This window comes from Watersipora subatra, chromosome 10 (assembly GCF_963576615.1).
Source record: "Watersipora subatra chromosome 10, tzWatSuba1.1, whole genome shotgun sequence".
In the NCBI taxonomy this organism is placed as follows: Eukaryota; Metazoa; Bryozoa; class Gymnolaemata; order Cheilostomatida; family Watersiporidae; genus Watersipora; species Watersipora subatra.
Genome location: NC_088717.1, coordinates 45,730,848 through 45,802,936, shown reverse-complemented (window position 1 = coordinate 45,802,936; position 72,089 = coordinate 45,730,848). Strand labels below are relative to the sequence as shown.

The 72,089-nt window shown below is 35.2% G+C and overlaps 1 protein-coding gene across 1 annotated transcript; it reads right to left on the bottom strand.

The window, feature by feature from the left end:
• Positions 1-32,275: 32,275 nt before the first annotated feature.
• On the bottom strand, positions 32,276-51,395 carry LOC137406368 (uncharacterized). Its single transcript, XM_068092937.1, has 4 exons — positions 51,336-51,395; positions 41,869-41,960; positions 33,398-33,538; positions 32,276-32,653 (listed from the first exon to the last, which is right to left on the bottom strand). Exons 2-4 carry the CDS (start codon positions 41,894-41,896, stop codon positions 32,460-32,462), a joined length of 363 nt encoding a protein of 120 aa, XP_067949038.1. The 5' UTR covers positions 41,897-41,960; positions 51,336-51,395; the 3' UTR covers positions 32,276-32,459.
• Positions 51,396-72,089: the final 20,694 nt, after the last annotated feature.

The window sequence follows — 72,089 nt, the reverse complement described above, 5'->3', positions numbered from 1 at the left end:
GTATCTGCAAAGTGTTCATTAAGTTTCTCCGACAACTCAGTAAATGACTTGCTTGTAATATCCTCTGCGCCAAATAAGTTTGACAACAAGTCGTATGTCTCAGCTCTTACCCAAGATAGTAAACATGCTCGTTTCTGACTGTCATCTGCTACCCGATACACATTAAAGTGCTGATTAAAACGTTGAAGGTACTGGTTCCATTTTTCTTTACCCCTGTCGTATGCTTCAAACTTGGGTATGGCAACAGCTACGGGTATTGATGCAGCACTATCACTCTTGGTAGCTTCAAACAAGGAGATAAACTGCTTCTGTAGATCAGCGTGTTGTTGCTGGAACTGTTGTTGCTGTTTCTGCATAGTATCGATCAAAGCTTTTATGTTAGGATCCATAGCAAGACAATAGAAAAATGCTGGCTGTGAGTCCACAAAGTTCGTTCCTGACACCAGTTGTTGTATTGTATTACCACGAGAAGTATTGTATCACAGATAAAACAGCTGGCATGTATAAAGCACATAAAGGAATTGGCTTAGTTAGCAAGCTCATAGCTATAGGTTATTAGACAATTATGTGATTATAGCACAGCTAAAAGAAAGCATGACTGCACAGCTAATATGTAACAATATTGAGTACTCTCTTCTAGTGAACTGCAACCTTCTTCTTCATCAGTATATACATGTATATATATATATGTATATATATAATTTTAGTATGCAAGCGCAGTAAACATCAACCATGTAGGATTTCCAACATCTTTTGGAACAAAAGCTCTAAAACTCGCTCATAGAATGCACACTATTTCATTACGGCTGATGGAGACTTTCTTTGTGCTGCCTGACAAAACTAAATGGTTAAAAAAGTACTGCACTTTGTTCCACACATACCACACTGTAGAATCAGCAGAGTGCAGCAACAATGAGATCTTGCGACGACTGCATCCATGATAGCAGCATATAACAAATATATGAACTGATGCGACTACCTAGATCAAGCCATGCGTTACTATTTTCAGCTTTTGTATAAGACTATGAAATGATGGAAGATAGATTTTTGTAGACTTTCGAAGTTGTACAGGTGAATGCATACATCATGTAGGCACTTCTAAACTTCAAACACTTTCTGATAAATTAACTGTGTTAGAAGCAATTTCTAGTTGAGACTTGAGAAAACAAGAATGAAAAGTGAAAGGTCATCTCTGAGCTCACTCAGTGAACATTTTTCAAATCAGCAGTGCATCATTGTCTACTCTGCAGAGCTCGGAAACTGAGATGTATGTAGCAATCATGGTAAGTCAAGTCCAAACATTTTAAATGCAAGCGCTGCAACTTCTACCTGCATGAGGACTGCTTTGAGCAAAATCACACAGCACTGTGAACATTTAGCTAATAGTAAACTATGTTTACAAAATATGCCATATACCCAGAACATGGAACTTTCATTTCTATTATAATTGAGCGCATACTGCAAGCCTTTGTGAAGAGTTTTTGGCTTCAGCAACAATCATGATTTGTCTCAGTTACCACCAACAAATGTCAAATAGTGACTCAGAGGGAAGAGTCTGCTAAATTACTATAAACTATGTAGTTGAACAACATCATTGTTTGAACGCCACCGCTACTTGAGCGCCACTACGAGAGAAAAGCTAAAAATCGAGTGCCTCCCTTCAATTGAATGCCACTTCTATCTGAGCAATACAATTGGACATCCTTAACTTTTACAAACAGACTAAAAGTTTACGGATACCTGTATATTTAATAAAAGTTGACCATAATAATAATGACCTCATGCATCAAAACACTAACTACTTTGAGATAGAGTCTTATGTGAGGAGTCCACTTCAATAGCAAGCTGAAGTGATGACTATGTAAAACATACCACACAAATGTTTTTTATTCTGATTGGTTACCCATTTACTATTTACACATGAGTAAATGGTACCTTTGGGTTTGCACAAAGTTGCCCAGCACCCATTCATTAGGAACATTTTAGCGAATCAGACCAAAAACATCATTGTAATTCAAGCAAACCTAAGATGGTTTTACTACTAAAAAAACATACCATTTATGAACTCAGAAACGCTTTCTTTTTCTGCAAAGAATCTTTGGCAGATCTTTTAAATTGGTAAAAACTTGGAGTTATCTGCTCATCATCTAACTATGAGGTGGGCTGTTATAACCAAGGTAATTTTAAATGGAACATATTATGGAAGATCTTGTATGGAACATAGTATAGAAGATGGAGAACAAGTATTGTCATGCTGGTTGTGTCTGGAAAGCCGATGTTACATTGCCACAATAATATTTAGTAAGAATTCACTCATAGAGTTATCATGGGGTGTACATAAGATGATAAAATATCCAATAATAATAACTCAATGAGGAGAAACAGCAAAATGCTAAGTCGATATAAATGAAATGCTATGTGTATTGCAATCAAGCTACATTTAGAACATTTCAGTAAGACTGCTCTGTTTAGGTACACTAACTGTCTGGAAGTGGTGTATTTCATATAAATTCATGTGCAGAGAAAGGGATCAGTTGCCCTTTACAGACACACATGCGCGCACGCACAAACGCACGCACACACGCATGCATACACACACACACACACACACACACACATATATATATATATATATATATATATATATATATATATATATATATATATATATATATATATATATATATATATATATATGTGCATACACATATATACATATATGATTATTTAAATATGATATGCACATATATTTTATGAAATATATATATAATATTATATTTTATATATTAAAATATCATAGTATATTATACTATGTTATATAGTTTATTATACAAATTTACATATATTACATACATATTTATTCATATATAAAGATAATTTGACAACAGAAATGCAGAAGGCTAATCCTCAAGAAAGGCCATGTTCTGCACATACATGAACTAAAAATGGTACATCAACAAATTAAAAAAAGGGTACATTAACTTGGAGATTATGAAATTAAAGCCACGAAAATAAAATGCATAGCACGGGTATCGCTGAATACAAAGAACTACATGGAAACTAAGCCGTGACAATAAACACCTAGTCTTGGCTGAACCAAGCATATCCAGATTCACGACTCCTTCAAAAGGGATAGTATACGTCAGTAATAAGGAATTTGCTATAAAAAGTGGACTACAGAAACCATCAAAGTAACAAACATAGCAACTCACCATCTGTTGACCTAGTATCTGTAGATCCCTTCACCTGAACTCAGATTCTGCTAGCAGTCATATCTTAGTACAAAATATTGAAAAAGGTTGCTGCAAAGTGTACAGCAGACATTGAAAGAAAAAGAGAAGAGTAAAAAAGCTTCTATGCAGCCTCTATGGCCACCATAAACAAGTTAATGGCTCAATTTCATTTGGTCGCTGTGACCATAGAACTACACGCCAAATAAGAAGAACCAAACTTTATTTTGTTGTTGCTTGCGCACCAAACCTTATTTTGTTGCTTACTACTGTCAATTATCTAAAATTTTCAATTTTCACCTGATGCATATGTAGCTGAACATAAGAGATCTAACAGCCAAAAAGGGTTTCGAAACATGATAGTACAAAAGTGGGTGCTCCCAACTAGGCAAACCGAAACACAGAACTATTACACAAGAAATGATCATAAACAGAGGCATAATGTGAGACAGAAACAGTATGCATCAGAGATTATCCAGCATGTCACCGATGAATGCAACTAGCTAGCCATACATGCATCCAATGAGAGCATACTCATATTACATGTTTAATGTATAGTAGTCCACCCAATGACTGTTCTATAGACTCAATAAACTACAACACTGGTAGGAAGCCAGAAAAAAAATCATTAAGACTGACTAAGTTAAGCTCCTAATATACTTCTATATCCAGGCTGACAACTTGTAGTGGCAAATCGATGAGATACAACACACCCCAGTGTACAATCTTGATCAGGTCCAGGGTTGGCAACATATGGTGAAAAAACCGTATGTAGAGATATAAAAACCATAGTAATTATATAATGCAAACATCCCCTGGTAAAAGCTGTCAAAATATTTTATAAGTTCTGTACATATAAAAATTTATTAAAAAAATAGTATGGTAGCATTAAAGATGTAGTTGCGTCAAAAAATTAAATTTAATGAAATTAAAACCCATAAAAGGCTAAAACATCAGCTACAATTTGATGCCATTTTTGTTTTTGTAGACCAACCCTGTCCAGAGATATATGCGTTTGAATGAGGCCCTCTTTTAAAAAGCTCACGTTCCAGCAGGTGCTTCTTTCATGATGTCACAAGCAATATATCTGAAAAGAAACCACAAGCGATAAATATGAGGTCGCTTCCTTAGCCAATCATCAGCGCGAAACCTTTATATAGGCCGTAATAAATGTTAACACTCGTAAAACGCGTTGTCTGTGATCTCACTTTTAGGGATTTTACTCTATTATTAAATCGCATGGACATCGATATTTACTAAATTAATTAACATCGTTACTTTAATGAATTACTCGATCGACACGTTTTATTGGCGAACAACATACATGTAGTTGTAAAAATTGCTGCGAAGGTGACTCTGAGTTTTCTTGGCATCAGGTAGTTAAAGTTCTATGGAGAAAGATCAGTTAATGGAGGTAAATTTATCTTTTACTTTGAGTCTCCTATAGAGTTTCCTGTTGAGTTTACATTCAGATTATATTTCCCTGTTTGAGGCTAAAATTTAATTTCCTGCGCGTGCGACATACATTTGTACAGTGAGTTCTTAACGGCTTCTTTTTAATCTTTAGCATCTACATGTAGCAATACAATGGCTTAGATTGATGAATATACTAAAGGTAATATTTTAGTACTCATTATTACATGTACTAATTAATAAAATTATAACTTTTGCTATCACCAATCATCGTTTTATATTTTTTTATCGGGTCACCTAGCTACATTTGCTTCAAATTTTCTGTGGCAATTTTATCTAGTAAGTTAGATTTATGATTTGGCTTTAGATGTTCACTTTTCACTTTTCACTTTTAGAAAGTAAAGAAAATCGATTGATCAATGCAAATCTTTAAATTCCAGAACCAAAGCTTCGAATCGTTGGCTTGGCGTACTTGTGCCTTTGTTAAACATTTTTTCATTTTTAAAATTACACTCGCAATCATTCAAACTCCCAATTTGAAGTTTTTCAGTAAATACCCTGTAGAATGACATATCTATGAATGACATATTTATTGCATTTGTTTTACTGATTACAGGATGTTTATGTCGTCCCACCAGCCGAAGCAGCTTTGTCAGTGTGGAAACTGCCATAAAGGGGAAAGAGACACTTGAATGTGTGCTGCATAATCCATGATGTTTTGTTTGAGTTGTTGCAGTAGATGAATTTGTCTTATTGTATCAGCTAAAACTATGTGAGTGGCCACGACTTGATGAATATTTTTAATAAAAGCTTGATGCCGAAATGAAAGTCTTTTTGCTTGTAAAAATTATATAATAAAATTATATTGTTGAAGATAATGCAAAACATGATTTGCAGAATATTGTAGTGAATTGGAAACGTTACATGGATGTCTGCAGAACTGGAGAATGTGAGTTCAAATCCAGTTTGCAGCAAACTTCTCATCCCAGACTTCTCTATCCCTATGTATATTCTTTTCAAAGACGTACTGCTTATTTTACTTACAGTAGTGAGAAACTAGTTTTCGGTGTGGGCAATGATATACATCCCAAGGATAGGCGACGGACATAATATGGGCGGGGCTTTTGGGAGGCTGTATATCTTTAGTGTGGGTAGCGGCGGAACTGTGCTGATACAAAGACCTTATTCTACATAGTTTGCTTGACAGAATTACCGTAGACCGTTAGAACTGGTAGTCGGTACTCAAATGTTTACACAGCATTTGGAGAAAGTGAGTAACACAAATTTCCAATTTTCGTTATTTGAGGCCTTTGAAACATTCATAATAATGCATCTGTAGCTATATTTAAAATTTTATTTTAGCCAACATGAGCAAATACAAAATAAGATATATGCCAATAGAGCCGCGTAGGACTAGACTTTTATCGCAAATAGCCGATGTGAATACGAGATATATTGACAGATAAATACCGTGTGACATCATTTAGGGCAAGTCTGGGCATGTTCTTTTGGCCTGAGGGTTTTTACGACGATCAAATTTGTTCGATTTTATTCTTCAAACATCTTGGCAATGAGATTGCCTAACACAACAAACAACATATCAACTGATAGAGAAGAAAATGCTTTCTTTTAAGATCAACTCAAATTTGACGCAACCGCATCTTTAATAACTATAGTCACCGCAATAATTGTATTGCATTTAGTGTATTTAGCGATTATGATCTGCAATAAAATGTAACATTATAATGAACCATGTTCAGTACATACCAAAGGATGTTCTTACCTGCAACACAGATTTACAGGTAACATAATCTTTGAATTCACCTCAAATCAGTTTATCTTACTAAACACACTCACTTAAAGCTCAGTTTCAGTTTATCTACATATTTATCAGTTTCTGTCTACGTTTTTACTATAACTTTCAGCGGCCCTGTTTATAACTTTTATTAGCCCAATTCGACAGAATATCCTTATCAATGCTGTTTTCCTAATAAAGTGTATTTTTGTTAGCAAGTTAAGAGAAGTTGTCTGAGCACTGACCTAATTGAAGGGATCACAACTTCAACTTTATTACTGATTTTAGAGAGAAAATCAGTAGCATTCAGTGTGAAATAATTTTGGCGAACAGCTTTTTGGTGTCTTTGTTATTTTGACATACATATTAAGCAGACCAATTTTCAAGTTTGACCTCGGTTGACAATGTTGTTGAATTCTTATGGTGAAATAAGATTAATACGACAAGGAGAAAAAATTATCATGTTCCATTTTGTAACGTGAATAAATCGTATATCAGAGTAACTGTATCCCAAAGTTGCACTGTATCGTATTAGTTGAAAAAGAGAACATGATGGTTGCTTTAATAAATATAACGGTACCCAAATTATACAGTAGTTGTATATGTGGTTGTAGTTGTACATGTAGTTGCAATGTAACTAAAAAAAGAATAGATTGAGAAATACCTTCAACATAAAGAGGAGGTTGAAAAGTACCGGCGTGGAAGGGCAATAGTGTATTTGGCAGTCATTAAAACATTAGTTGCAATAAAACCTGCATATATAATGAGCCTCAATGAAATACTAACAACGGTCAAGACTAGTCAGCGGCAAAAAAGTGCTTTATTGGGAATGGCTAAAATCTTAAAACGAGGGCTCAAACTTCTCAGTATTTGATAAGAAGACTGAGAAGGAGTAAATATTACGCCAACTTAGATAATCTGAATGAAAAAACAATTTATCTCTATAACTAAATCTCAGTGTTTGTCTTTCTGTCTTCTGTCATTTGTCTGTCAGTGGTCTGTCTAGTTACAACTATGAAATTTTAGCAATGAAAAGTCACCTTTTCACTGGATTTGAACTTGCAACATTCAAAACCAAAATCTACTATCAAGCAGCTTAACCACACAACTAAGCAGTTTTTACCACACCCATCGCTCTCACTATATACTGTATATCCTTTTTGCAGTTTCAGACAATAAATTATTAACTAATAAAATATGCACTCAGGCTACCAAACCGTTGTTATAAAATTGTGGTCGCCTTACTACGTATATGAAGTATGATGTTATTTTGTCTTCATCTTAAAAAGACAAAAATATTTTCCGCCATACAATACCACCAGAATTTTTTCTCGAAATCAAAATTTGGCAGTTGGTGCACCTATTCTGTCAAAATAACAAAATGTCATTATCCTTTTCATCAAAATTCCTCTCACAACTCCTAAAAGAGATACAAAGCTGGCTGTATCTGTTTCGTGACACTTGTTATAAATAATAGTGAAAACAAAAGCAGTTGAGGGATACAATTTTTGCAAAGAACTTTTCACGGTATGTACAGCAAGTATTACAATGTAATGTTAAACTTTTGTCCAAATACCCCCTAAATACCCAAAAGTTAGTGTAGGTAACTATAGTTGCTTAGGTTACCATATTGTTTTGTTACAAATCTTCAGTATGTACAGTGAGTATATAAAACGTTGATGATTTTTACCAGAGGCTGCTTGTGTCACCACCAAACAAGAGCGAAGCAATTGATTGGGAGATTTATGATAAATGCACATGTGCACACAACTCCCGAAAGATTATCCGTTAAGGGCCGTCACCAAACCCTTGTTACGAAATCCTATCAACAAATTTAACTATTTTTCAGTAAAGTCGTTAAAGTATAATAATGATACAAAACGCATATAAGCCTATTTAAGTATGTTACCAAGCCTTTGAACGGTTACCGCAAATTCCTAAAACTAACCCATCTGATCAGATTATACATAAATAAACAGATTAATTCTGCCAAAAATCGCCACAAAACGCTTGAACAGCTTGGTTTATTAATAGTTTCGACCGACCTACGAAACACCAATAAAGCCGTGCGACAGATAATAGAACTATTTAGCAGTGCGCAATTCAGCACGAAAAAAATGTGCTCATTTCACCAGTCTATCGCATTGTTTAATTGCAAAGAAGGTTTGTGTACTGTTTGAGGCGTAGACCGATTTACAGGTACGAAAATGTGGTACACAGTTTATCAGCCTACGTTTTTGTCCAATTACCGAAGGTTTTTCAAATTATCTAGAACATCAGCCAGATTTCTTTACATATTATCTGTAAGGTAGGGCGTTACTACAACGCCCTTTTATGACAAGAAGATTACTTGATTTCACTCCAGTTTGCATAAAACTTCCAGTCACGTAAATGCCAACGCTTGCTTTCTGTTACATATCGCTGTCAAAACCATTCTACATTCACAACACAACCAACTTTCAAACTGGATATTACACATCAGCTTGCCGTTTAACTTTTAATATTGTATTTCAGAAATATAATAAACATATTTCTTTATCGTTAGCATTGTTGTTGTTAGTTAAATTACGTACAGTAGGTTAGGTCTACAGCTTGAATTAATATTTATTTTATTATTGTAAAACATAAGTTTGAGATAGTTAAATATGTATTTTGTTAATATTTATTTCTGTTACATATCGTTGTCAAAACCATTCTGCACTCAACGCAACCAACTTTCAAACTGTATATTCTAATATATTTTACTTTTAATATTGCATTTCAGAGATATAATAAATATATTTCATTATTGCTGTTGTTAGTTAAATTATGTACAGTAGTTTAGGTCTACAGCTTGAGTTAATACGTATTTATTTTAACCAACAAACAACTTTCAAATTGTATATTACACGGCATCTTGCCATTTTACTTTTAATATTTCATTTCAGTATAATAACAGATTTAATAAACATACTTCATTATTGCTGTTGTTAATTAAATTACATACAGTAGGTTAGGTCTACAGCTTGACTTAATATTTATTTTATTATTGTAAAACATAAGTTTGAAATAGTTAAATATTTATTTTATTAACATTTATTTCTGTTACAAATCGCTCTCAAAACCGTTCTACATTCAACACAACCAACTTTCAAACTGTATATTATAATATATTTTACTTTTAATATTGCGTTTCAGAGATATAATAAACATATTTCATTATTGCTGTTGTTATTTAAATTACGTACAGTAGTTTAGGTCTACAGCTTAACAGTCTACAGGTTTAAGTCTCATTTACATTATACTCAGTCAATTCCTGCTGAGAACTATTTTTTCAACAACCAACAGAACCCTTTCTTTTTTCCATTATTACTTTGGTCGTGGGCTGTATGACAGTGGAATTTCTAGTATTAAATATATACTATGGGCTTTTATACCTATACAACATATCTGCCTTACGATGCCATAACTGAAACCAATTAAAATCACATACATGTAATTGTATACCAAACAATTTTTCAATGTGATTATAGCAGAACAGACTTTATTGCAGTCATTACTTCATAAATATTTCACATTCACAATTAAAAACTGTTACAGCTGTTTTATTTTTCTTAATTTATTTAAAATGCTCAAAACACTTTTCTCATGATATGAAGTTTAAAAGTTAGAATGGTAACTCTTGTTATATGTTGAATAAAAATAAATTTTCTATGCAAAACTTTTTCTGTTGCCCGGACAATGTCTGGCATTCAGCTAGTTGTGTGGTATATAATTATAATAATACATTCAAAGCATTTCTTAGAATTCTTGGGATAAAATAACAATTAAATTCCATCAGCAGTTGTCTCCTCATGAAATACTTGATATGGGCAAGAATCCTATACATTTAAACAAATGATATTGACCCATGGGTTAATAAAATCTTGTTGCACCATTGGCAGCCTTTAAATTTCTAAACTGAATTAAAGCTTATAGAACCTTACCTCTGTTTGATAGATCATACAGCTTTTAACAAAAATTAAGAGCTCATGGCAGCTTTGCTGTTAAATCATCTCCATGCATAGCTACATATCATGTCAAAACATCATAAATAAAAAATCTTCAGTGCTACTAACATTTTTTAATTATGTAATTAGCAACTTCTAAACAATCTGGGGACATATTAAAGCTAATATAACTTTTTTGTATCTGATATCCTGTTTTATATAGTAAATAAAATGTTCATTGATAGTATTGTAATTTATTAAAGAAATAAAAATTGTTTTTGTAAAGTAGGTGTCACTGCGTTGTATGTTTAAATTTCCAGCCAAAATTATCAAATTTCACCACATTACTGAGTTAGTTGCTCAAACACTTAATAGAACATAAGCATACAAGAGTACACAGCTACAAATGTCTTTTTTGTGCCGACACGTTTTGAGATAATAATTTTATTGCTGTAGTTATATCAAATTTATTACCTGCGTTTCAAATCAGCTAGGATATAATTCAAAATATTTCGTCAGAATTAGTACAATCGTCTAGTAAACATCTAGCCCAATACTTCAATGTTAAAGGTCGACCAAAGGGAATAACTTAGAAAAAAGTCAAAATATCACATTCGAGTTTTATCTGATACAATGGTTAGCTTCTAAATCTTTATAAATAATACTGACTTTTATTCTATGCCACTCAATCAATCGTTTTTTCTATTGAATCGAATTTTTCTATTAAATAATAACAATATTATTTCATATAATGTATCTACAACATAACAATGTTAAATAGGTTTTGTCTATTTGAAATAACAACCATATAAAAGTTATTGTCTCCTGACTTCCAAAATAACTTGAGTAATAATACTTCGACATAAGGAGATGACTCTACCTCAATGCAATCAACAAAGCGATTGACAGGCATGCATGTATGAACTCGCGCACTGGAGCATGCATGTTTGAGTACAGCACTTCTATGAATGCAGCAGTCGGAGTTTTGCCAACAATATACTTTTCTAAAGTTCTTTTTAGTTGCTATCGGTTTCAAACACGTTGATTACTGAATTGTCTTGCATTAGTTCTATCAGACAATTCTACAGTCATAACATGAATAGTCAAGCTATAGTGTTGAACTGATGTTCAATATACTGCTTTTAGGTTTTTCGGACAAACTTGATTTATTGCTAAAGAGTTTTCATGGGTACCTCAATGAGTAGTGCATCACTAAACAGAAAGTTAATGCCTTTGTGAGCAAAGCAATCACGGTAACTTGTTTCCTTACACCTCAATAAATTTTTCTGCTTACCACAAAAACCAATAAAATCAGGAAGCACCTTAGTGAAAGCAAATTATCAATGTCTATTATAATGCAAGGCTGTTGGCAGCAACGCAATAAATACACACAACAGTTATAGATTTTACCTAATTAGACAGTTTAAGTGAAAAAATGGTAGATAGTTGCTCTCTATACCTTTCCAGTCTATTTATTTTAGTAGATATCTAGTAGTAGATCAATAGATAAACTCTCAAATAGGAAACAAAGTCAAGGCTGCACTAACACAAATATATCTAGCACCAGCTATTTTTTACCTTGAATGGATTACCTTGAATGCCTTGTGGAAATCATTTAGAGATTAGATGCAATCTATAAGCCACAGTATTGTGGCTTCTAGAATTCCATTGTTTTATGAGTTGGTCCAGCTGTAATTAGATTTTGCAAAACACACTTATTTATTACTGTTGGTTAAAACAAAGAGAATATATTTATAAATCTCATTATGTTGTTTACATGTACATTAAGCATAATTCACACAATAGTTGAGAGTGCATAACTATTTTAACGGAAAGACTTCCGCATTTCTAAATTCGTTTTTAAAAAACTGAGACCCTTATCAGGCTTACTATATCACACGTCTGAATATTTACTCCGCAAATCTCTGCTTCTATTATACCATTCCATGGTTAATTCTAAACTTTCATATTGCATTGAGGCATGGGGCAATGCACCTTTCACTCATCTTACAAAATTGATAACACTTCAAAAAACGCGTAAGGACCATTCACAAAAAACCTCGCCTCACTCACACCAAACCTCTTTTCAAATCATCATCCATACTACCTATCAGTTCTCTATATTCATATTGCATTATACTTTTAGCTCATAAAGAATTTCATTGTAATTACATGTACATCCCTGGCACAATATATGAAACCCGATTCTTTAATTTCTGTCTAAATCTCCTACAATCTTCTTCTTCTACAATCTTCAAATCGTAAGGTTGATTTTCAAGAAGCCAATTTTTTGGAACCAACTCTTTAAGTCTATTAAAGGCATGGATAAGATGGCCAGTTTTAAGAGAGAACTTAGGTTGTATGTTTTAACATGTAAATAAAACTGATGACGCCAAGCCTAACGCCAGAACTGACTATACTATTGGTTATTATGGGCTTCCATCACTCTTCCAGCTTTTTTCTTTTGCTCAACTATTTTTTTTGATGACAATAAAACACAAATCACAAAATTTCTTTGACTTTTGTGAATTATAGACTTTAAACGAATCTATTTTATTATGTTGATTATGCACATGAAGTATGTTTAGAATATTTTTTGCTCATGAATTGTTTTAACTTGCTTGTATTAAGATCAAGACTAGGTAAGTTACTTAAGAGCCATTACTGAACTAGCCTTGCAATGTTAAGTTTTTTATCAAAACTATATAATACTATGTTATATAAACAAGTGACCTATAGACTCACATACTTATATCACCTGGCAACATGCAATGATGAACTGTTTTAATAGTGTGACGTGCTTCAGTGGCTATGGAAGCAGAATTTTTTTTTTTTTTCAGATACATAGAAAACAGTTCTTCAATATAGGAAAATAAACATAAAACTACAGGAAGTTGCGCTTATGCGACAAACATTGTCAAACTGATTGCATAAACATAGCAGCCTTGCAAAAGATGAGAAACTTAAAAGGCAGCATATTGATTTAGTAGTTTCACTTTCTTCTTACAGTAAGTTTACCAGGCAGCTGGCTCATAAAATCACTGGGTATTATTGATTTTACTTTGATAAATGCTAATCATCCCACTAATAATACTTGCTTACTAGGCTAACATCAAACAAGCCTAGCTTGTCATGTGGTATGCTACAAATAATCCCTGGGTGAGAATTCATTTGCACAACAGGATTTTATTAATGGTTGAATGCTCTGCCATGATCGACCTTTCTCCAGTATATGTATAAAACTGTGAATGGTGGAATATGGTGATTTTGTAGAGCTTGGAAAAAAAAATACAAATGAAAAAATTTATCCTATTTGTGCTGAGCCTTATTTTAAACTCCAAACGCATTGTGACAGATTAATTGTTTTATAAGCAGTCACTAGTTATGACTTGAGAAGCCATAAATGATGAGTGAAAGGTCATATTTAAGCCCACTTATTAAATACTTTCCAAATCAGCAGGACTTGATTGTCTACTCTGCAGAGGACAGAAACTGAAAGGTGTGCGGCACCCCTGATACGTGATTTCGAACCAGTTCCTCTGAAAACACTGCAACTGCTGCCACACTAGAAGGACTGCTTTGAGCAGTAACACACAGTGCGGCAATGATTTTGCTTGTACTATACCATCCTTAGAAGACTTGCTACCAACCAAGAATATGGAAATTTAATTTTATATTGTAATTGAACATTTACTGCAAGCTTTTGTGTAAAGTGCTCGGCTTCTGTAATAATCAAGTGTTGTTTCAGTGATTACTAGCAAATTGCAACTAGTGATTCAAATTTAAAAACCTGCTAAATTAACAAAGCTAGAACAGAGCTTGCAGAACCCTTTATACATATCCTTTGAACTTTACCCAAGATTTATATGCGTTATATTTTATTTTTATTGCCTAATTTAAAGTAAACTTAGATTATGCTGGCTGACTTGAAGTAATACAACGCCAATTTAAAACTGAAACAGTCATGTCAAAATACAACACTTTCCAAATCAAGGACACATACACAATTTTATTTGAAAACCTCTCTGATAGATGGTTTTTTTGATCTGAGAATAATTGAATTATTTAGCGGCAAATTTATTTATGTATTCAACCATTTGTGAACAGAAGATCAATAAATTGGCTGTTTTGATTTACACCAACAAGTTGAACACTAAATCTCAGAAACTCATCTGCCAACTAACATGTGAAAATTAAATAAGCTGCTTGCGCTGTGCTACCTGCGCTGTGCTGACAGCTGAAAACTAACTATTTACTGTAAGAGCCAAAGCGCTGATAGGAAGCTTATATGAATAAAAAAATCAACTACTGGTAGTTATGACAATTAAGAGGGAACAAGTAGTAAGAAAGTTTATCACTATTTCATAAACAGCTGCTTGAATAGCCTTTCTTGGTACTAATTAACATCCAGGCTAAAAGTTGAACACATAGAGAAAGAGTAACCTACATAAAGTAGCCCACAACTGCACTGATAAAACCAGTCAATTTTTAGTTGTAATCATGCAGTCAAGACCTGAAGACCAATGATTAGGTAGACTTTTATAGCGAAACCAATAAAACTTGTATTTGCTGCTTCGCCGCAATCTTTTAGTGTTGTACCATCGCATTGAGTAGACAGACGTCTAAGCTTGTGACCTGACAAAGATACGTTTGCTCCTAGACCGAGTGCGAAAGCTGGATTTTAGTAATTTACTACTTGGGATATTGTTAAGCTTTATGGCACTTGACCGACAAACCAGTCAATACAAAACTGTAGCTAGAAATTACGTCCTCAACTATGTTTAAAGCCTTGACCATAAAATTTCATAATACTTGCACTCTTGTGCAAACAAGTTTGAGTAAAGTATGCTGAGCTCACAGAATTGCATAATATTTTGAACTTTTGAGACCAATGCACTAGCCGCTTTGAGATAGAGCCTCATGTGGATAGTCTACTTCAATAACAAGCTGAAGAGATGTCTTCATGTAAAACATATCATAACAATTGCTCTGCATCTTTATGGGTTCTACCAAAAGGCAAGACAAAATTTTAGCTAGCTTTTTTAGTAGTCTGAACCATTTCATAATAGTAAACTGTGAGGCAACAGGTTGGTCCTAAATTAGCCTACTCATAAGTAGATGTAAATGGTACCTTTGAATTGGTACCAATTTGCCTCAGCATCCATTCATTATGACCATTTCAGCGAGCCTGGCAGAAAACACAATTTGTGTTCAAGCAAATTAAGGATGTTTTAATGCTAAAGAACAAATAGTTTATGAACTTTTAGATGATTTTTTCAAGCAAAGAGATTTTTAACCATCCCATAAATTGATCAACTTGGAGTACTCTGCTTTTCATCTAACCAAAATCAGAAGGCTAATTCCCAGAATGTGTGCTACAAAACCTCGGCAAATTATTTTTGCTTATCAATGTCAATGCTATCAAAATATATTACTAAAGCAAGTCATTGCATTAAAGATGTATTTGCGTCAAATTTTAAGTTGATCTTAAAAGAAAGCATTATTTTTTCTCTATCAGTTGATATGTTGTTTGTTGTGTTACGCGATCGCATTGCCAAGATATTTGAAGATTAAAACCGAAAAAATCTGATCGCCGTAAAAACGCTCAGGCCACAAAAATGTGCCCAGCCTCGCCAAAGATGATGTCACGCATTTGGCAACCTGTCTCTATCTCTCGTATTCACATCGGCTATTTGCGATAAAAGTCTAGTCTTACGCGGCTCTATTGGCATATATTTTATTTTGTATTTGCTCATGTTGGCTAGAATAAAATTTTAAATCCTGCTACAGATGCATTATTATGAATGTTTAAAAGGCCTCAAATAACGAAAATTGAAAATTTGTTCTACTCACTTTCTCCAAATGTTGTGTAAACATTTGGGTACCAACTACCAATTCTACCGGTCTACGGTAATTCTGTCAAGTCACTTTTGTAGAACGCGGTCTTTGTATCAGCACAGTTCTGCATCTACCCATACAAACGATATACAGCCTCCCATAAGCCCCGCCCACATTATGTCGCCTATTACCTATTGCCTACGTACTCGTTTCTTGCTAGTAGTATTCTTACCGAATACTAGATAAGTGAAATAAGCAAGCCACCTCTTTGAAAAGAATATAGACAGGGATAGAGTTTTAAGAATGAGAAGTCTGCTGCAAACTGGATTTGAACTCACATTCTCCAGTTCTGCGGACACCCATATACCATATCCGATTCACTACAATATTCTACAAATCATGTTTTGCATTATCTTCAACAATATTATTTTATTATATAATTTTTACAAGCAAAAATATTTTCATCTCGGCATAAAACTTTTATTAAAAATATTCATCAAGTCGTGGCCACTCAGATAGTATTAGCTGATACAATAAGACAAATTCATCTACTGCAACAAACTCAAACAAAACATCATGGCTTATGCAGCACTCATTCAAGTCTCTCTTTCCACTTTATGGCAGTTTCCACACTGACAAAGCTTCTTCGGCTGGTGGGACGACATAAACATTCTGTAATCAGTAAAAAAATTCAATAAATATATGTCATTCTAAAGCGTATCTATTGACAGCTTCCAAATTGGGAGTTAAATAGATTGCGAGTGTAATTTTAAAAACGAATAAACATTTAATAAAGGCACAAGTACGCCAAGCCAACGATTCGAAGCTTTGGTTCTGGAAATTAAAGATTTGCAATGATCAATCGATTTTACCCACTTGCTACGAGTGAAAATAATTTGTAATCATGACTCTAATCTACCAAAGAAAATTCGAAAAAAATATTACAGCTAGGTAAAACGGCAGATAAGCTATGAAACGATGATTGGGAGATAGCAAGGAATTATCATTTTATTAATTAGCATATGTATTTATGACTATAAAAAATATTACATTTACTAAAGTATAGAAGACTCTAAGTTAATTTACCTCCATTCTGTCTTCATCTGCAGCAAAACGCTGCTGACGCCTGTCAGCTTTGGCCATAGGCTGTCTACTCTAATCTTTTACTAAAAGTTGCTCAGATAACTCTGAGTAGCGGTCGCTCGAACTTGAAGCCATTTTAAAACTATGTATAACATAGTAATTGTTGAAACGCGTTGAATCAGTAACAAGTAATGAGATCTAATTAGGAGAATCTTCGAGATCACAGACAACGCGTTTTACGAGTGATAACATTTATTACGGCCTATATAAAAATTTCGCACGCATGATTGGCTAACGAATCGACCTCATATTTATTGCTCGTGGTTTCGTTTCAGATACCTTGCTTGTGACGTCACGAAATAGGCACTCGCTGGAACGTGAGCTTTTTAAAAGAGGGCCTCATTCAAACGCATATATCTCTGGACAGGTTTGGTCTACAAAGACAAAAATGGCATCAAATTGTAGCTGATGTTTTAGCCTTTTATGGGTCCTAATTTCATTTTTGACGCAACTACATCTTTAACAGCTGAAAATAATGTTTGTATGAAAAAATTTTAATATTTCTCACTTAGTCAGATAAAAGCTTTGAGGTAAAGATTTTATTTGGTTTTCTAAAAAAGAGTCAATTTCTATAAATTATTCCTTGTAAGAAATAAAATGAGGCTTTGCACATTATTCATGTTGAAACACTGTCATAGTCTCCACAAGCTTGCAAACAGAAACTGCTAACAAATGCATGCTTGTATCTCAAGCATACCTCAAACAGAAACTGCTAGCAAATGCATGCTTGTATCTCAAGCATACCTCAAACAGAAACTGCTAACAAATGCATGCTTGTATCTCAAGCATCCTCAAACAGAGACTGCTAACAAAAGCATGCTTGTATCTCAAGCATCCTCAAACAGAAACTGCTAACAAATGCATGCTTGTATTTTGACCATACCTCAAACAGAAACTGCTAACAAATGCATTTTTGTATCTCAAGCATACCTCAAACAGAAACTGCTAGCAAATGCATGCTTGTATCTCAAGCATACCTCAAACAAAAACTGCAAACAAATGCATGCTTGTATCTCAAGCATCCTCAAACAGAGACTGCTAACAAAAGCATGCTTGTATCTCAAGCATCCTCTAACAGAAACTGCTAACAAATGCATGCTTGTATCTCAAGCATCCTCAAACAGAAGCTGCTAACAAATGCATGCTTGTATCTTAAGCATACCTCAAACAGAAACTGCTAGCAAATGCATGCTTGTATCTCAAGCATCCTCAAACAGAAACTGCTAACAAAAGCATGCTTGTATCTCAAGCATCCTCAAACAGAAACTGCTAACAAATGCATGCTTTTATCTTAAGCATACCTCGAATGAGATAGCTAGGCACACCAATACTCACTCACTTGCAGTAGATCTTTCAGACTTTCTTTCGAAAAGTATAACTATTAAAATATTTGAAATAATAAGATAGCAAAGTTAGACTGAAAGGAAGCTTGCAGCAAAGGGCTACGCGTCTATCACCACACCCTCGAATAGTTGTATTCACAGTGGTCGACAAGGCACCTGCTACAGTGTTTAAAGTGTAAATGAAATAAAAACAGTGTAGTCTCATTTTGCGTTTGATGAGTTTCTTCAATTTTAGTATAAAATATTATCTTGAATAACAGAATAACAGGTCAATTTTGCCAAAGTTTTCTCAGTTTAATTGTTGCCTAGCATGTATAAAAAAAATCTTCACAACAAAGTGTTATGGTTTTTTTGGGTGAACCTTAAAGCTTTTGTGAAGTATGCGTTCTTTTGAAAGTCAGAGTAACCAAGTCAATGTCATTTTTATGCATGCCCATCCTTTGAGCGAACCCATCAGTGAACCAGCCTTGGTCTTCCAGGTTTGTTTCTCAAACATGTATATATATATTATATAAAAAGGCAAATTTCAGAGTCAATAATTAGATCACCTGACTATGTCCAATGATAAACCTATTTGCTAGTATGAAGTGTCTCATTGGCATGGGAGTAGCAATTTTCTATTTTGCCTTTTAGAGTTTTGTGAAAAAGGTTACTCAATCAAAATAGCTGTAAAATTACTCGAAGCGCCACTAATAAACCAGAGATTAATGTAAAAATTCTTAAATTATCATAGTTATCTTACAGGAAATAGGATAATATCTAAAAGACATAGTATTGATTTAAAGCTACTAATATCTCCTTAGAGTAGGATTATTGGGCAGCTGGGTTATAAAATTAGCTGCATATAATCGATTATAAATGGATAAGTGCTAGTACTACTAGTATTTGCTTACTATGCTAACTTCGGACAAGCTAGTTATCTGTTGACCGGATTGCCAGATGGTATGTGGCAAATACTCTCCAGGTGAGAATGCAGTCATGCAACAGGATGTTATCAATGGTTAAATGCTCTGGCTTTCTACATGTAGGCCACGTAATAAGTACTTTTATCCTCGTATAGTCCACCAGCTAACTTGACAGCAAGACCGGTTGTATTCGAATGATACCATAATAGGTATAACATAACGAATGACGTAAAGAATTGTGTAACCACTAGGTAAGAAACACAAAGACAGCAATCCATGAGACAGCAACACTTGTACACAGAAATGAGTAATAGTAATACATGCAGTACACAAAAGTAAATTATATAGGCTTATAAAATAATACATGCACACATATGTTACTATGTATATCTACATAGACTAAACCTCCCCCTAATCTCCAAGATCAATTAAAACCGGCTACATATAAATCTGGAGGTTTCCTAGCCCTAACTGGTCTAGTGGCATTGTTAGCTGCAGTTGAATGGTTGTCGTGACTGCATTTAGTTACAGCTGGAGTTTCAACGTTTACTAAAGACTCAGTTGACTTGTCAGTATTTGTAACTACAGGGCTTTCTTTACTCATCTTGTTTTGTTGTTCCACTCTAGTGATTCACCTATTAATAAGTCATCATTCAAAGTTGAAAACAATAATTAAAAATAGGTTAAAAGAGTTATTTTTGTACCAAAGGAAAAGGTAAACCTGAATCACGCTTTCAATTGCGTACTAGTTGCAAAAATTTTTTAGTAAGCTGTCTTTGTTTATTTTTGGTTGTCTAAAAGATTGCCAAAGGTATATAAGAGGCAGCACTTCAAGACTCAACAGTTAGTATAACACAAACTTTGCCAGAAGAACAACTAATATTCTACTTCAACATTTAAATACTAACTGTATGCAGTATACATAGTTTTATTATATTTTGGTCATCATTAACAAAAGAACATGTTCGAAGTTCAGTTACATCTGTTGATCTCAGTTATCTCAGTCATCTGTTACATCTCAGTTGATCTGTTACAGAGAGCACAAGGTATGTTTTCTTTTGCATCATTATATTATAGCCTTTTATGACCGTATGTCGATTTTTATAAAGCCTTAATCATTTGTAAGGCTTTGTTTCACTTATATTACGTATATTTTGTGTCAGTAGAATATCTATGTTAGACTTTAACCTTCAATTCATGAATTACACAACATGAATGTTCACACTAGTATATGGATTTCATATTATTTTTGTATTAGCCAATGTATGTTTCGTTAAGTGGGATAACATGTTATTAACAAAAATGTTAACCTTTCAAACAAATATTATGAATTAGTATTGCTTTCTGGATTATACATCTGGTCTGTGTGTGCTTTTATTCTATTATTAGTGGTTGTAGTAGGATTAGTCGAGCTGCAAAAAAGACTGTTGTTTGTAAAGTTTAGCCATAGAATTATTGTTTAAACTGTTTCATAAATGTTGCAGTTTTTACGGTGAGAACTGTGTGAGATGAAATAAAGTTCCATCAGTCATAACCACTATTCCTTGTAACGGATTAATGCTACAGTATTAGTATTAGCTACATGTATGTCTAACCCATAGTCTACAGTAGCTGGCTGTTTATCAACTCTCCAACAAAATCTTATGTCTCCTATATGACGAGTCAGGTCATCCACTTTAACTGCTGTGTTCGAGACCAAGGAAGTTACCTTGCCAGTTTTCCACACTGATGTGCGCGTGGCGTTACCTGGTTTTACATATACCTGGTCGCCCACTTTGTAAGGGTTTAAGCTAATGTCTCATTTAGCCAATATTCTAGTAGTTTCTCGTTTCTCAATCTCTTAAATGGCACAACACCATCGGCATTAGGAGAATTGTTGTACCAATATAGCATGTCATTGACAGTGCCACTGGAGCAGGCAAGCGTGTGCTCAATAGTACGAAGATTGCATTCTATCACTCCATTGCCAGAAGCTCTATAACCACAGCTGTAGATATGATTTACACTCCATTGGTCAGGAAGAGGCTTGAATGATCTATAGCAAGGTTCCTTGTCTGACAATATTTCCACTGGAGACCCGTGCTCACAAAATATGTGGTCTAACTGTTCATGACAGCGGGAGAGGTTTCGTTTCTTAACTTTATCCAAATCGCAAGCCTACTCGGTCCACAGTCAACAACAGTCAAGTACGGGATTCTTTGGTAGTGCGTTTTGTCAGTTGCTAAACGATACCAATCACTTTCTATGTCTACTTGACCAGTTTCCCAATGAGCTGGTGCAGGATTGACTCGTTTGCACGCATGACATTGCTTCACTATTTCTTCAATGTCTTTCTTTTTTACAGTAGGTCCTCACCTTTCTGTGGCTAGATATCATGTTTGATAAACACCTATGTGATTAGCTTCATGTAAATCACGCAGTTTCCCTTCAATACTGCCAGAAGTTGTTACATTGATGGCACATACTCGTTTCTTCAACCATTTGCAGAGAACTCTAGTCAGTTCATCAGCTTTATTGTCTTCAGACTTTACGAGAGTTATTTGTAAGACCGACTGATACTCACTGACTAAATCATTTAGTAGATTAAGACATCATTTCACTAAGATTTCACTGAGGCTGCTCACCTTTGGTCTTTTAGGGTCCTGTAATACAGATTTCACCCATTTAAATACTGTGGCAGAGTCTTTCAAAATTGTCGCGTTTTGAGATTTCATTTCATAGCCATATTGATTGCTTTGATAACTCCTTCCAACTCAGCCATATTGATATGGGCCTCATCTTTGACACCTCTCAACCAATTTGCATTCTCTACTAACTGATTATCAATCTCGACATATGCTCATATTGCCAAGCTGCTAGCATCACCCCATACTTTACTATTCTCAGACGCAGGTACTTTCCATTGGCCAGTTACAGGGTCATGGTGGTGTATGCCGTAATCAATCTCATCTAATTTCTTTTTGGCACTACTGGGTACCTCATAGTTCCACCCATAGGAGTTACTTTGTCTTTTGGGATAGCTACATGCTACTTGCAACCACTTTGCTACTGGATAGTGACCATTATAATTCCACATATCGAGTACAGTTCTCGTTTGGTCACAGTAGAATGCACTTCTGGCAGCTCAGAGTCTCTACTCCACTTGAGAGTACTGCTATTAAAAGCCTCTACTCTCAAACCCAGTACCCATGTGCTAGACAGACTTTCTGGTTATTTTGACAGTAAGCCGTACTTCTGCAGATGATCCTTCACTTTCAACACTGACACAACATCTTCATTTACCATAACATCATCTATGTAATGATCTGTGCCTTTGGCTATCTCCTCGTTCATTTACAGAACCTTTGCTAAAATACGAGACATTATTTTGGGTGTCACATTCAAGCCCAACCTTAACTTTGTCATCACATACATCTGACGATGGAATCAAACAGCCTGAAATCGTTGTAGTGAACTGTCTACATGAAGTTGTAGGTATGTCTTTTGCAGATCTAACATACATTAATTGTCCTCTAATTTTCTCCACTGCCTCAGCTTTTCTTGAAATATAGCTACATCATTCTCAGGATTGCTGTTCACATGCTTGTTTAACTCCCTGCTATGGTCCATAACTGGTCTTACCTTATTACCTTTGTTTGAGCGAAAGACTACCATCAGTAGAATTATGCCACTCACGTCGCCATGAATCTTTACATCATGTGGCTCCAGCCAGCCATTAGAAATCAATTGCTCGATCTCACAGCTGTATTATTCTTTATAGTCTGTGATTACAGCATACTCAGCAAACTGATTATTCAACTCTGGTTTGTGGTTTTTCCATCTCCATACTACCGTCCACTTAGTTCCATCAAATACAGCTTTAAAGTCAGTATCTTCGATAGTCAAACAGTCTGGCTCAGGCTTTTTTAATTTGGAGTTATCTTCATGCAACATAGCATGTTGCATCCACATGTTGTGATGCACATTCAAATTTTATCCTGTCTCCTGCATGTATTGTCACATCTTTAAGTTTGTAGATTCTGTCTACACCAAGAATCAACCCAAACCCACATACTAACTCAGGTACTACCAAGCAACGTAACTAAATAGTGTCACAATGGTCTATAGCTACATTGACGTCAGCTTTTCCCCAGCATTGCGTGCTATTTCCATTTAACATCTTTACTGTCCTTTGTCGCCCTAATTAGCTTCTGTTATGTTTATGCACAGAAGCAATTAAATAGAGTATTAAATTAGAGGAATGGTTTATTGCACACTCCAGAGACAACTGATTTGATAACAGAAAACCCAAGTATTTATATGTTTGGTCATAGAAAAGCTTTGTAAAAAGCTACAAGCATTATTAATAGCTATAATGAGACAGTACTACGTATATAAGAGTGTCTTGTGTCAGTTGCTCCATGATTTCTTGAAAATACCCTGGTGCTGAGCTTATGCCAAAGGGCAACCTCTTCTGTAGTAGTACTCCTCGGTGTGTTGATAGAGCATACCTGTTGTGACAGATTGGGTATGAACTTGCTGTAGAATTGTGTAGCTCCTATGAAAGATCTTAGCTGAGTTAGGTCTGTTGGGACTGGCATCTGTTGTACTGCATCTGCCTTCTTTCCTTTAGTGATTCCCTTTGAAGTGAGTTTGTGTTCCAGATACTCTACTGTAGGTTGAGCAAAACAGCACTTGTCTTTTCTACATCTGAGCCCTCTTTCTTCTAATCTTTGAAGAAGTTGACGTAAGTTTTGTAGATGGCTCTCTGCATTGGCTCCACTCACTAGTATATCATCTAGGTATACTGCTACTCCTGAGAGGTCTTGTGTCAGTTGCTCCATGATTTCTTGAAAATACCCTGGTGCTGAGCTTATGCCAAAGGGCAACCTCTTCTGTAGTAGTACTCCTTGGGGTGTTGATAGTGCTAGTCGTCGTTGACTTTCTGGTGCCAACAATATTTGATTGTAGGCATCTGCTAAATCAATCTTTGTGTAGCAATAGCCTCCATCTAGTTTTCTGATTAGATCTTCTGGTAGTGGGATAGGTTTCCTATGTGTTTCTAGCTGATGATTGATAGTCTTGGAGTAGTCTCCACATACTCTGATCTTCCCTGCAGCTTGACCTGTTGTAGATTTGCGTACAGGTACAACTGGTGTTCCATACTGGTTGAATTGAGTTGGTTCCCATATGCCTTTAGCTACACCTGATTCGTATGCTTGGTTGAGCTCTTCTGTCAAGGCAATAGGAACTGGTATGGGTCGGCAGAAGACTGGCTTTGTTGAAGGTTTGAAGTTTATCTCTAGTTCAAAGTTCTTGAGACATCCTAGCTCGTCTTTGAATATTTCTGGAAATTCTTTGCACATCTCCTTACACTTGATTTGTAACCTCCAATCTGGCTGGTTCTCTGTGATTGTTGATACAAGGTTCTGTTGTAGCTTGTCATCAATAGAGATGCCTAGTTGCTGTATAGCAGTTCTTCCTAGTAGGTTGAGATCTTGTACAGCACTAATCACAAATGGTAGTCTGACTTCTTTCTGTGCATCCAATTGGGCAGTTAGCTCACATCTGCCAAGCGTCTCTATGAGATGTCCTGAGGCTGATTTGTAGTTAACTGTAGTAGGTTTTAGGTTTGGCTTTCCTAGCTTCTCCCATATTGATTTACAGATGAAGTTGTCACATGCTCCAGTGTCCAGTTCAAGTGTGAAGTTGTCTCCCTCCAGTTTGATGTTTTCAGCAAGTTTCACCATCTTGGTTGATGTGCATTCTATCATCTTTACTGGTTTTTCTGCTGCAGATAATTTCTTTTTCTTGCATGCTCTTTCTATGTGACCTTGTTTAGAACAAAAGTTGCAGGTGGCTGCTTTGAATCTGCAGTCATCCGCTGTATGGTTAGTTCGGTCACATCTGTAGCATAGCTTTCCTTCCTTCTGCTTGTCAGGTGTAGAGTTGCTTTTCTGGATTGGTTTGTATCTTGATTTCTGTTGAGCAACCTTGTTGACTTTAGACGAGTTTCCATAAACTGTCTCTTTGGCAACTTTAGCTGCTTCTTCTGTTTCCTGTGCTACCTGTATAGCTTTGTTGAAGTTGAGTTCATTGTCCTTGACCTTGAAGAGAGATTTGAGAACTGCTTCATTGTTTACAGAGCAGATAAATCTTGTTCTGAGAGCCTCATCTAATGGATCTGTAATGTCTATGAAGGCACATGTAGTTGCATCTTGACGAATTCTGGCAGCTAACTCTTGAATAGTTTCTCCAGGTTTCCTCTGCATGTCACTCCAATACTTGTAACGCTCTCTAACAATGTAGCGCTTAGGCTCATACTTGTCTTTGAGAAATTCCAGTATTTCATCCATGTTGAGGTCGTTGATCTGCTTGGGTGTTGAAAGCTGAGCTGCCATATTACTAAGCTGCTTGTAGAGTGTAGGCTGTTGGTTGGTGAGAAAAGTGCCAGCAATCTTGTCTTGATGAATAGAATTTGCTGCAATGAATGTGTTGAATCTGTCTATGTAATCTGTTAGTAGCTCTGCTGTTGGGTCAAAACCTGGGAAGGCTGGAACAGCGGTTGCAGCTGTTTCTTGTTTCCGTTGTAGGTTTTGTAGTAGTAGCTCCATCAGTTTCTTATTCTCCTCCATTCTTTCATCTTGCTGACGTCTGTATTCCTCTTGTTGCTGCTTGAACTCCTCATGCTGCTGTTGTCTATGCTCTTCTTGCTGCTTTCTCTGCTCCTCTTGCTGCTGTCTCTGGTCCTCCTGCTGCTTCTGCATTAGCTTGGTCAGGTCTGTTACTTCTGCCATTGTAGTGGTGCAATTTTGAACAGTTACTCTTGTAATAAACTAGAACTCTTTGTATCGATTTTATCAATGATAAAATCTGAACAAAACTCTTTGTAACTGTTCAAAAGAGAAATCCTTGTCGCCAATTAGCTTCTGTTATGTTTCTGCACAGAAGCAATTAAATAGAGTATTAAATTAGAGGAATGGTTTATTGCACACTCCAGAGACAACTGATTTGATAACAGAAAACCCAAGTATTTATATGTTTGGTCATAGAAAAGCTTTGTAAAAAGCTACAAGCATTATTAATAGCTATAATGAGACAGTACTATATAATATTAGCTTGTATAAAGCTTTAGCTAAAAAAGCATAATGTTTGTTGGCAAAGTACCAGTAATACTTGTCACTTGCATGACAATGACAATACCTAATTTACGAACAACACTTACTGAAATTACATACTGCTCACATCCATTATCAATTAGAGTTTTTATGGATAGTTTATGAAACCTCACATATATAATTGGCAGCGCCGTCTCTAGTGTTAGTTGTTGGGAAGAGCATGCAATGCTGAGGCTTCCCCAATTTGGTCTCCCTACTGCTTAGCTGTCCAGTTTCTGCTTATATTACCAATGTTATTGCACATGTAACCACGAGCTGGCTTACTAAAAAAACTTTTCGTTTTCCTTCCTGGAGGACAATCTGTTCATATATGTCTAAAACCTCAGCAAGCATAGCACTGAACAGCCTTTGCTGGTTGACTACGTGCGTCATGTGTAGCACCGCATACATAAGATGACACACCTGAATTTGAAGAAAGAATTGCTCGAGCTCTAGTTACAATTTCCCTTAACCCCATCTCCTCTATGGCAGCGTAGCTTTAAGCTGGCATGCTACCGCCGATGGCAGCCCTGACACAAAAGTGCATTTGAGAAGCGTTTCTGGATTAGTCTGTCTCACAGATTTTACTAGCCTTCTCAAATCTGCTAGGTAAATGTCTACTGTTTTGCTATCTTGCAAGGCTCACTCACGTAGTTGACTGTAGGTATTGTATATATTTATGCTGAATGCTGTCTGTAGTTTTTTCTTATGCTTAACATAGTCACTCTTCACATCCTCAGACAGCTGCTCATACAAAGCAAATGCTGAGCCATTTAAGAATAGCGGTACAAATGTTTTTATATCCTCTATTTTTTGTAGTTTAATCACCAGTTCTAGTTCTCTGATCCAAGTGCCAAACTCTCCATTGATATTATTGTCCTCGTAAGATTTGATTAAATCACATAGTTTTACTGCCATTGTGTTTTATAACCGAACTAGCTTGCAATATGTACTGTTATCCTGGTATAGTCCACCAGCTAACTTGACATCAATACCGGTTGTATCCGAATGACACAATAATAGGCAGGACATAACAAATGATGTAACAAATGACATAACCACTAGTTAATAAACACAGAGACAGCGATCCATGAGACAGCAATACTTGTACACAGAAATGAGTAATAGTATTACATGCAGTACACAAGAGGAAATTATATAGGCTTATAAAATAATACATGCACACATAGGTTACTATAAATACATAGACTGCAGGCCAGACTGTATGTCAATTATTCCACAGTATTTCAGTTCAATTAGATTCTTTAAAGACTGCTCATACAAGTGTAATACACTAGCTTCAAACTTTGAAGCCTTTAATAACTAAAAATTCTAACATTTTCTTAATAGCTCTGAGCTCAGACAAACATGTTCTGTGTTTGAAACAGACATTAGTTTACAGTAACTAAACATAATGCATGTTTTATTTGAGTGATAACTAGAAATTCAGTCACATTAAAGACATTTCTTTTAAAAAAAAGTGATGTGTTTAAATTAAGCTGAGAATAAACTTAAACAGCACAACCGCAAAACAGCACTGATGGAAAAATGTCAAAGACCTCGTTGAGAACGCGGTCATTTTGAAGTGTCAGCTTTAGCATCATGCAAAGCCACATCACTTTAACTGAATGAAAACACTGGCATCATTGATGGCGACATGGGTCTCATATCATCTGTATAATCCATATACATGTATTTCAGTTTCATCAATTATGGTTACTAACATACAGCAAGCAAATGCCACAGCAGGATTTAAAGTAGAGTATCATGAAAAAGAAAATGACACTGCAGAATTTAGACTAGAGGATCATAAAAAAAGAAAAGCCTTTTATGAGTGTAGCAATAATGTCCTTTTGAGTAAAGTCTAAAATTGGTCAAGGTTAAAAAATGACCAAATTATTGTCCTGCGATCCGCCTTATGCATTCGTCAAACCGTCTTTTTTCATATCAGAGTTTTTATTGACACAAGAAGAGCAAGATAACTGATTATGAACACAAGTGTTGTGATAACATAAAGTAAGTCTGTCGCATAATAACATAACTACTAACTTGTTCTGCATCATAGACCTATTAACGATACTAGTCATTAACTAAGCAGACTATGACCTAATTATAATTAATAGGTCTCTGATATGCATTCAGAGTTAAGTGGTAAACTTATCAATGGAATTGAAATCCACCTGTGAGCAATACATGTTTACGTGTCTAAGAATGGTAACACCTCAGCTTCTCCATGGATCTACGTTGTGAAATTTTAAAATAACTTTTCCAAATATAATATAAGCTGTTTCCACGGTATTGACAGTTCTATGGTTGTTGAAAGTTTTACCATAAAACAAAGCACAAAAGTATGAATATTAGAACCTTTTTTATAACAGTAAACATTTACAAGTTTTGCCTTGGTTTGCCACTGAACTTTTTTGAAAGATTTTTATTCTTTCACTACCCTGAACTGTGTAGCACAACCTGGCAAAGCTTTTGCCAATGGTGAAAAGTCGCTTGGTATGGCTTTAGCAGGCTTTGTACAGAAAATTTCTGATTAGTAGGTAGTTACTTAATCAGCCTGTTGTATCTGCACTTGAGAAAAGAAAAAATAGTCTGCATGCGTTGAGCCAATAGAAAAAATGTTTACAACATATCTTAAGTGTAGTTTCGCTTTGCAAAAACTCTAATTTTGTTGTAAACTTTTCTTAAGAATAAGCAATTGTGTCAAACAAATTACGGCTACACAGGTTTTCCTAATGGTGAATAAATGGAGTTCCTGTAATTTTAGATAAAGCATTAGTACTCCTCGAAGTTTTTAGTTAAGTTTTAGCGATAATAATAACACTGTAAGCCGTGATAGTATTGATAACATGTCGATCTCGGACACGCTCACTGTGACAATAATGATTTCCAAAAGGTTGTCCAAGCTAATTCCACAAAAACAAAGAGTGAGATTTATATATGTTGACCCATTTTAGTAACACTGACGATTGTCAGCTGACTTTATCCCTTAAGAAATTCTGAAATACTTTCAGGAATGTTTCACAGACATTATTATAACTTTTTTAGTGAAAACCTAAATCCGTAGTATTAACCAAATTAGATAGCTTACTTTAGAAGGTTTAAAATGTATAAAACAATAAATGCTTTTACCTCATGATCAAGAAACTTTGCTACCTTTTTTCTATTTCATAACAAATTGCGACCATTTATGATTTTTATCTCTTATTCCATCTTAAATAATGATCATTTGAGTTATGCATAAAAATGGTTCTCTACTATAAAAAAAAACAACGAGTATTTACTTACAAGAAGAAGCTGGTTTTTCGGACTTGGTCATGGCAGACTTGCAGAATTTAGCGCAGCACATTATTGCACGGATGAGCTACAGTTAAGTAGCCACAAATTGAAACTAATTAAAAAAATTGTTTGAAGGTAAGACGGATTACTTGCAGAAATATTATCTAAAGATTAATTTTTTTGTGGCAGACTTCACAGAAAACTTTAATCTAATTGCTTGCAGGCTTCTGAACTTATAAAATATGACTGTTAAGTTTGTTTTCATTGAAAATTATTTACGCATCTCCAGTGAGAGCTCAGCTAAAATCTGTATTCTGAAGATGTGATATAACCCCTTCTTTGTGTAAAGGAAACTGCAAATTTCCTTTGCTCTTCCCAAGGCAAACAACACCGAGTGTTAACTATCACTGAAATTTATGTTTGCTGAATAAATATACGTGTACAAACATTCATGTGTGGCAGACAATCAACCAAGACCATACATGCGGAGAGTGCGTGCGCAGTATGACTCAACTTCAATTAATTACACCTCAACCTTTCATATTTTTGTTTGCAGTCTAGACTCTGCCCATTTTCTTTGTTTTATGCACGCATGTTTTCTTTTCGATAGTTTCCTTGGTTCCACTACTTTCTTCTCAGTCCTCTAGCATTTTCTTTGGCCCCTTAGCTTTCTTCTCAGTTTTTGGGCTTTCTTCTCCGTCCCTTGGCTTTCCTCTCGCTAGTCTAAGTTTTTACCTATGGCCGGACCTTCCTCGGTATCTCGAAGAATTGATCCTTCAACCATGGTGGCCAGAAGGTCTATCCCTATGGCCTTGTAGATCACCTTGCGTATGCCCTATTAAAAATGAGCTTACAAAATATTTGTTGATTTTATTAGAAATTACTGATATTTCTCTATTATTTGCAGATTCCTTTCATGTCTAAAGTGGTTTAAATGCCAGACTGTTTCTAGATTAAAATCAATAAAACTCGATCATGACTAAAATGCTCAGAAGATGAATACGCACAAAATGACATAATTCGTTGTTTTCATTGCAATAGTTTATATCGGCTATTGCGTTCAAGTTTAAGCCTTACACCGTTTTATTCTGTCCATCTCTTTGCAATGATAGACATCGTAATCACACTTTTGATCGATCTGATCATTTTATTGTGAGAAAATTCATTAATTGTAATCTTGAAACATCCGGACAACCAGATCCACTCAAACATCAAGAGAATTGCATACGATAGAAAATAATTAATACTATAAATCTACAAAAAACTTTGTTTCAGTTCATCCTTAACAGTCAATGTGGTGAGCCAAATTTCAGACACATAGCAGAAGCTCACTGCCTAGTGCCTACACATTGCTAGCGGTCTGATTAAAGTTTACTATTGATTCATGCTGGCCATTAACAACCAGCTAGCTATAATTTAATAATTGGTTGATTAGGAGGCCTTTGCTTACTGAGCCATATAGCCAATAGCAATTATTGTCTAGTGTGGCCATATTTCAACAAATGGTTAGTTATAACTAAAGTTGCTATACTCAAGGCAAAATTGTTTGCTTCAGCAGGTCATTTCTGCTAGGGTGTCAATAACAGATTAGTTAAAAGAGCTTTGCTAAAATCATCAAATGATTCCTTCGCTGCTTGATGTACAACTAGATCCTTATTTATATATATTCTGATTCCAGCAAACATCAACACTAAGAAGTAAAATGAAGGCCATTTATAAAACCACATTACACCAATTATAAAGCCATTACCAGACCATACTATAACAAAGACATGTCTAATGATTAGGAATTTTTTTAAACCATCAAAGTGATAAGATTAACAAAGTTGTGGTGATTGTAAGCTTGCACTTGATCAAACGCTAGGCCATAAAGAGCATTTTACATTATGCAACAATTTTTTAATTTAAAGTTAATTTTATATTTGATTTGGCAAGGCAACACTAATTTACTTTTTTATTGCAGGTCCTTATAAAAATTTCCGCAGCTTGTTAAAACCGCATTGGTGACTGAACGTTTTATCTTGAAAAAGTGATTTGCATGGTATCGATATTTATGACACTTGCATTTTCTATGCTAAAAAAATGGTGGTTTTTTGAATTATGGGATTCAAAATTTTATTAGTGAAATAGCATACTGATTTCATCACTCTGTGGTCATCAACAGTACAAGCAGCATTAATTTGTGTGTTACTACAAAGAATTAAAAATTAAGCTAGTAATACAATATTTAAACAAATTTATTTGGCAGTCACATACTTAATTATGTGAAAAGCTGTAATACAAAAGAAAGATGCAATCAAACTAACAAATTATATGCTTATATACGCCTTAAAATAATGATGAAACAGTAAAATTGAGAGTGAAACATGTCATAAGTTGTAATATGCAAAGCCTCGGTGCTGCTTAGAACAAATTTGCTACGAGTAGCCCAAAAAGAACAAGGGCAAAGCTGGCAGCGAAATTTGGAGAGCTGGATATTAGGGAATCAGTGTTGCAGTAGTCAGATCTGCATCGGCAAATTGTTGCACCATTTCTTTTAGTGCAGCCGTTTTTGAAGTTGTACTGGTCTAGCTCATCGGCTCCGCAAGACTTGCTCACTGAAAAACAGTGTAGCGAATATTTAAAAGGCAACAGTATACATAATTATATTCTGTAAATGTAAAAAAAATTGATAACAGTATATGCTTTAAATTATAAGAATATCATTTTATTATTAATATTTAAAGACTGTTACTAAGATTATTATTTTTATTCTTAAGTTTTTCTACTGAAGTTGGTTACAATCAAACACTTTGAGCAGCTTTATTTGACAAACTAAACATTCATTTCTATTATAAATTAGTCTTATTTATAGTATTTTTAAGAGATTAGTGATTTCAGTGGTCTGAGCTAAAGAATTATAAAAAATTATAAGCACAAAAAAAATTATTAAAAATACTTTGATGAATTGGAAACCAGTGTTTCAATTTTGTAGAAAGTGAAATTAAAAGCGATACTCATCTGTGATTCTTAAGTGATTTATATAGCATTGCAATTTGCATATTTAAAAAATTGAACTTCTTTTCTATTTTGAACTTTAAAGTTTACAAGTTAATTATAAAATTGAGTTTATGCTCTACCAAATTGTGACTTATATGTTGAACAGTTATTCCACATGAATGTTTGTGCTATTACGCAACATAAATAAATACAAATGTTGATGATTGGTAAAGTTTTGAAAGCAACTCTCAACGAGTGAAAAATGTCAACAAGCATAGTTTATTGTTTTTTATAGTTCCGGCTTTACAAAAATTCTATAGTCTAAACAATATCAGTGATTGTTATGGACTCTGTTATACTACCTCTGTCGTTAGACTTGTCATAGGTGGCATAGCAAGAGTCTGAACTTGATATGATTGTGCAGTCAATCTTCATATTTTCATCTCTCTCACAGTCTACGCAGTTGTAGCATGACCTTGCGAAGCATCCCGCAACGAGTGCGCCTGTGTGCAAATGCATAATATATGGTATTTATCAAAACAATATTCAGTACAACTAAAAAGTTGCATAAACATAAACTGCTATTGATCAATCTTAGCATATCTCTTATAATAGCCGGGCAAAAAAATCTTAAGGAAGCTTGTCTTCTAGTTTAGCTTTCCTAGAAATTCATATTTCAAACTTGGATATTTTGCAAATAATTGTCAGTTTTGTAACAAGCATTAAAGGTATGTCATGTTGTTGATAGTGTCAAATTAAAATAAATGGTTCATGTCTAGCGACATTGTCTGTCATTGCTTAGATGACATTAATCTATTCAGTTGTCGGAGCTGTTGGTGGCATTTTAGTTAACCAGAAATAGGCATAAGGCAATGTAAGTACGACTTATGACTTTATACAGGTGGACTGTACCTATGACAAAGTACCTCAAAAACATGCATAGACACTGTGGCTATGATTTGGTTAAGATGACAAATGAGCAGTAGGCACCCAAACTGTTACTAAATATAGTTAGTAGTAGTTAGGCAGGTTTAAATTTTACAATCTAGACCAACATTTTTCTTTAGATGCTATACAACGTTGGTTGCTAAGTACTTGCAACCCATACTATAGGAACGTTGCTGCATGACATTTTTTTAACCTTTTGAAGACAAGGCACGTTTTTTACATTTGAAAAATTTTTGTGGCACACCACTATCCAAAAAACGTTATAATATGACACTCTCAACAGTGTATTTAATCACAATATAGTTTCTCAATTCGTTTATACTCAGTCATTGGGAAACCTGGGCCTGTTCAGCTGAACAAAAAGCCAATATCCTTTATTTGAAGGCCATCTTTATTTGAAGGATATTTATATTTGAGCGACACTTTGACATTCGTCACATTAATTAGTAACCAAAAGAACCTAACTAGGCTTGTTGTACTAAACGACCAGTCAATTTCGATGGATTTTGAGTTTTGTAGGCCATTATTAATTGCATAGACTATGCCTCAAACACTTCTACTGAGCACAGATTATAGTGATTTGAGATTGGACCTACTACATCAAGGCCTGCTGGGCATTGAACTAAAATGCTCCTATTGCATGAGTTGTGTGTTTAGCTTCCTCAGAGCACTACAAGAACTATGGACTTTGGCAGACACGTCGAGCAGGCATTATTGCTAATTGGCAAGTCGTTCACGTGATATGGACTGAATGACGCTCTAAAAGGCTCGGAGAATAAAGTCGTGGTCACACGATGGTGGAATCAACTTAAGTTTGGATTGGTTCGGAGGTTGTTTTGGTTTGGTTCGACGGTTGGTTTGGTTTGGCTAAGCCACATGTCACACGACATCCAAAGTCACAAGTTTCACTTCCTAGATACCATACGCATGGAGACATGACACTGTTTCATTGGTAGTTGTTATGTATTTGAGCTAAAGTTTTCTATTGTAACCAAAAAACTCTTGAGGATTACTTATTAATTATAATTGCGCAGCAGATTTATCAAAAGATCGTTCAGCTGCTCAAAACAAATCACTCGTTGCAAAAAATTTTCCAACCCTTTCCATCACCAAAATTATATTTTTTGTTAACACATGAATGTTTTTTTATACTGAGTACATAACAAACAAAAACAGTGTTTATCATAGTACTGTAATTTTACATAAATAAATCAGTCAACGATTCTTCAGCAGGATGAGTATGACATATTACTTCTACATATCTACTTCTATTCTACACTAAAGAAAACTACACCCATTCTCTTAAATTTATGCTACACAATCACAAGCTACATTGTGCCTGAGTAAAGCCAGGTAAAATTCTTTTACGATACATCATCATATGGCAATGGACGACGTCTTTTAACTATTTTAATTATTCACCAACGAAATCCATATAGTTTTGTGCTCTTATTTCATTCGAAATTAAGAACCAAATATTATAAATGGCGCCATCTTTTTTTATGTAGTCCAGGTGAGCCTTGTCATAAATTGCTTCATGTTGTTTAAACAACAAAATAAAACGATTGTCCCATTTCTTTTTTAACTTTGCTCACACATGTAAGCGAAAATGTGACGCATGCTTCCTAGAATCTTAACCAGCCAATAAGAGCATTGGTTCGGCCACAAAATTTTGAGCAAAACCAAAATGATTCGTTTTGGTCAGAATTGTCTTTGGCCTAACAGTTTACAAATGACACCGACGTCGTTTTCCGTCATTTAGTTTGTTTCGGCTCGCCCGTGATCCCCCTTAACAAGATCCATCCAAATGTGAACCATTTTGGCAATAGTAATTTACGGTCGGGGAGAGCACGATCTATTCATATTTGTTTATGACAGTCGCTGCAAGGCTAGTTGTTGAATCCCGCATGCAAAGAGGTTTCTTCATGAAAATTTCAAAAGACAAATGTAACGGAGTATTTCCTGATGCAAGCGCGAATGGGTTTGTGATAGTGTCGATGATGGCTGAAGTATTGTGGCATCAACGCTAAAATACTGCGATATAGTGTGAACTAGCCTTAATGCGTTTATTACCAATAAAAATGGCATTCAACTAATCCGCACTGATTCTAGAGTGATTTTAGAACTATTCGATGGCTCTGACAAGCAGGGTTGCAATAGCGATGTATCATATGACTTCAACAATAAACATCTTGTAACATACCCGTAATCACCATGTTATTTTGTATTATATATGTCTTGTATTATATTTTTTGTCTTATAATTTTATGTTGGTTAATATTTTATCGTTCTTGTTTGTTATTAGTTAAATTATATTGTAATATCCTGTTGAATATTATGTTATTGTTAGTTATGTGCTAAATGAAGTTTTGTTTACCAAAATCTTGAGCAGCCAGTTGAAAAATTGATTGCCACCCTTTTATTGAAGGTCACCTCTAATTAAACGTCAACATAAAATAAGGGTTGAAAAACAGAACACTATGGAATTCAAATAAAGGTTTTACAATAAATTACTTTCCGGTTCTTTACAGCATGGACACCGAACAATGACATAATATTTACAGAAAATGTTTAATAAACGTTTTATAAAATTTTACATTAAAAAGTGACATTGGTTAATTTCTCATGGCATACCTGACGATCTCTAACGGCACACTAGTGTGTCGCGACACAATGGTTGAAAATTAATGCTGTTGCAGTAAGAATCGAAAAAAGTACTACTTTGTTGTAATTTGTGGTCACCCAATGCAAAAACAATTTTACACTTAAACTGTTGTAAAAGTTTTCTAGTGTAACCTGAATACTGCCAATTATTAATCTTTGTTGTTAATTTTGTAACTTGAATACTCAAAACTTATTAATTTTTGTTGGCTCTTCTACGATGTTAGCCTGTCATAAAATATAGTACCAAATTGAATAATAATCTGTACTAAAACATCATTAATCATATTCTGTAGATTATAATGCTCTAGTGTTTCATTAAGCTAGTTATTCAAGTTTACATTTTGAAAGCAAGCAAACACGCTGGTTTCACAGTTGTCGCAAGTATAAAACGAAAAGTATGATTTTTACAGCTTTGGGAAAAAAACCAAGCTAAATGTTGAAAAATTTGTTTAACTCTTTTGCTGAAATGAACTGCATAGAATGGCTCATCAAAGCTTCTGTTTGTGGCCAACAGCTGCTTGGCTTTAATATGTTCCCTACAAATCATTTCTGATTAGTGAGTAGGTAATTAGTTACCCTATATTATCTGTAAATAAACAAATTTTAACTAATATTTGGGTGCATTATATCAATAGAAAATATTGTAAAGGAAAACACATGTTTTCTTTACTCTCCACAAGTAGTGCACATGTATATAAATATATATAAATGTCATGCCATAAACCTTAAACATACATGCAGAAATTACGATTCTGCTAAAATGATGGCATCTCATTTTTTATGGGCTTCTTCCTTTATTAGGCTGAGCCTAAATTTCTATTTATTAATGCTCGACCTTCTGTCTGCGCTACTTGGTTGTCCAATTGTTTTCATCAGTGATCAAGCCTTCTCCGCTGGCAGGAAAGGTTATAGTCGGATAACCACGGTAATTAATAAGTCAGTCTCTATGGCCCTAGTTCTGGCACTCTGCTGTTACAATATGTTTGCAACCCACCCTGAGAGTAGTTTTGCTTTACAACCCACCATGAGGTTAGTTTCACTTTGCAAAAACTCAATTTGTATTGCAATGTGTTTTTAGCAATGACCAGTCCTATAATATGCATTACAATTACAAATCTTCACTAATTTTAGATCAATGGACTAAAATTGATCTGAAATTAGAAAAACTGTAGATCAATTTTAGTTCATTTTATATTAACCCTTTGAACCCTGGTGGACAGTATTCTGGCATTGCTGAGAAACAGTCAGAAACCCTAATGATCGGTATACCTGTACCCGCATGACTGTTTGCAATTGCTGTTTGCTAAGCAGCAGCGCTAACCAATCCAAGTTGGTTTGTGTACAGGGTGTTAGGCCAAAACCTTTTCAAAAAGTTCAAGTATGTTTTTTGACCACTAAAACCTCAAAACATAGTGGCATTTAATGTAAATTCAGCAAGTCTCTGGTGATTGCTAATTATATTTCATAGTTAACTTTATCGTTTAAATTATTATAGTTTAAGTCTTATTTATATCACCGGTAAAAATGTTGAGTAGTAGGCTACTACTGTAAATATCTTAGGTCATCTTCTATAGCGTAGATAGATTTACTTAAAGGTGATGGAACAGTTTAAGCAGTGATCTCTAACGAGACGAAAGGTGTACATTAACAAAAAGAGGGGCATACTAGTTTCAATTTGTTACAATGCTTCAGGTTGGGTGCATTAAGAAATTATTATGGTTTACCACGTTTTTGGGCATTGCATATCTGGGCTGCAAAAAGAAAGATGGCATAGATTTTAGTTTGTCAGGTCCTGTTGGAGGCTCATTTTTAAAAATAATTTTATGAAGTAAACTATTACCTGGTAAAATAAGTGATTTTCTTGGAGGGTCAATCATTTGTTACAAACATTTCTCTTTTGTCTAATGGTGCAACCTGAGTTGCTGCAATGCTAGTAAACCAGACTTTAGACAAAAAGCCTAAAAGATATTTTTTATGATAAAATAACGGATAGCCCTGATCAGAGTTTGCCATAAAATCACTTGACGATTGATCTACTAGCCAAATATATTAGCCAATTGAAACGATTCAGTTAGTCCACTAGACACAGGCCTGTGCGTTAGCTTGAAACAGCTCATAGATTTTTAAATTGCTGGGAATTAAGGCTTGAAAGTGTGACTTTTATTCCGGAGCTAAATTTGACCCAACTAATGTGTGCTGAGATTTTGTATAGAGCTACCAAATAAAAACTGCGATGTTCACTTGTGATCATTTCCAGCAGCCAATAAGGGTAAAAAAAGCATTGGTTGAAATTTCATCACAGAAGTTCAATATGCCTGCAGCCTGATAGCAATGCCATAAGAATTGCTAAGTAGTTTACATTAAAAACTTGCCCTAACTACTAATTGCTTACAAAGCTTATGAAAACCTCAAGTATTTTGCTGTCAAACTAATAGTCGGCCCATTATGCTAGTGGCCAGCTCAAAATATTTACCTGGTTTAGTGTCAATCCCACAATATTACAAACAGCAATTAGGTAGTTTGCCATTTTTAGGAACCAAATTAGGTGATAGATAAAGACACAAAGAACTTAATACTAGACAGATTTTGGTCTCAAATGATTCTGTACTGATTGCACATGTGATTAGTCACACTTACAGAATTTACCAAGTAACTTACAGAATTTCGGCTATGTAAATAATCTGGCTGAACTTAGGCTAAGGTGTCAAAAAGGTATACACTGTTGTATAGTGTTTTCTCGGTATGCCTTTACTGAGAGGGAATGAGGAATAAGAAAGATTGACTGTAAACGCTGGGTGATATATATACACTGTGTTTCCATGACTCTAGTGATGGCTTTTGGGGCTGCGCCAAAGTTGGCTTACTTTGCAATTGAATGTTTCAATGGACACAGCTGCGATGATTATTTATCACGAGCTGCGTATTTATCGCTAGCGCTAAACCCAATACATCAAGTATTACCCTAATTAATAACTATAGACCATTTTGAAGTCTTGCCACGCTGAGATAAGCTTAGCAGCATCGTTCAGAAACATTGGCACATCTAGAGTGTTTAATTTGAAACAAAAATGACCAAAGGGGGAGGGAGGAATGTTTAAACTGGATAGCCTGGGTGGTAGTTTAATGGGCATCATTCACAAGTGCCATTTTCATCAATCACCAGCATAATGGATTCTATTAAGATTTTGAAATTGCAAAACTCCGTTTGTGGATTTATGTCGTTTCCATGATGCAGTCAATTTGCGGATTGGCTCAAATTTACTCAGCTCGCGTATCATGGAAACATGGTGAAATAGGACCGGTTACTTTAGTAACACTAGTGGGTTGCTAGCTGGCTAATGGCCTTGAGTGCAAAAAGCCACAATCAAATGATCCTTACATTATACTGTAGACATGTTGACAAATTGATATTTTCAGCTGTAATCTTGATTGAGAAGTCAAACAAGTGAAAGCGAAAATATGTGGACAAAACCTGACATTCCCAGTCTTATTACTGTTATATCAAACTAATAGTAATCGACCACTTTGGTGAACGTTGTTAACAGTCAAAACTGCAGAAAACAATTTGCGTAATATCTCATATTATTTTGGCAAGCTGATTGCTGAAATTTATAATTACCATATTGGCAAAAAAATATTTTAGTTGGGCATCCGTGCATACTTTGTAAAATTGATATATTACACATAAGTTTTATTTATAGAAAATCCTAGCATATAACACATCGAAAGTGGTATTACCATCTGTACTAACAGGTGGAGATTTTAAGAAGTTTTTACATTTGAATGATTATATTTATAGTGTTTCCGCAAAATATTTTGAATACTGAACATCCGCTGAATAAGAGATGTTTTTAATGATCTCAAGAGGTCTTCCCGTAACAAACACATGTTCTGTTTACTGACCTAAAATAGCCCTCACTCAGAAAAGATCAAAAAGTTTTCTCCAATTTCTTTTATGAATTTTTAACATAGGCAACGTCTATACATAATTAAGTGAACGAGTGAGCACCATCATTTCAATACTGTCAACTATGTAAATATTTGTGTATATGTGTGGATAAGGAAAGGAAAATAAGGATTACCTTTTTCTCATAACCTCTATTTACTAATACTATGTTTCTTGTCATTATGTAATTATCTTTGACTAACTAAATTAAATTGAAGCTTTATCATATTAGCACTTCAGAACCTAGCTATAGTTGTTATTATACAAACCTCAGTTTATTTTGTGTGACCTTATCATTGTGGCTTTCAGACTGAGTCATCTTAGGATCATTGAAAATTTCAGTACTTTATTACAAATCTTTTGGTCAAGAGTTTTATCGAATGCGCAAAAGCCTCATGGTGGAATAAATTAGATCAAGTCATGAAACGCTTTATTGAAGTCTGCAACACGGTTTTTACTTTTACTGAAAGATTTATCTAGCCTTATGTCATTTTTGTGCCACTTTCAACATTACGAGTAAGATTAGCCCAGTTTAATTTGTTAGCTTTGTCAAACTTCTATATCATTCACCAGTGTCACATGCTACGAATTTTTGATCTTCGAAGTTGTGGTTTTGATCAAAAGGTATGAAGGAGGACACATTTACATGCTAAGCAGTAGCAGCCTCAAAGCACGCAGGAGCGGTCTCAAAGCACGCAATTATTTGTAGCTGACGAGTTTACGTGCTACGAAGAAATTATTGCACAACTCGGGTTTTCTATATTAGCCTGTTGCACTCTGACACCATCTATCGCGGCTGACACTCCTAAAATGCATTTAAAGTCAAATGTCAATTTCAAAGCGCGTAATAACTTTTTATTTCAAATTCGGAGTTATAATTTTTTTATTTTAGAAATAATATATAAAAAAAAGTGTATTAAAAGCAGAGCTGTGTAGGGGGCTATAAGGATGTCACTAATGAAGACAATGAAAGTATGAAAATCCAACCTTCGATCGCAAAGATTTGTGCAATAATACAAATATTGATGTTTACATCATACAAAAAACTCTGTTGTTGATAAGATGTTTTCAAAAATACCCCCTTGAAATGGAAGGTTTGAATTGCTTCAAAGATTTGAAGATTTAATATTTTAAATCGTTTACATGCCACGAAGATGAAAAATACACCAAAACTTTGTAGCATGTAACAAGTGATTCTGTCCAAAAATATGAGTAAGAGTATGCCATCAAGCTACGAACAACAGTTAGCCTTTTGACAAGTCAAAAAACACTTACCAATTATAAGGAGAACTCGAGAATCCATTTTTTGGTGAGATAGACGAGGTAAAGCTTTTTGGCAAACGAGTTAGAGCTTTGATACTGCTTCTCTGCAAAAAAAATTAAAATGCTTTGTTAACGCTGCAGTGTTATTCAAACAGGTGAATTATATAAACAATTATCAAGAAGCAGTCTCAGACTAACAAACTTGCCGTCTAGTTTTCGTATAATTATGTTGAGCTGCAACAAGTGACTTTGACACATCTTGAACCTAAAACTCATATGAGTCAAGTGAGTCCTACAAGTATACTCGAAATGCTTAGAAAAAACTTTTTGATGTCATCAAGTCGTTTGCACATGCGCTCGTTCACAAAAAAGCCACAATATTTGTAAAAAACGATCGTGTTTTTTATTTAATAGTACTTTTTGGTGTTGTTTTGATACTGTAATAAAAAAATTACGAACAAAAGCATCATTTTTAAAAATTCCTTGCAAAAGCTTTGTGTTTTTAAGATAAAATTGTCTATAAACGTCACAAAAAAATGAAGGATATAGATGCAAGCTCTGTAAAACTACTCACTGTGTTTCTATGATGCGCATAATTCACGAATTTGAGTCAATCCGCAAGCTATCCGGGTCATAGAAACAGGATGGATCCGCAAGCTAAGCGAGTTTTGCGATCCGCAAAACTTTATCGAAACCATCGCGCTTGCGAATCATGGAAACGGCCCTTACGAATAATGCGCATTACAAAATTGATGGCTAGCACATTATAAACAAATTTACGCTTCAGTCATTTTTATTTCGATTTGAGCAGCCTCCAATACCCAATGTTCCCAACGATTGCTGCTAGATTGCTGCTAAGCTTAGCCTGACGTGACAAGACTGCTGTTTACAGCGTTATTAGTTAGGCTAATACTTGACCTATCAGGTCAAGCAGTGGGTTAAATGTCATTCCCTCAGGTGTTCATGGAAACACTAAATGCCCAACTTGCGCACAACCCCAAATTCGCATGATGCGAATGATGAGAGTCATTGAAACATACACACTGAGCTTAAACCAAAGCAATTGGATTGCCAACTAACACAATTTTATCTCTAAAAATATTCTTAGATTGATGTGTTTATATGGAGGAGAGGACTGATTAGTTGGGATTAAAAATGGTTTGATAGTAAAATGACAATTACTTTTAGTATATCGGTAGATGGCGCTAGTGTTTTTACATAGAACCAACTCTTATAGCTTCATTTCAACTATTTGAACTTTTTAAAAATATTATTATAGGTTCGCTTGAGATGAAAACTTCTAAATATCAGTTACAACTTGATTGAAGCTAATGAAGTAGACTAGACTTGAACTAAAATGTGGCTCATGCATACAAAAGGCCAAATACAGATAGGTTGCAACAAGTGCCCTCTTTGCTTCTCATAGAAAAATGATTGAAACCAGAAATTCAGCCCAAACAGAATTGAGTGAAATAGGTGAAAGCTGCCACTTTTACCTGGTAGTGTGACAAATAGTACATGGTGATGTGTCTTACATTAAGTGTAAAAGTAAATTAAAGAGAGGTGTGGTTAATTTGTTACAAACTTCCAAACTCAGGCTATTTAAAGATTGCAATGAAAGGTGAAGTACTCATGTAAATATGATTGGTAAAATTATTGACATTTGAAACTCTAAAGATTATATAACAAACTAGACCCTTTAAAAATATGATGAAGTGGCAAAATATGTGTCAAAAAACAGATGTAACAAAATACCAGATTTTGAACCAGTGAGTAAAATATAAGAAGTGGCCCAACTGCAAAACTAAAATATAAGCAATATATATATATACATATACATGTATATAAATATACATATATACATTTATGTATATATAATAGATAAGTGGTCAGGCCTACTGCTAACAGCACTCTTTGCTCTAAAAGTGAGAAGTGTTATAACAAACTAAAGTGTTTGAATAGGTTAATGTTACTTATCTTTCTTCGGGATTGATGTTTTACTCTGGGGTCACGACAGGCTTGTAATGTGCTGGCGCACTCTTCAGGTGATGTGTGACAGGTGACAGTGTAACACAAGTCACCTGAAGAGTGCACCAGCATGAAACAGACCTGTCGTGACCTCAGAGTAAAACATCAATCTGGAAGAAAGATAAGTAATATTAACATACTCCAACACTGTAGTTAGTTCTATATATATACATATATATATATATATATATATATATATATATATATGTATGTAGCTGAGGCTACAAAATAAGATCAAGGACTTGCGCAAAAAAGTTAGTAGGCTCAGTGAGAGACCTAACCACAGTTTGGCGGCGTCCAAAAAGGGAAGCCACAAAAGACGGTCTAAAATCTGCCAAACGGCAGCTAGTAGCACTCTTGGCACGGTTGAAGCGGTACACCAAAGGGCGGGATAACAAGAGAATGAACAAACTGTTCATCAATAATCTATCTAAAGTGTATTCCCAGTTCAAAGGTGAACTGCGGAGACCAGTGTCAGATCCTCTCCACTTCAGAACCTCAAAGTTCTGGAAGGACATTTGAAAGAAAGAGACTACTCATAACACCACTGCAAATTGACTGAAGAGGCTTAAAGAGAGCCACCAACATACTGTGGCTCATCAAGGACTCACCATCAGCGAAGTGGACATCAAGTGCAGAGTGCAGCGTATGAACAACTGGGCAGCACCTGGTCATGTCATGATTCAAGCCATCTGGTTGAAAAATTTGACATCACTTTGCACTAGAAGGGCTAAGCAGATGGAATGCCTAATAGAAGAAGGCGACTATCCGGAATGGATGACCAAAGGACGAACTGTACTTCTGATAAAAGATCCAAAGCAGGGGCCGATTTCCAAGAACTATCGACCAATAACGTGTTTGCCCACCACCTGGAAACTGCCCTCAGAAATAGTTGCAGAGAAACTGGAAGAGCAAATGAGTCACTATATGATTAGTGCTCAGAAAGGAAATCGGCGCGAAACCCGAGGAGTCAAACATCAGTTACTGGTAGATCGGACTGTCTGTCAATACAGCAGGAGAAAGCATATCAATCTTGCCATGGCTTGGATTGGCTACAAAAAGGCCCATGACTCAATTCCCCATTGTTCGATACTCGAGTGCCTCAGTATGTAAAATGTTCACCCTGCTCTTGTGGCATTCATAAATTTGTTAATGACCAAATGGAAGACGGAACTGGAGACTAATAGCCAAAAGCTGGCGAGTGTAAAAATTAGGCGAGGCATTTATCTAGGTGACTCCTTATCACCGCTGCTCGTCTGCATATGCCTAAACCCTCTAAGCAATATGCTGGAAAAGACTCAATATGGGTTCTAGTTTAAGAGTGTCACAAAAATAAACCACCTTTTCTACATGGACGACATTAAGCTATACGCTAACACAGAAAGGAACAATGATTCGCTAATACACCTCACTCAGGTATACAGCAAGGACATCGGAATGACCTTCGGTATTAAGAAATTTGGATAGCTAATTTTTAAGAAAGACCATTCTATGCTCACAGATGGTCTAAGAATGCCAAATGGTACTATCAAATATATAGAACAAGGGTACAAGTACTTGGGGATTATGCAAAGCAACATCAACCACTAAGCGAGATATGTCATGAAGCCATTACCGAATACAAGAAACATCTTCGGCAGGTCCTGCAGAGCCAGCTCAATGCTAGGAATCAAGTCCTGGCAATAAATATTTATGCACTGTCAGTAATAAGATATCCAGCAGGCATAATAAAGTGGGCTGAGGAAGCCATCAAGGAAACAGATATAGCAACCCGTAAACTGCTGACCATGCATGGAGCACTCCACCAAAAAATCTGATACTACTAGATTGTATCTTGATAGGAAAAATGGCGGTAAGGGACTCAAAAGTGTACAGCAGACAGTGAAAGAGGAAGAACAAAGCATCAAAGCCAATGCAGCCTCCATGGCCACTTCAGATAAGTTGCGAGCTCAATTTCAATCGGCTGCTCTGACAATAGAACTTTGCCCTGATGATGAAGAATTTGACTGGCACACGAAACGTCTTCATGGTGCTTATTACCGAAAAATATTTAAGGTTGGCGATCTTCACTAGACATATATGTGGCTGAACAAAAAACACTTAACGACCATTACAGAGTCGCTACTCATGGCAGCACAAGAGCAAGTGCGCCCAACAAGGCAACTCCAAACAAAGATCCATCACACTAGAGACGATCCTAGATGCAGACTGTGCAAAGGTGCACCTGAGACCATCCAACACATCATCAGTGACTGCAATCAGCTAGCAAGAAACGAATACACTGAGCCATAATCATGTCGCAGGTGTTGTGTATAGAAGTCTACGTGATGAGTATGGCCTTAAAAAACCACAACACTGGTGGGAAGCTCCTGGTATGGTCAATAAAAATGACCGCGCTAAAATCCTCTGGGACTTCTACATCCGGAGTGACAAGCATGTCCTAGCAAACCAACCAGATATAGTAGTAATGGACAACAAAAACCAAGGGCTACTATAATAGATATAGCAGTATCCAATGACTACAATATCGCTAGAAGAGAAAAAGAAAAGGTACAGAAATATCTCTCTCTTGGAGAAGAGATTGAAAAGTGCTGGGATGTAAGAACAACTGTAATTCCAGTAGTCATTGAGGCACTAAGCGCAATAATATGGCACATAAAATGTGGCTTGTCCAGATACCGACACCAATCAACTCAGTTGAGTTGCAGAAAGTGCGTTATTGGGAACAGCTAAGATCTTGAGGCGAGTGCTCAAACTCCCTGGTCTGTGGTAGGAGACCTGAGTTAGAGCAAAAATTACCACCCATATGGGTTAACCGAGGTGAGGAAACAGTTATATATATATCCATGTACATATATAGATATATATATATATATATTTATATATATACATACATACATATATATATAGCCTAGGCTATATATATATTACAATTGCAGTATATATTGCAATTATAATATATATTATGCAGTATATATACAGTATATATATCGCATCTACAGTATATATTTCAGTTACTATATCCATTGCAATTACAATATATATTAAACAATATATATGCAGTATATATATTGCATCTGCAGTATATATTTCAGTTATAATATATATTGCAATACATATACATATACATATTTAGGCCTAAATACATATATTGCAATTGCAGTATATATTGCAATTACAATATGTATTGCAATTGGGCATATAAACATATGCACATTATATAGACGCGCAATATATATATTGTGCATAAATGCGCAATTGTGCATTTATGAGCAATTGTAGAAACCAATTTTATCTCAAAACCATTCTCAAAAAGACTGATCATTGGATATTATATTTTGTTCCCTACAAATGATCCAACTTGAGGTCAAGGCCTCTAATTTCAGTTTTATTCAAAAGGTGTTCTGTGTCTTAATTGCATCAATTAGTTGGCTGGCCAACTTTTGAGATCAGCTTCGCTAATTAAAAATCAGTAATCCCACCATAAACCTGGCAGGTTATAAATAGTTTTTTTGATGCTTAGTGCAGTGCATAACTGCTGAAATATTGAATGATTATAAATAATTAACCATTTTTGCAAAACATTTAGGCATGAATCATGCAGCTTCAGTAGGCTTTCCACCAATCGCTTCTGATTAGTGTGTAGCAATTTATTTAGTCTACCATATACGTGTATGTACTTAGTCTACCATATACATGTATGTACTTAGTCTACCATATACATGTAAGTACTTAGTCTACCATATACATGTATGTACTTAATCTACCATATACATGTATGTACTTAGTCTACCATATACATGTATGTACTTGAAGGAAAGGAAACAATTATCTGCACACCTTGAGCATATAGAAAAATGTTTACAACCTTTTCTGAGCGTAGTTTCACTTTGCAAACTCTTATTTGACTTTATTTAACAAAAAATCATATTTTTATTGCATTTTCTTCTTAGTAGTGATGACCAGTTTTGTCAGATGCATTACAGCTACAAATTTTCACTAATTTTAAATCAAACTTTTAGAGTTTTTTATTAAATAATACTGCTACTGAAAGTAATTCCTTGTATCTTTATCAGTAATAATACTACTGTAAGCCAAAATAATTCTTGTAAATCTTCCAACACAAACATGGTTTTTAAAAAAGTGGTCGAAAAGTAGCCGAGCTGCATGAGCAACAAAATTGTGGAATTTCACCAGCTGATGTATAATATTATATCTTAATAAGTTGGTACCGAAGCATATTTTATAGGTGGTGCTGTTAGAAATTAGGATGGTAGCCAACAGATCAAGAACATTATACTTCCTCATCATTGGATTCCAAAGATCTTTTGTTTAATCATAACACCAAAGTAATATATGAAGCAGTATTTGTACCACCATTTGTGACCCCGGCAGTCAGAATGTACAATCGTGCGGTAATTGGATTGTTCACAATAGAGCGTAACGTGTGCTATATGCTATTATACGACTCACCGTCACTATTTTAGTAAACAGTGGTTTATAGTGCATTCAACCCTGCTCTTTCACGTGGTCTTGTTTATTTTTGTGTCTGACCAATCATAAAGCCAGAATTGCCATTTAAATCTACCAATATCGGTGGTTGCTATGGAATTTGTCATAACCCAAGATCTTAAGTATAGACTTTTATTGCGGGTGGGCGCGTGTATGTGGCCATTTTCTGTTTCAACGCTTCAGGCTAAAACAAAATAAACCGTCGCACAAATTACGGCTAGTTGACGCTAATAATTTAGATGTAATTCTAAGTATTTCTACTTAGAATCTAAGTCGGCTGCCTCAGATTATAGTGAACGCGATGATCAGGATTGTGATAATAGGGAAACCTCAGAAAGACAGCTGCTTACGCAATATGTGGCTGCTAACGATAAGGAGAGTAATAGCGATCATCATAATTAATTAAATTACAGAGAATAACTATCAGCCTATCACTGCTGATAGCTTTCCCATTATAGCTGTTGACATCAAACTAATAAGCGGATGCAAATGTAAGGAAATTTACACTAGTTTTATGTCATCTAAACAAATAAGCCTCGTTAGAACTGTGTATCAAGGATTACCGAAGGATACATTTTATATGGTTGTGTTGGGACAAACTGCCACTAATAAAACAAGCAAACCCGTTGAATGGGCTACAATAAATCTCTGCAGTGTACTCTGTGTTACAATGTGTGAGTGTTAAACAACATAATAGCTCTAGATTGAATGGTCACTTGATGAGTTGGGTTGATATTTCCGCATCTTGATGCCCTCTGTGGTCACCTTTCGTGGACCTTACCATGACCTTCTGTATAGATGGACAATTTTGAATGCACTTCCAACATTTTGATAAGTCGTTGGATTCATTATATGCAGTCATAGCAATATAGCTTGATGAGAAGTGCCCAGTTTGAAGCAAACCCTTTTAATGTAAATCTCCAGGAAGGTGAGCTTTTAGCCACATGTATTGCTGACCTTACCTTGACCTTTGGAAGGTCAACCATCAATCAAATTTAAATAAAAATGTGACCATCATCTTTTTCAGGGTTTTAATGTGTAGAATGCCAGGTTTCATCAATATAGGTTGAGATTAAGTGGTCTGTTGCTATGGCATTTTGATTTGTAAACAAATACCATGATTTACGATTCATGAATCGGCAACCTTATCCTGCCTAAACTCAAAACAACAGTTTTAGTTCATCGTGAGACCTTCTCTACTAAATCTTGCATAACCTGGGCATACATAATCCGATTTAAAAAGTTTAAATTGCATTAAAATTCTCAGATATTGCTGATTTTGAATCTGTAAATAACTCAAAAATGTTGTTTTAGCACGATTGTACATTCTGACTGCCTGGGTCACATTTTATTCAACTTCTAAAATCAGATTTCATTAACCTAAGAATATAACAAAAATTTTTGAGGATGAATGTAGCACATGCTAATCAAAATTAACGTTATATAGCGCATTCTTGATATTGCGATTGTAATTTTAAACAGGATAAAATATGGTAAACTACGACTGCCCATAATAATTTGCATAAACCAAGAAATTTCAGCTATTGAACAAGCAACTGACTAAGCAACAGCAAACACTTTCATCAAAAAACTTTTATCTTCACATTCATACCTTTCGGTGAATAAAACCTCTAAAAGCTTATATGAATTGACTGTGCTAAGTTGACAAAGCTCACAAACTAAAGACGAAGTTTCGCAAACAATGTGTTATGAGCAGCCCATGTATTTTGCAATATCATCTCATTACAATTCAAGTAGCCGCCATGGGATCACTTCTTACATGGCTTTGTCCAACAATCATAAACTATAGCATAGTTGACACGCATGACCAACTGTGCCGACCTTGCGGACCATGTTGTTTAGACAGAACAGTACGGTGCCATTGTGACCTAGTTTTATCAAAACACTAATTTATCAATTCATCATAAAGGCCTGACAAATTCTTATCTTATTATATGGCTGTTGATAGAGTAAATGCACCACAATGGGTGAGAAGTTGGGTAAGCTGTTGACTCAAATTTTACTGCTATTCCAATATGAAAACAATAATTACAAAATTAGTTTACCAACCGCATTTGAGTGCCATCAGTTTTTTCTGGCATTAACCCAGTTAGCTGAGAGTGGCAGGGAACATGTCAGGAGAGTATTTATCAAAATTTGCATAAAATCATCAAATAATGTAGTTGATTTACATTATGATGTCAGCCATGAATTATCCAGAAAATAACCACTTTTTCCAGTATTGTAATTTTTGGTAATTAATCATTTTTTTGTCGCAAGCAATCTTGTTTTATAAAGCTAACAGCTAAACAGTGAGCAACGTTGAGCAACTTGAAATGCATAAATCTATTTTTCAATTTGAAGTAGCTAGCTAGTGGATGTTAAATAACACCAGCTTGCGCTGACTCTTTACTGGTCTGTCTCACCACAAACTTAGAAAATGACTTAAAGCCAACTAAACTGAATGTTACTTGACTCATTGGTACTACACGCATTGTAGACAACCACAGGGTTAAGAACAAACTTTTTCTCACCACTGCCTCTATTTGCAAGGCAAGTAGTAATCTTGGCTGAAGTCATTCAGCTGATCACAAGCAATATTTTACCTAATACATTGTTTACAAAGACAATGCTACTAATATTCAAGGCAAGTGGCTAACGCTGCTGACAAAAAGTTTTAAAAAGTTCCAAAATTGTGCAGCATGTTGAATAAGTTTTCCAAGAAAATGTTCAACTGCAAGACATAATAGTATTACAAACTTACATTTGCCAAGCATTGAGCTTAATGTATGATTTATTTTATAAGATTAGCTACTAATCCTATAACTTTATATGCACACATTTTTCACAAACAATACACGCTGGTAATGTTTTCCCAATCGTAAAACTACTACCCATCGTAGCATAAATCTGAAACCCAGCAAGTAACTCGTACTCACCTGCATGGAAAGAGCAAACTTATGGCAGTCTAGTCCACTAATGATTTACAAAGGCCCAGCATTGGGTCTCATTCTAGAATCTGATTGGCTGTTCGAGGCAATGCGTCAATTGATTCCAAAGCAGTTGACCAATGGTAAACCTAGTCACCATTGAATAGCGCACAGCTTGCCTTCTGAGGTATTCAAAGAATAGGGCATAGTACACGTCATAAGCTGATTATGACAAATTGGTTGCGCAGGTACTAACCATTTGTAATTTTAACAACCGATTTTTCATCAGAGCCACAACAGCATAGAGATTAACAAAAGTAGCAATTTGGAGTTATGCGCAGTTTTTTAGTTACTTTTGATGGTGAATGCATAGATTTGCTTGGCTTACTTGCTGAAACAAGCTTCAAACACTATCAATATGCAGATAGATGATAAATGATGTTTAATAAAGGTGTTGACAGAAGTTATTGGAATAATTTTGTACCAGCTGTCATTAAACCTGGGTTAATACGTTAATAACGCTGAATTAATACGTAAAGGAAGGCATTCACAGCTTTTATATAGTATAAGGACATAATTCAAAAAGCTTTTGACTGTGAGAATCAGTAGACGCAACTAAAACTTTGAAATCTTCCAAATAACCGAATTTAGTTCAACTTAGCCTGATTTATCACGGTTTACATGAACTTAAAAGTTTTATTAATATAATTTATCATTTTTAAAAGCAAAATGTGAATTTTTATGGTTTTTTGCTGTAGAATTTTATAATGCACTAGCCTACATACATTCACACAAACCACTAAAAATGCAGCAACAGACTGTTAATATTATGTTTACAGTGACTGTATTTACTGTGACTTATGTATTCGCATCATCTAACTTCCGAATTTTCGCTGAGTCATCCTCTCGCGAAAGTTTCATGAGCAAAACTAAACTATCATAACGAACGAGCGAAATGTGAAATTAAATAACTTTGTTCATTGATATCCACAATAAAATTGTCATATAAAGGGACCTAGACGTCATTGATAATCCAAAAAGCAAATGACAGCAAACGATCAAATTGAATTATGGATCTTGCCCACACATTTCTACCCGCAGTTTACAAATACAAACTAGTCCGAAATCGAAAATCTTTTCTTACTAGCAAACTGGACCTGAGGAATCTAATCTGTTTGTTCTACTGCATTTATTTTCACATCAATATATTTTCGCACTCACCAGAGTCGCGAAATTAAGTTGCAGCGAAATTTTACTCTGTGGGCTACTCACGAAACTAAATACTAACGAAATAAAAGTGTCCTAGGGTAGTTTATTGAGACTCTTTGCAATCCCAATGCCTTCTAACCACACAACCTTCAATAGCAAACTTGCTACTAAAGAAAACATTCAAGGCTATTCAAGAGGCTATTGTAAATCTGCTATACACAACAAAAGCATTGCATAAAAGTAGTTACTGTTCAAGTCATTGACTGGGTAGGGATGTGTGATTAACTACGAGCTGGGTAGAGTGGCTTGGCCATGTGTTTGCATACGGTCAGTAGCAGCTTGCAGCTGTTTTGGTAGGCTATGTACAGAGCTTCTCTGCTTAGAGAGTAGCTAATTACAGTGCACCCCATCGTGAGACCTTGATTCATTTCAGTGTTGGCATCACAATAATGTTGTATAGATGGTTTTAGAAACCCACTGTAATTATCTAATGCGCACACTTGCCCCTCCTCTCTCCAGACTAAAAAACATTATTATTGTACTTACATAGTGTGCGTATTAAACATTAGTAACAAAATAGTATGCTAGCTTTAGTGACTATAGTTACCTACAGTAACCATAGTGTTTTTTGTGGTTGTGATCTGCCTAAAAATGCAACATTTCAATGTTTTATTCACAGTAAGTACCATTGAGAGTTCCTACTTTTTCACCTGAAACTACCCTCCTTCCACATCTAGCTATGAATGTAGCGTAGTACCAAAGGTTTTAAAAAGTCTAGTCTCTCAATATACGCAATTTGAAACAGTTTGGTCAGTCATAGCCAGACTTCATTATGGAGTATTTTTAAGTCATACAAAGCTTGTGGTAATACAACAAAAATATTTTGCTTGTTTCTGCTGAAAGTTTAACCGTTGGTTTATCACACTGGGACTAAAGAGCAATGCTATTTTTTACTCCATAGAAAGCTACCTAAATCTTTCAAACCATTGATTGCAAATACAATACATGTAAGAATGCTTTTATATGTGGTTTGTTAAAAACTTAAAAAAATTCAACTAAAGGCATTCCAATTAATTGGGTTAGGATAAATCTGCTTACTTTTGAAATTTTTTGCTTTCAATACACATAATTTATTTACACTTTTTCATTTTTGTTTCGTTCTTATCTTATGGTCGAATTCGCTTTAAATGACATTGACCAGTGCAAACACTGTTAATATCTTTCTATTTAGAACTCTTAGTGCCATCCAGTACCATGTAGTACCATATTCATCCTCATAGTCTATTGATTTTGTCTAATCCTAATATACGCTTGAGTTTCCATTGATCAAATATGCAAGCATACAGATCTATGGCAGGATAGCAGCCTATATTACTAGTCTTCATTTACAGTTGCTGACTCACTGTGAAGTTAGATAACTAGTTAGAGTCTTAGAAATGCTCCTGCAAAGTTATTACCTCTAAGGATGAATTGTTAGAGTTTCCCATTATAGTTAGACTCAACAGCTTTTGCTGAGGCTTCAACAGACTAGTTGTTGTTCAATGTTCTGTTTTCAATTTTGAAAACTCCAGAACAAGTAAAATAAATTATTAGCGTTTTTGAAAATAGTTTAAGTCACCTCACAGTAAAGTTAAGCTAAAAACTGTGAATCCTGTGTCTTCTCTTGACCGTATTTTAAGATAGCCGTCTAGTATGTTTGGACTGATGCAAGCAAACAGTGATAAGTTTATGGTTAATCATTTTGAGCCTTATATTCAACAAAGTACAATATTAAAATCCCTTTCAAGCTATGAAGCAATATTTTAGCACAAATTTGCAAATCTTTTGATATGAATTCAGTTGCTATTGTTTTATTTCATTTCTAGCTTTTGCAATGTCAGTGGGAACAGCTCAAACTGGAGCAAAGAAGTTGCGGCAGCCATCGTTTTTTATTTTTGGGACGTTGAAGTTCCACATCTACTATTTAATATTTTAGCATATGAGCCTTCTTTTACTACAACCTTCAATTAGCTATCCAGCTCCTTCGCAATGCTATTAGATTAGAAAAAAATATAAAACTGTCTGATCAGCTCACTCAACAATTTTTTACATGCTTTCTCAGTTTTTTTTGATTTTTTTGGCTTATAACAAAAAACATCATTTTTTTGTTGATTAAAATTGCCAAATAAAAACTTATAAATATATGCATACATGAGGTTTGCTAAACTTATCATATTTTCTTATGTATTTTTAAAAACACTGATAAAAATCTTTTTTATTAAAAATAGCAGCCTTCAAATACTTAAAGAATAGAGAAAGCATAATATTATTATGATTTATTAGTTATCTTGAGGTGTTGACTGATGTTCTGAAAAAAGAATCAAGGAGATTGACCCCCTAGAAGCTGAGATATAGACAGCCAAACACAGGTCTACCTAATAAAGAATCAGAGGAAAACCCTTCGAAAATCCCGAAAACTATGACGTATAAAATCGACTTAATGGTCATGTGCCGGAGTTTCGCACCCTTACCGCCGTTACTTATAATGATTGTTTTGGCTACGAGATGTGAAACGCTTCTCGCGATAGTAAATAATTTACATACTAGCTCTGGTTTCTCAGGAAAATCATCCAAACATTGTGTGGTAAAGGCATTTGCCCACAACCCCTCGTCATGATTTTTTAAAGCAGAAGAGCAGATTTTGACTATTGTGCTTCAAATTTTAACTCGATCTCCACGGATATGCTCCGAAGATCATCTGTTCAACGAACGGCGCGTGTATAGTCTATATGCGATATCCGCGATTGCAGTTTTTTTAGAATACGAAATAGGAATGGGACTTTTTGTTCCTTCATCATTTTTCTACTGTGTATCTACTGCAGCATTCAGTTGATTTTCATGATTATCGTCACTATTAACTCTTTGGGGACGAATCACGTGAAAGCCCGTCAACCGGGCAATGTCTCAGAGGCCGAATCACGTGAAAGCCCGTTAGAAATCATTCTACGATAGACCTTTTTTAAAATATTTTATTTTTTAAGAAAAAAGCGTTTAAAAATAAAATTAATTATTTCATCAATTTCAGTAGGTTTTGTAGTAATGTTTTGAGACTGAAAAATAATCCCTAATACGCATGTGCAAGAAGAACACGTTGCAAAAAAATGCTCTTCCTTTTTGAAAAGCTAGTCAACATGGACGGACACGATTGTTCCAGCTCAGCCAAAAAAGTACGTTTAGATGAAGACATCAACTGGTTCGAAAGTGAGGAAGAGGATATCAGGTCAGAAGAAAGTGGGGAAAACGATGCATGTGAAATAGAAGATCAACAGAGTGAATCTGATAGCGAAAATGAGAGTGAAACGGCCGGCGATGAAACAGGGAGTATTTACGGCTTTCAAAGAGGAGCCGACTTAAAACCCAAAGATTTGCATTTTGATGAAAGCTTGGCAGGAGTAAAAAGTCGAATTCCTGGTCAGATAAGTATTCTTGATTATTTAAAACTTTTTATCACATCGGCCATCATGAATGTAATAGTTAACGAAACAAATAGATATGGCCTTCAAAAACATTGCGATGCCTGGGAGCCTGTCGATGACAAAGATATTTGGCGAGTTTTTGGTTTAGTTGTGCTCATGGGTATTGTTAAAAAGCCTACTCTAAAATCTTACTGGTCTACCCGTGCCCATTTATCTACGTCAATATTTGGGAAAATAATTTCAAGAGACAGGTTTTTAACGATTTTAAACTGTTTACATTTCACTGACAACTCGGAAAACCCTGCTGGCAATAAATTGTTCAAGCTAGGCAATGTGTTATCCATGATATGTGAGCGGTTATCTTCTGTTTTACTGCCAGGTAAATTTATATCTTTAGATGAAAGCTTGCTGGCTTGGAAAGGACGGCTTAGCTTCAAACAGTATATTCCATCTAAAAGATCCAGATTTGGAATTAAGATATTTGCTCTCTGCGATGCTGTCTCTGGCTACGTGCACAAGCTGTCTGTGTACATAGGTGATGAGCGAGAGCAAGCTGAAGGTACCGGCAGAGGAGTCACCCATAATATAGTAATGAAATTAATGAATGGTTTGCTGAATACAGGTCGTTGCTTATATATGGACAATTATTATAATTCGCCAGAGTTAGCTGCTGAACTTATAAAAAATAACACTCATGTTTGCGGAACTCTGCGTCCAAACAGAAAAGGTGTTCCTAAAGATTTAAAATTATGTAATGGAAAAGCTATTAAAAAAGGTGAAACAACGAGTTTTTCTAATGGTGATAGTATGGTTGGCTGTTGGAGAGATAAAAAATGTATTTGTGTAATTTCAACTATGCATAAAAACTTGGAAGTCGTAGATACAGGCAAAGTAAATTATAAAGGGGGTAAAATTTGCAAACCAGCTGCTATTTTGGATTACAACAAATACATGGGGGGAGTTGACAAATCAGATCAAAACTTGCATTATTATAACGCTGCGCGTAAAACCATGAAATGGTACAAAAAATTATTTTTTCACTTATTGGATATTTGTGTGTATAATGCAGTCATAGTTTATAGAGTACATAGCGGCTGTAAAATAACTGACCTAGAGTTTCGAAATAAATTAATTGAACAGATATTTGAATACACTGGGTCTTGCCGCAAATACACTAGTTTCTGCGCTTCAACTTCTTCCCCTCATCGACTAGTGCCAAATAGTCCAGGAAAAAATAGAAAACCAAAATATAGAGTTTGTAAGTGCTGCTCAAGGCAAAATGATGACGGCACCCGTAAACGAAGCGAAACTAAATTTAGATGCCTAGCATGTGGAGTATCTTTGTGCGAGTCATGTTTTATTCCTTACCATGCTAGATAAATTTCTTTACAAATTGTAATTTATTTAGTTTTGGCAACTGTTTCATTGCTTTGTATTTTTAGCTTTTGTACATACATTTGCTGAAATGTCATCTAGTCTATTGTATTTGTTCTGCATTGCATTGATATGTTGTATTTGTTCTGCATTACTTTGATATGTTGTATTTGTTGTCCATTGCCCTTTTCAGGGCAGCCAACTAATCAAGAGAGTTCAGTTCACATGTTCTGCAATGTAGCAGATTGCTTTTTCCATGATTTGCAGTGTCTGTTCATAATAAATGTTGCTTCTTGTCTGTTGCTGCTTCACCAAATGTGTGAATACAGGCCCACCATTCCATTCTTCTTGTACACAAACAGTTAATCTTTGCTGCAGCGCATATGAGTCTGTGCAATGAGTTGATATGCAAAATTGATACATATATAGCTTCAAGAAATACATATTAATAAATAGAATGCAAAAAATCATAACTGCAAACATATAGATCTCAAAATGCTAAGTTTTCACAAGCTGTCTGGAGGAAACAATCTCAGTCTGTATAGAAAAATATCTCAGCTTTCAGATGCATATTCATTTGCAGCTTTATGCCAAATTGCACGAGAGTTATAGCAAGGTTTGAGCTGCCTTGTCGGGCGACTGTTGCACGGTTATCGACATGGCGTCATGAGCATTTTGAAGGCCTTTATCCGCAATGCACCGAAGCTCCTAATTCTACTTTTAATGCACTTAAACAAATTTTTTTTTTGCAAACTCTTGCAAACATATGACACTGTGCAGATGCTTATTATAAATCATTTTCACAGAGTTATTGCTTTTAAAAATGTATTTGTTATCGATATTTTATGGAAAAAGAAGTGAAAACTTGGACAAATTAATAATTTGTCAAAAATAATCACAGACTATTTCCAGGAAATTATTGGCTGCCTGTTGAGAAATTTCTAAGCTGTCCAATGCATATTAATTTATAGCTCCATGTCAATTTGTATGCAAGTTATTGCGATTTTTAGGCGGCCATGTCAGGTCTTCAATTTTTGCTTGTCTTATAGGTCGCGCACTGATAATTTCGAGGTGCGCTCCCGTAATGTAACGGAGCTCATAACTTAACTTTCAAAGCCCTTAGACGACCAATTTTTTCTGCAAACTGTTGTGAACCTATCAATCCTTGCAAGTAGTATTTGTACAACATTGTCGATTATTCGTATCAATTTGGAAAATGCAATAGAAGTTGGCACATGAAAATAAAAAAATCATCTCTTCAACAAATGGACACGTTTGCTGGAAAGCATTTGCAAGCTAATTGCATGCAAAAACAATGAGCTTGTAGAATAATTTCTCAGCTTTCTCATGCAGGTTGATTTATGCCACTACCGCAGTTGTGATGTAAGTTACTGCAGTTTTTATGCAGTCATGTCGAAGGGTCAAATCGCCCTAGTAATTGCCCCCGTCCGCTGGTACTTTCCAAGCCGTTAGCCGATCGTCGCTAAAGGGTTAACAGACTGGAAGTTCACTACAGCCATAATCTTAAAAAGACTAACTTGACCGTGCTGCTCTTGCTATAAGAAAAGAAAACGATAACTTTTGCTTTGATTTTTCTATTGATCTATTATCTTATCTATGATTATTTTTTATGATTTATATAATATTCATAATGCATATTATACAAAATAATAATATAACTGCGTATAGAATAAATGATGTAACTAATATAATTTGTAGAAAATTCCAAATGATAACCGAGATTGATTTAATTGATTCTATTTATTAGCTATAGTTAAAAAATCTGAACAACGCTAAAGATGAGTCTGAATAGGGAAGCTAAGTAGGAGAACAACAAAACTGAGCTGAACTAGCAAGATAGCGAAATGTTGCGAAATAATAGATGCGTGTAATTATTTTATGCTAAAACTAATCTACACATCAGAGGGACTGGTTCGGAATTCTAGGATCGATGATTGTTAGGCCCAATTTGATTGTTCTATACTTCCAGGGATTAAACCAATTAAAACGCCGTGATTGTTATAGGAGAGCGCATTAGTTGGCTTAATTGACCAATGACACACAAGTCGATTTCATACGTCATATATTGATGATTACCAAAACACTTTTGTTTTTTGGTAGACCTGTGTTTGGCTGGCTATATCTCAGCTTCTGGTTGGTCAATCTCCTTGATTCTTTTTTTAGAACATCAGTCAACACCTCAAGATGAATAATAAAGCATAATAATATTATGCTTTCTCTATTCTTTAAAGCAATTGAAAAATACTTCTTAAGTGTTACTTTTCTTCGTGTTCTTTAAAATATCCGCAAAGTCTATATATTGAGTGAAGCACTAAATTCTGAGCTGAGCTAAAAGCTCAGCTTCCTTGACATATTTATTTTACAAATTTATCACCCACAAAGCGGCACATCTCGACATGAACACTGAATGACTAAAAGTATATGAAAGTTAATTCACACAAGGTGCCTATATGGTCATAGCCGCATAAACTGATTAAACTTAAGTAGATTCTCAAAACGGCAACGTTAAAGCTGACGCTTGTGAAGTTCAAAGTGACACATTCTTCCAAATTAAAAAAAAATTGTGACACTTGCTCTCTTATTGATTTAAATTTCTATGGATTTTGCCAGATAAAAATGATACTATTCTATCACATGAAATTTTGTTTGCTGTTGTAGGTGATCTAACTGTCAGGGTGTATAAAGGTTAAAATAAAAACAGTTGATCGCAGAGAAAATGTTCAGAAAAAACGTGTCTAGACTTCCATAACGACTATGCCAGTATGCGGTCTCACCAGCATCAGTTTCTTATACGTTCACTCAGTTTAAACAAAAACAAGAGAAAAACTTCTAACTAACCTATTTTTATATTATTTGAACATCTGTAGAAATTTAACCAACACAATATAAAACGCATTTTCTTAACAATCATGAGCAAATACAAAACAAACTATGTGCCGATCTAGATGCATAACAGTTGTCAGTTAAACCCGATAGCCAATGCCATATTGAGAGGGACAAACAGGAACCATTATTCTAATAATGTTATTGATGGAAACGTTTATCTGAAAACGGTAATTTTGATATTTTGGACATCAATTTTAGTCTAGAAAAATCCTAGAATTCCAATGACCTTAAACAACTAACAAAATGCTTGTCACAGCATTTTATGGCCTTCATGAGAAACAACCTTGCATGACAAAGCAACCAGAAGTGTTTGAAGAAAGAACACAGGCTAGGTTCCAAAACAGAACACTTCCTTTTTCATTCATATTTGAATGCTTTATGGCAGCATGTTTTTCAATAAAGCAAGTATTATGAGTGGTTTGGTTTACTGATTGCGGCAGCACTCTGGGTTAATTTTACATGTTAATTTTATGACAGTCGTAAGGTTTTATTCACATAAAAAATCACTAAAAATCGTTTGTTGATGTTTGTATGCTTCATAACACTGAAGCCTATTGGAGCTTTTTAAACCTTGATTGTCAAATGACTCTCAATATTTATTTAGTTTGATTCTATATTCTCTGGTTAGCGGATGGTAGCCGGATGTTAGCGGATGGTAGCCGGATGTTAGCAGATGCTAGGATGTTAGCGGAAGTTAGCGGTTGTTAGAAGGTGTTAGCCGGATGTTAGTGGATTTTAGCTGAATGTCAGTAGATGTTAGCGGTTGTTAACCGCCAGCCTACGTATAAAAAGTGCTATTTAAAATGAATTAATAAGCGCTAAACTTTTTGATCCTTTGAAAGTAACACCACTACAATCTCGTTTTACCAGCCTTGCCACTTAACCTGCCTACTAATAAAATGAGTCCTTTTATTTCAACCCCCAGCATGGTCACAATGCCGATAAACGACTACATTTTTTTGTTGTGTGATAAAATGCAATGTTTTTAATAAATCAACTCCTATTTAGTATCAGATGATATTGGCAAGTAGGGTTCAATAGTACATATTATAGTGTAATACTAGCAATAAATCAACTAATGTAACACACAAATTGGTAATATAGCAACCAATAATACACATGCTAATTACATATCGAGCAATAATACACATACTGGTGTTATAATGACAAATAACACATTTACTGTTGGTATATTGACCACTAACACACATGCCGGTGATCTATATGAACCAATAAAACAAATACCTGTAAAATCTTGACCAGTAAGACACACACTGGTGATATATTCATCAATAACACATGTGCTAGTGATATATTGACCAATAATATGCCTCATGGCAATACTCAGACCAACTAGGACAATAGAAGATTATTCAAAACATTTGTTTTTGTTTTCCTTGGAACTTTTTAGAGGCAGGTTATATTATTTGCTTTTTAAAAATGGGTTGGTCACTACTAGTATTATAGACAACTAGCCAAATCCAAATGACCAGGTTGCACAGGTATTAAAAACCCGCTATATTGAATTATAAAAACCACAAGCAATAGAACCACTTCTTACAACCTTACAACATGCAAACAATTAAAGACTACATATAGGTTTTGGTTAATTGATAAAATTTGATTAATAATTGACAAAAACAGAACGAGAAACATGAGCAAGCTATACAAAATACATTTAGAATAGTAAATAACATACCTCTTTTACTCTTTTCAGGAGATAGTTGATAAATAAAAGGTTGTTATGATAAACTTGCGTAATGGTTGCTAAGCTCCACAACCTCACATGATGAATATATTTGTCAGAATTAATCAAGAAAACAAAATATTTTGGCAAACAATGCGAAAACATCCTGATGTGGCAGTGACAACACATAAGTGGCAAAGGCTTGATGCCACATAATCACCACAATTGTCTGGAAACGGATTTGATGGGGATACTGTAGTTAAGCGTATGAATGGCCGGCGTCAAGGTAGCCACAAAGTCAATAAACTAGTTAGCTAGTTGAAAGGAAGACTAAATTTTATAGCCAACTGGGAAGCTATTACGGGTAATGTATTCTAGTAGCCTGCCACTTGCAATTAGCCTGGCGCATTGTCGAACAAACGATTATTTGAGTAAGTTAGTATCCGTATTGCTAAACTTACTAATAAGAGCTTTGAGAGCAAGCTTTAGTGATGTTGCATAACACAGAGTGCTATGCATATTTTATCTTCAATAACCACTCATATCGCGAAATGAATCTATTTTATTTTGCATAGCTTAAGGGGTTAGTTTATCTTCTGATGAACGGAATGTTTCGAGAACTAATTTTCTGCGATGTGTATTCGTCATTGCTAGATACTAATAAGCTATAACTGAACAGACCAAACAACAGACGGTGATGACGACAAGCTTTACAATTTATATATTATATATAAAAGTAGTAGTAGATACTGTTTGCTAGGTTTGAGCAGGTTTATGTAAAGATTTTATAACCAAAACATTTATTTAGTAGCGCAAAGTGACATTGATTGACTTTTACGCATGTCTTTTAAGAAAAGCTCTCTTTTACAGCTGACTAGAAATACCAGTTTGGGAAACGGAAGGCCTGAGTACCTGAGGCCTTTTCTACATGACTCTAGAAAATAGACAAACAAAACTAGTAACGGTAACTATATTAATTTTAATTATGTAATATTATGTAACAATTTAAAAACTATAAAGACAATGTTGAATAGAATAAAAAAAGTTATAAGCATGCCTGCATCTTAGACCTCGCTTTGCATTTGCATTTTAACATTAGCCTTTTGCCTTTCAAATTGTCTCAGCACTTGTAGAATATCGCGCGGTCGATTTAAACTTATTGATTTGTCATCTTTTTTAGGGTGTGTTTTTAAACAATAGCATAGTTTGTCAGATTATCAAATTTTACCCTTAGTTAATAAATGTATTTTTACACTCGCTATTGCAATTAAAAAAAGTTAAAGCTTATGAGATTAGAACTGATAACAATCAGCTTTACCACCTAGCATGTGATGTGGCGTGTCATTAATTTTGAAAGTTTTAGAGTTTTTTGCGCATATTTATTCCCTGTGCTTGATTAGGACAGTTTATGATCTTTCTTGGCAAACTAGACTATCAGGGCACTGGTTTCAATACCTTGATACGTTTGCTTTTGACTGAGGGGTGATCACTTATACCAGTGTTAAACTTTTACAATTAGGCTAGTGTGCGAGATTTTCTTGTCCATTTTTGAAAATTTTGTTTAGGTAGAATCACATAAATTTTATCATCCAAGTTCATTTTGCTTTGCAAGGTACTTGCCGATAAAATACCATTTTATATGAGCTTGATAAAAAGAGTGCAAACTTGTTTATATTCTTCTCGTTGCAGCTAAAGTTGAGCTTTATCCATAATTTTCCTCCATTCAATTGAGATAAAATCTTGCTGTATGTATCAAATTCAATTAAATAGCATTATTTGCTAGTGATTAGTAACTGATACTCAAACTCTGATGAAAATGATAGTCATTGTGTCTGAGCTCTGAGCCTATATTTGCTTCATCAACCATTTATGGTTCTTTAATATCACAAGCTTTTCTCTAAACATGCCTAGGATAAACATCAGTATTTACAAGTTTTACATTGCACCCATGAGTGATGCGCGCAATTTAAGATCATTGGGAGATTTTAAAATTCGGTCATGTTGTCTTCTAATATGTCCTTGATTGACCAAGTCAGCGTCTACTTTAGTAAATACTTGATTGAATCTTGAGCCTTGTCCTGCAAATGTTATACTCAACAAATCACAGTGTTTTCAGCGTTCACATCTAACTTATGATGTAGTGCAACAGGCTTATTTGTGTTGTAAATCAGAAGTGTTTGGCAAAAATATGGGATAAACTTTAAACCAACTTAAACATAAAGTACAGTGCAAACTCGTTACTGAAATATTTAGCCAACCAAAACCTCCCTCCAATATTAAGCCAATCATTACAATCATTTTTAAAATAGTTTCACTTGAAAAATAAAAATAACCTCTATTCAAATATACATGTATAATATGTAGTAAACAAATTCTCATTCATCTAGCGCCTAAGGAATAGCCATTTGATCATCATCGCATTAACAACAATATAGGCCTAATAGCTTAGTTAGTGATGCTTGTTTATATAACCCTAGATTGGCGAATAGCTATCATAACAATTGAGCAAAAGTGAGGCCTATAATTGGCTGTTGTTTTCACGATGTCCTGGTGATGTGCATCACAGCATCAAAGCCTTAAATTGAGCAATAAGTTTAGTAGTGGAAGCAGCTTGGCATGCTAGTTTTTAAGTCATAAACGTAACAATAAGTCCAAATTCTTAGTGAAATGTCATCAGAAGAGACCACAACACCCCAGGTATATCCTGAATTGCCTATAACAAGACAGAACTTCAACTCAAAACAAGAAGTTCTCAACAATATCATAAGCTATCTATGCCGATTAAAGACACCAAGCTGAAAGCTGCTAGTGGAAAATAATAGGAAAATCATCATCATTTTTTCATCATGAGTTTTGAGTCAGCAGCCAAATCTGTACATGGCATTGCTCAATATCTTTTCAGCAACTACCCTTACATCAACTGCTTCCTAACCTTTAAACCATAACTGCCACGAACAACTTTTATCATATTTACTAGGTAAATCAGACATGCTGATTCCGATTTTGTAATCAAAATAAAGATTAGGCCACTAACTTTCAGAGCAATGAAGAACTTTTTATAGCGTTTTAATATCGGTCTCGAAAACAACACGATCGGCATAACAAGCTCCGCCCATAAATACTTGACGTAACCTAGCTTTTTAGGAACAGAAGTTACGTAGGGATGTTTAGACCGATTTAGAATAATAGAGATGGGTGTTTTAAAATCCATTAATATCTAAATTCAGCCTTAAAAATAATATCAGTCTTTTCTTAAAGGTAGATAAGCTATTTAGCATTGCATATTTAAAAAGCACAATAACAACGCTAGCTCGTGATAAAACCGCGTTTTTTGAGCTCATTTTTCTCGGCGTCTAGCCCATATAAACGTCATGTAACAAGCTGCGAGCAATTTTAAATAGTTTATATCCGTTTCATAAAAAACTGAAACTATTTTACAGGCTGGATTTGGATAATTATGGGTTTTAAGACACCCATCTCTATTATTCTAAATCGGACTAAACATTCCCAACTTCCGTTTCTGAAAAAGCTAGGTTTCGTCACATATTTATGGGCGGAGCTTGTAATGCCGATCGTGTTGTTTTTGAAACGGATATTGAAACGCTTTAAAAAAGCTTAAATGACTTTGAAGGTTAGTGGACTAATTTTTATTTTGAGTACAAAATCGGAATCAGCGTGTCTGATTTACCTAGAAAATACGATAAAAGTTGTTCGTGACAGTTATGGTTTAAGATCAACCAGGATAGCATTGAGATTCTGTTTTCTACAATACGATATAAGGGTGGCTATAACAATAACCCGGATATGCAGTGCTTTAGATCTGCACTTCAAGCACTGTTCATAAAAGCAAATATCACACCAAGTCCCAATGTTAACTGTATTGATCTGGATGTGAGCAGGGCTGAAAAAACTGCCCAACCCCTGCTACATTCTCTGGCTAGAAAGAAAAAGAAAGAAGAGCCAAAAGCTGAGGAAGGTGAAGATGAGGAGTTCCTTGATGAGGATTTTTTTCTAACTCAAATGTGATGAGTGTATCAAGTTCTTGAACGATGTAGAAGTAGTGGGAAGTAGAAATAGTGATGACATAACCCTAATCTCAGTTAAAAACAGAGGATGATTGGTGATCATATTGATGGGCCGAATATGTATTGCTGCAGAAAAGTGCCTACGTTGACACATGGAGAGCTATGGTATCACACAGAGAGCTTTTAAACAAGTAACATCACAGACAATAATATATACGTCTTATTACATAACCTCAATTAATGTTTCACATGTACAGCGCATGCCAACAGTCTACTCAAAACTATAGTAAATCGCTATACTAAAATCAGAATACACTATGCCGCTTCAAAGCAGGAATCTAGTTCAACCAACCTTAGACAAAAACTATCTCGTCTAGTTATTTTTAGTCATGTCTAATGGGTGTTTAATACAGTTGTCCAGCCTTACTGCTTCTAAATATCATTTGATTCATTAGTTTGTTATTAGTTTAATTTCTATTTGGTCACTCTTTGTATTATCAATGATATAGAAGCTTCTAAATCATTGGTATTATTCATACCATGTGTGTAAGATTCTTGCCTTTCTCATACAAAGTCATTACAGTCATACTTCGACTTACGAGCTTAATGCGTTCAGAGACTGAGCTCGTATGTCAATTTACTCGCATGTTGGTGCAATTTATTTATATATATAACAATTAAATATATATTGATTGGTTTCCATACTCTAAAAATGCAAATAAAACACTCGAAACAAAGTATTGTAACATAAAGAACATGTTGGTTATTGTCCTAACCTATCACATTCTTTCAAAAAACAACAAATAAAAAAGAATTCAAGGAAATGTGATTAATTAAAATGTAAAATTAAATACATACAATAGCAGCTAACGCTAGCATTTGCCAGAGAGGGAGAGATAAGTTATCCTTCATTACAACAGTTGACTTTGATAAGTTTGGATTTTATCAAAATCTTAAAAGACAAACTTAAAAGACAAACTTAAAAGCAAACTTAAAAGCAAACTTAAAAGCAAACTTTAATCTTTAAGTTAACGCAATTAAAATTTCTTCGGCGTTCATAGTTTTAAGTTTCTTGCTGGTTAGCTAATTTTTCTTTTGTTTCGCTCTCACGACCAACCGGCCATTTTAAGTGAAACCTATCTAAAGGCGTTTGCCTTTGTCGCCCTTTCAACATGTTGCGATCAGGGCGAACACAGGTGTCGTCACCAAGGGTTAGTGCAGGACCACTAGTTTTACATACTTTCAATAAAATATGCAGTCTCAGATGCACAAACAATGGAAAAATTGAGCAGTTTTTAGTGCTAAGTCAATAGAGTTAATAGATCAGCTTATTCGTGTTGCACATCACCATGACTTTGCGTCATGCTAATTATAGGCCTCACTTGTTTTGATTATTCGCATATCTAGGGTTCACTATATCTATGATATAACCTATGCTTGTAGATTGCACTGATGCAGCCTATGAATCAAATTGACCACTATAATCCTTTTTTGTGTATTTTTAGCTAAGCTAGAGAGATTCATAACACTTGCATTGCCATTTTGCAATGAATTGTATTTTTGTTTATGCTATAGAAAAAAGTACAGTAAAACATGGATAATTTGCCCTCGGATATAGCGAACACATGGTTAACTCGAATGGATTTGCTTGATCCGTTCTCACGCAATAATAAATGGCTTTATATAACTCGACCTCGGCACCGTTAACTCGAACAGTTTTTTGCCGAATTCACAAACGGTTTGCGTTCAATTAATTTCAAAGGAGTTTCCACTAGTCGCAGAGCTGAGATTACTCTGCTTTTTTAACGAAAGCGATGTTAGTACGCGTATAGTGTACGTATAATTTCCCCCGTACCGTATAATGGAACCGAAAAAGAAATCGTATAAAAATGATTAATAGGGTTGCTAAGACGTTCGCTTAGTTACGGCCAAGCTATAAACGTTGGAAGGTATTAGCAATAAAAATTTAATAAAGATAGACACAGCATGCAAAAAACATATTGAAACAGTGATTATATGCGTATGCATAAAGATAAAATGTCACAAATAGGCTCGTGGCTTGGCGTCCGCTACAACAGACATCCGCTTTACGATGGCATCATGCAAGCTAAGAAAAGCGAGGAAACCTTCTGACCAACTTAAAGTACTCAAGGAAATCGAAGCAAGACAAAAGCTATCAGCATTATCAAAAATATAAAATCTTCCAAAAAGTACAGTGTCAACATGGATTAAACAAAAAGAAAGAATAAAATCGTTGTGTGACCAATATTCATCAAGGCTAAGAGATCGTTCAACGCCGCTGTATTGCACTTCCCAATAGATCTGAGATCCAACGGATTATCGGTTGTTAGTTGTATGTGAATAGTATGTTTATTTGATATATATGCATATACCGATATATCGTGAATCTAAAATGAAATTAAATGAAGAGTAAATAATAATAAAAGAGGCAATAACAAGTTTGATAGCAAGTGAAAGTAGCATAAAAGATGTATAAAAACTCGCAATAATATGTAACAGATAAAACATTGCTAACAAATTATGATTTGATATGAATGAGTATATAACAGATATAAAGCAGAAATGCGCAATACTTGAAAAAGGCAGCTGAAAACAAAGCATTAACTATATGAATAATAACAAATAAAAAAGGCACTTTGTATAATAATGATATTAAAGTAAAAGGTATTACCTTGTTACATCCTCTCAGGAAATGCAATAAGAATTGTCCTGGTTGTGATATAACGTGATACGTATTCTTGATTGTGCTTTCTGATGACTTTAGTTTACTTTAGGAATATTGACGAATATGATAAGTGTAAAACACAAGTTACCAGCTTGAGGTGCACAAGATAAATGCCTCAGGTGGTCCAAAAAATAGAAAAGTGTTGCTGCCAATTGCTAATGAATCATACTTCCGATTATAAACCAAATACACAAATGTTGAAATAGTATTGAAAAACACATAAAATGAGGACAAGGCTTGGTGAAATCACAACCCTGTGGTTAAAATTGACTTGTTTGCTGTCTCTTGAGGACAGCTGATAGACTAGGACAGTGAGTAAAGATGTACGCATTACTACGTGTATAGTAAATAAGTTGCTGAATCTAACACTCCCACCTAAAATTTTAGGATGAAATTTTATTGGTAGCTTTGACTAACACAACAATTTTGCTAACTGGTCTTACCAGATGCTGTGGTTTATTATTAGGATAGCTTTTTGACCCAATCAATAGTTTTACAGCTCTTACCTCAGTTTCCCTGTCTGACACAGAGCCTGATATTCTTTGATCAGGTTTACGGCCTCAGATTCGTTTCTGACACTGGCAAGGCCATCATCAACATAAAAGTTATGGTGTATAAAGTAGTGCGATTGTGTGTTGTGGGGAAATGTGTTTCTGAAATTGTCAGCCAAAAATCGTAGCCCATAAGTGGCACATGCAGGAGAGGACCTGGCTCCAAATAAATGTACAGTCATTTTGTATGACTGAAGCTGACCTTCTGTGTTGTACGAAATGAATCATAAATAATCTTGGTGATTTTCCGATACTTTGAACTGGTGAAACATCCTCTCGATGTCTCTCATGATTGCTATTGGTCTCAGTCTAAACCTTAACAGGATTCCTTGTAGATCGTCCATATTTCATATGTTCTGGCCCTTGAAGAAGAAAGTCATTCAGGCTTACTCCTCCCATCTTGGCAGCACAGTCAATTCGATCCGGTAATTCGATCAGTAATTCGATCCGATTTTCTAGGGTGGTACACCCCAAAGTGTGGAATGTACCATGAGTAGTCAGTAGTTTTCTCAGTTGCAGGGATAGCTTCTCCCTTGTTTATTATATCTCTCATAAACTCATGGTACTGTTCTTTATAACGCGAGTTCTTCTGGAATTTCTTTTCTAGCAGCCTAAACCTATGTATGGCAGCTGATTTTGTATTTAGTGCATATGGTTTTGATTTGAATGGCAAGGGCATGGTTACCCTATCTTTTTTCAGAGTAGTTTTTGTTTTTAGTATGTGAAGAAATTGTTTATCATCTACAGAGAGGCTTGGTGTGTCTTCATGTGCACCATGAAATTCTTGGTTGAATATATTTATAAGTTTGTGCAGTTCTTTGTTTGATTTGGTTGTGCACTGAAATGTCACAAATTCATGTTTGGCTGATTGGTCAACAATTGTTGCTAGTGTGGTATGTGGAGCACTGTCACCCATAACATTCCAGCCTATGGCAGTTTTGATGGCAAATGGTTCATCATCATGATCAGTGTCGATAACTTGCTGAGGTTTGAAGGCTTTGGTAAAATTGTTGCCTATGAATAGGCTGACAGGTACATCTTTGTGATTGTTAGGTAATTCAATAGCTACTTGTATGAGATGTGGCCAATGGCTCAGTACAGTTTTTGTAGGTATTTGTCGTCTGTCAATAGGTATTTTGTGATGTGAATAGCTAGGGGGTAATTCATAGCAAACTTTGTGATTGTAGGCTCTGACTGTCAAACCATACACTAGATGAGTATGGACTTTCTTTTTGTCAGATGTCATTGTTGTAATATCTATTTCTGTGTGGGTATAGTCTGGTTGTATCTTGTGTATCGTATCTACAGTGATATAGGTTGTGTCGGACATTGAGTCAACAAGAGCATATACTAAAGCTTCCTTTAGAGGTTTTTTTTATTTGAGACCCAAACAGGTAGTATCCACGAAAGTGAGTTCAATTCCATGTTTAAACATATATTCAAACATGATTTTTCTGGTCATTGAGAATTGTCTTTTGTTTTTAAAGGTTCTGCAGCTTTTGGCTGCAAGGAGTTGTTGGCTATAGGCTTAGATTGCTCCAGATTCGAGCTATTGCCAAAACCAGATTTTACCTGTTGTTTGACGGATGAAGTTCGCATATTGTGTAAGGCTGTTGGATGTTTACCTTGACAGACTTTACATATAGATGGTACTTCACACTGCCTGTAGCTGTGGGCATCAGTCAAGCAAGAGAAACATAGCTGTTGGTCCCTCATGAAGGTTTGTTGTTCATTAAAGGAGAGTCGACCAAATTTCCCACACTCTGCGGTGGAGTGGTTTTTCATGTTGCAATAGACGCACTCCTTAGTACTGATTTCGCTTCTGATACCTTGAGTTGGCCCATTATGCTGAGTGGCATATGTTTTCTTCAGGTTTCTGCTTTGCTTGTTAGTATCGTTTGTGTAGGCCTTGCCTGCGTATATGTCAGCGTACATAGGATTACACGACATCTCAAGTTCTGTACTCAAAAACTTGCAAAGTGCTTCAAAACTTGGGCTTTGGTTGTATTTCTTTTGATATTTAGTAGCCTTTTGCACCCATTGACGAGTTATGAATTCAGGCAGCTTAGCCAAGATTTATTTATGAACCTCATAGTTGTCAAGAAATGAAAGCTTGTCTATACAGACTTTTGCAGTCTTGCGCAACAGAAGGAAGTCTATGAACTTCTGCAGTCCATCATGGTCTTTAGGTTTGATGTCAGTCCACTGTTCAAGTTTGCTTCTAAAGCCTTGAGCAATTGTAAATGGGTCACCAAATCTGGCGTCTAACACTGCTCTGACTTCAACATAGGCGGTCTCACTTTGTAGGAGAAAGTACCCGTTTACAGCTTCTAGAGCTTTTCCTCCAAGATATTTACTCATGTAATTTAACTTTTCGGAGTTGGAAAGCGGTTTTTTACCGATCAGGTTATCAAAGCTGAGCGCCCAACGAGGATAGTCTACTGAATTTCCATCAAACACCTTTGGCTCTGATAGTGGTAGTTGATATGTCATAACTACAGTCTTAACATGTTCTGCTGAGATATGCTGCCCTGAGGTTGTATTTTGCTGTAAGGAAGTAGCTACCGGAGTTGTGTCCACCTTGCAATGCAAAGCTGTAGGAGGCCTAGCCGTACGTTCTTGATTGAAGGTGTGCGCGATGGGCATAATTGTCTCAGGTTCAAGATTATTATCCTCAGATTCAGAGTCTAATGTATGTGGGACTTGATTGGCAACATGGTTTGTTGCTCTCTCTTTGCATGGCTTTGTAGTTGCAGGTAGCTTGTTGGGCGCAAAAGGAGATGCAAGGTTCAAAGTATTTGATGGTGCA

Bases quoted from the DNA above. Each gene is read 5' to 3' on its own strand.
- LOC137406368 (XM_068092937.1), bottom strand. From the start codon at position 41,896: ATGGATTCTCGAGTTCTCCTTATAATTG. The intron at 33,539-41,868 runs GTAAGTGTTTTT...ATTTGCACACAG, and splicing joins TCGAGTTCTCCTTATAATTG to GCGCACTCGTTGCGGGATGC. The intron at 32,654-33,397 runs GTAGTATAACAG...ACTGTTTTTCAG, and splicing joins TGACAAGTCTAACGACAGAG to TGAGCAAGTCTTGCGGAGCC.